Source organism: Sycon ciliatum, chromosome 6 (assembly GCF_964019385.1).
Source record: "Sycon ciliatum chromosome 6, ocSycCili1.1, whole genome shotgun sequence".
In the NCBI taxonomy this organism is placed as follows: domain Eukaryota; kingdom Metazoa; phylum Porifera; class Calcarea; order Leucosolenida; family Sycettidae; genus Sycon; species Sycon ciliatum.
The window spans coordinates 8050442-8122530 of NC_088648.1; the positions used below are offsets into that span (position 1 = coordinate 8050442).

The window sequence follows — 72089 nt, forward strand, 5'->3', positions numbered from 1 at the left end:
TGTTGTTGTTGTTGTTGTTGTTGTTGTTGTTGTTGTTGTTGTTGTTGTTGTTGTTGTTGTTGTTGTTGTTGTTGTTGTTGTTGTTGTTGTTGTTGTTGTTGTTGTTGTTGTTGTTGTTGTTGTTGTTGTTGTTGTTGTTGTTGTTGTTGTTGTTGTTGTTGTTGTTGTTGTTGTTGTTGTTGTTGTTGTTGTTGTTGTTGTTGTTGTTGTTGTTGTTGTTGTTGTTGTTGTTGTTGTTGTTGTTGTTGTTGTTGTTGTTGTTGTTGTTGTTGTTGTTGTTGTTGTTGTTGTTGTTGTTGTTGTTGTTGTTGTTGTTGTTGTTGTTGTTGTTGTTGTTGTTGTTGTTGTTGTTGTTGTTGTTGTTGTTGTTGTTGTTGTTGTTGTTGTTGTTGTTGTTGTTGTTGTTGTTGTTGTTGTTGTTGTTGTTTGTTGTTGTTGTTGTTGTTGTTGTTGTTGTTGTTGTTGTTGTTGTTGTTGTTGTTGTTGTTGTTGTTGTTGTTGTTGTTGTTGTTGTTGTTGTTGTTGTTGTTGTTGTTGTTGTTGTTGTTGTTGTTGTTGTTGTTGTTGTTGTTGTTGTTGTTGTTGTTGTTGTTGTTGTTGTTGTTGTTGTTGTTGTTGTTGTTGTTGTTGTTGTTGTTGTTGTTGTTGTTGTTGTTGTTGTTGTTGTTGTTGTTGTTGTTGTTGTTGCTGTTGTTGCGTGTTGTTGCTGTTGCTGTTTGTTGTTGTTGTTGCTGCTGTTGCTGTTGCTGCTGTTGCTGTTGCTGTTGCTGTTGCAGTTGCAGTTGCAGTTGCCAGCGGCGACTGTGGCGGTGGTTGTGGTGGTGGCCCAGACAAAGAGAGAGAAACAGATGAGTTAGGGGAGAGAGAGAGCCAAAGAGGAAGAGAGAAAGAGAGATGTCATCAGCCTTGCAAGCTGTGGAATGGTGTGCTGTGGAATGGTGTGCTGTGGAATGGTGTGCTGTGGAATGGTGTGCTGTGGAATGGTGTGCTGTGGAATGGTGTGCTGTGGAATGGTGTGCTGTGGAATGGTGTGCTGTGGAATGGTGTGCTGTGGAATGGTGTGCTGTGGAATGGTGTGCTGTGGAATTGTGTGCTGTTGTATGGTGTGCTGTTGTATGGTGTGCTGTTGTATGGTGTGCTGTTGTATGGTGTGCTGTTGTATGGTGTGCTGTTGTATGGTGTGCTGTGGAATGGTGTGCTGTTGTATGGTGTGCTGTTGTATGGTGTGCTGTGGAATGGTGTGCTGTGGAATGGTGTGCTGTGGAATGGTGTGCTGTTGTATGGTGTGCTATTGTATGGTGTGCTGTTGTATGGTGCAATCCCAGCACAACCTTATATTATCAACATGTTTTTTTGTGCAATCGAACCTTCGGCGATGTGTGTGTTTGTTTGCCTGTCTCTCGACCTAACTACTAGTATCTGTCTGTCTGTCTACGCATGACGTGTTTTGTCTGTGCACATGTACACGCGTTCCTCCTTCTTGTCCTCCTGGCCCTCTACTGGCTTGCGCTGCAGCTTTGGTGTGGTGCTGTACGAACTGGCCAGTAGGCAGTTGCCCTACGCCGACCTGGAGTCCACTGAAGCCATCTTAGATCAAATAACTGAGGGGGAACCTCCTGGCGCCATGCCTCTGGGCCTACCCTATGCTTATTGCCGTTTGGCCGAGCGTTGCATGAAGTCGTCGCCTACGGAGAGGCCCACCTTTCAGGATATTGTCACTGACCTGGAAAGACAGAAGCTGGACTTAGCCTGAGCGTAGTGACGAGACTTCGTCTTACTCGCACGTCTTGCGCAGTGGTCGGGAATGAAATACGACCCCATGAGAGTACAATAGCTCCAACCACTGGATTTTATACATCACCCCATCTAGTCGCGGAGCCGGATTTCACTTTGCACCGATGTGCTGGCGTTGTGATTGCGCTTGCAGCCTGCACTTACATGTACTTGACACATGTGCAATGCAGTCATATGTCATGTGACTGTGCTCATGCATACATGTACATGCAGTCATGTGACTGTGCTCATGCATACATGTACATGCAGTCATGTGTCATGTGTCTGTGCTCATGCATACATGACACAATCATGTATCTGTGTTGCTGAGTAATGTTGGACACCACTACTTAGGAGCATTCGTCTATCCGCACTCTTTCCATGCTGCTTACTGCACATACATGTTCAGCCTATAAAATCATTATACAACAAGTCATGTACAATCATGTGTTAAATTTTATCTACTACTGTACTAGTACAGTCATGTGTGTATGTTGGGCAACAATCGTCACCCTCGTAAACGTCAACCTTGTTTTACTTGATGTAAATGTTATTCTTTTGGCAATGAAGATAACACCTCATTTGCCAAAATACATTCCTTTCCCCCACTGAAATGTGTCATGCATGTACAACGCTTTGTGGTTCGACTTCACGGCCAGATTTTGACCTTCCTGTAGTCCCAGCACTGAGATAAACATAGCGACATCTACATGTATGTCTGTGCTAGCGAGGATCGTGGAGATGGAACTCGCTGGTTGCACGCAACCATCCCGACAGCCTGTACAAGAAATGCGCGGGAGAGAACTGTAGAACAAGCCCGACGTGTAGTGCAAGGTTCTGAGAATGTTTCGATTTCTTTTTACCACAACTCGTTCACCTTGTTTTCGCAGGTAGAGGGCGTATTCAAACAGCAACATGTAATCGTACAATGTACTTGCGAGCATGTCAATTTGCGATTAGTATCAATTGCACAGAGGCGGTGTGTCTGTCTGATGATTGGTTCAGCCATGAAACTCTGCGTCACATCGGAATTTGCCCAAGGTTTTCATTGTGTGCCTTTCAGTTTGTGTAGCATAACTATAACTATAAAGCATTACCATCTCATACAGCGCACGCAGCTCATGTAGAGCCTACATCCCCATTTTTTGATCGTTTGCTTTTCGTTTTTGCTTTCCCTTTGTTTCCCCTTCTTCCTCAGGTACGTGCACTGTGATAAAATAATTATATTAGAAATAAAATATAAAATAAGCAAAGTTTGCGACACCCTATCAGCGTTTATTATTCTCCGGGAACGGACACGATAATTTACTTTTTCACTTTATCAGTATAATTATTGTCACAGTCCCCGTAATTGTCTCCACTCTCTGTGATGTTCCCTCTTCGCTGTGACTGCGCTCACACATATAGAGTTACGCGAGGCCAAGCCGATAATTACCTTTTTTTACCCATTGTGCACACTCAAGCTGGATACAAATCTATGTCATTCTTTGGCTCTGACCGCTTTAACGCACTACTCGAATCCCTTCGCACTTATCATATCCCCAATTCATTTCGTCAGGAACTTGAAACACATTCATTTACCTTGGGTACCCTGTAAGAAGACCTTAGGGCCTGTTGGGAATGCCCAAGGACTAGAATAGTGTAACGTGCTGTACATTCTTTGCCCTTGCTTCTCACTTACATGTATATCCATTACTCATAGTACACAAACCCTCATTTCTTCATGCACTCTTTCGTCTACTTTTCTTCTTTTCATTAGTACCTGACGAATTAGTGACGATGGCAATAGTGCCGAAACATTGTACGTTTTTGAATTGGCTCGGTCCTTTCCAGTGCTTTGGGAATGGGTGTGTCCACTGTCCACGCAACTGTTCTTCCAGTGCTTTGGGAATGGGTGTGTCCACTGTCCACGCAACTGTTCTTCCAGTGCTTTGGGAATGGGTGTGTCCACTGTCCACGCAACTGTACTTGTAACGTATAAAGCTACAAGATGCCTCGAAATTACTTCTCACTCAATTCTACTTTTCGCATGCAAATACATGTACATGTAACTGTGCTTATTGTGACCACAGTTCTAATTAATTCCTGCGCACAGTGCGCGAAACACATGGACATGCGCATGCACGTTCTGTGCACATCTACTCGTAACTTGACCATGCTTCGCACCATGACTCATGAGCCTTTTTTACGCACACAATTAGCACACCATGAAGGATATGCAAGACAACAACATTGGTAAAAGAATATGCAAACCCAGTACAACAAAGGATATTGAATTCAAATATATCCCAAAAACAACGACAATCTGTGATTGAAACTAGACCAACGTGCAGCTACATGTACATGTACACATTGGAATCTTTCTACTGAGGGAAAAAGAATAAAGCAGCTTCAAAAATATCAAAAAGGCTGGGACAAATAACAGAAAAACCTGAACACGATGAGGAATCAACAACATTCTCACGTACAGCGTACATGTACATTGTACATTGTGGTATTCAGTCTAAGTCTGCCACAATGGATACCTCCACAGCGGTTACGTCGGCAGACGACGAGAAAAGGGCATGGGCAGAATACATGGATCGGCTACCACGCACACACATAATCACTTGCCCGTATTATCGCTTTAAGGTTAGACGGCATCCGGAGACGACATTGTATAATGCCATGGTGAGGGACGACTCACCCATCTTCTCCGCTAGCAACGCAGCAAATAATCATTTCTTGCATAGAGCTGACGCGCACTTGCTCATACAGTCTGTTATAGACACACACAAAAAACGGTGCAGGCCGACCGTCGATAATAACGTGAACGGTAAAATGCAGAACCACGTCTAATAGTAATACCTGGACAGACGAGGCGTGCTCCACCACATCACGCGAGCGCTTCTTCTTGGGTGTCTTGTGACGGGTGTAGGCTTCGGAGACCCTCAAACGGAGGAGCGATTTGAGAGCGCCAATCGGTTGAAACCCCTACAAACCCCGTACAATACTAGCAGGCGCAAGTCTAAACGCTGTGCATGTACATGTCTATCACACGTACATGCACAGGTTTTAGACCTGCGCGCATTGTAAGGGTTTTCAACCCGTAATTCTCTTTTTCTTTCTTTTTTTTAGTATTTATTTGAATTCGGATAGCTCAACAGTACAGAAGTACAACTACAAAGAGTACCGAATAGAAGGCCCCAAGAACGGAAAACCAAAAACCAAAACAAAAACAGCAACATCAATTTACTGATTATGCACATTGCTTGAAAGCAAATCACAACAATGATTAAGAGTTAAGCTGTCTTTTAGCCAAATAGCCAATTTGACGCGGAAATCTGCGATAGTAGTGCAGGACTTCAGGTCGTCTGGCAAATAATTCCAAACAAGAGCCGATTTACTTGAAAAGGACAGAAAGACTGGCTGGCTTGCGTGACGACACGCTGAGATCTCTCGGCGAGGTACGACGCAAACCAACGCAGGGCGCTTGCATGCACACCCATGCCATGGAGTGCAACGAGAAACTGTTGATGCTGGACGCGATCAAACGCCTTGCTGAGGTCGACAAAGGCTACACTGGTAGTCTCACCGCCGTCCTGGGCCAGTTTCCAATCATTTACAGCAAGTGTGAGCAGTTGTGTCGTGGAACGAGCTGGTCGGAACCCAAATTGGTGATCGTGGAGGTGATTTTCGATGGTCAAACTGTCACATACCTGATTTAGAACCAGGCGCTCCAGAGTCTTAGCCAGAATCGACGTGAGTGACACAGGACGATAGTTCGAAGGAGAAGTAGGATCGCCCATACGGGATTTCAATATCGGCGTGACATTAGCCAACTTGAATTGTGTCGGGAACACAGCAGTGCACAAAGAGGTATTAAATATTAGGGTGAGGGAGAAGGCGATAACTGGTGCAACGGCCTTCAGGATTCTCGGGAGGAGACCATCTGGCCCAGGCGCTTTCGTACCATCGAGTTTCTGAAGGCGCCGAAGTACCTCATCCTCAGAAATAGGGCGAAACTCGTGCAATTCACACGGTCTTGAGGTACCACTTGGAGCAACATAAGCCGGGTTCGGATCTAACACAATACTATGGAAATACCAGTTCAAGGTATCTGTCTGGACGAGAGGCTCAGTTCTTGGGTTTGTGCGCCGGGTGACTGAGTTGATGGTGCTCCAAAGACGCCTAGGGTCTCGCCGGTAATCGTCACAGATGGAGCGGAAGTGGGCATTTCGGAGTTGGTGATAAAGGTTATTGCATTTGCTGCGCAAAACTTTGAACTCCTTCTGTAGAACTGTACTACTGCAGTCAGACGAGCGGTACTTTCTGTAGACGGTTTTACGTCGCCTAATGAGAGCTAGTAATTCCGGTGTCATGAATGGGCACTTCTTCCTTTTTCCAGGGGATTGTCTCCGTGATGTTATGTAGGGTGCAACCACATCCAAGGCGTCTTCAAATTTTCCTTGCCACTCTTCTAGCATTACATCGACCTACGGGGACGAGAAGGATCCGAGATCAGAAATTGACAATAAATGAGAAAGATCAGAGACAGAGGCCTTACTGTAATCACGGCGGTGGGATCGATATAATTGTCCTTGTGTTGGAATTGACTTCGGAAAAATAATGCTGGTGTGAACAAACTCATGATCGGTGAACTCACAGGAGTGAACGCTTCCGTGCTCAACACAATCCATGTTCGTTAGTACACAGTCGAGATTGTTTTAGATGTAGGTGTAATCCGTGTAGGGTGCGTAATCATATTCTTCAGATCAAGGGGAAGTAGCAGGTATGTGTTCAAATTGTCAAAATGATGCGTTTGAGGGGACAAGAAATCAACATTTAAGTCGCCCATCAGAATGAGATCTTCGCCCTGAATGTCATACATGACTTGCTGTAAAGATTGCCAAAAAGCCGCCGGTGCGGACGGTGGCCTGTAGAGACAGCCAATGAGGAATGATTCACTTGCTTTTCGTTTTTTGGAACGCAACCAAACCATTTCCAGGTCGATGTGCTGAATCAACATCCGCTTAAACCCAAGTTGCAACCTGCTGTAAATCACTACACCGCCGCGTTTCTGGCAAGGTGTTCCATTTGTACAGGAGCAGTTGTAATTGCACTTTCTGTCGAGACGGTGCATTGAGAACCCCAGGATGTCGACTTCTGAGTCCGAGATGCTGTTGTCGAGCCATGTTTCTGATACTGCTAAAATGTCTAAGTTATGGACCCGGACAAGCTTGGACAACACGAAAAGCTTATTTCGCAAACTACAAATATTAATATGACCAATTATTATTTTTATTTTTTATTTCACCTTCCCGTGGCCAGAGAATATAGGCCAATATGGAGGGAGGGGGCGGTAGCCAGCCATGGCAGTAAACAAAAACAAAGCAAAAAATAATTACACATTACTGGAGGCAAAACAAACAAATATGGATGAAGAATTAGCAGAACACGAGCTTCATGTTGGCCTTGAAATCATTTAGCGTACAAGACGATTTTACTGATAGAGGCAGGGCTAGCCAGAGAGAATAGGCAGCGAAAAACGGAGATCTGGTATAAGCTGATGTTCGGGCTTTAGGTAAAGTGCAGGGATTGCGCGTAGGACGAGTGGGAAGAAACCAGTAATATTTACGCAAGAGTGGCGGGGCTTTGTCAAGACGAATAGAATGAACAACAATACACAGTTTTCGATCCGTTAGAAGGAAAGTATGATGGTTTGCGGAAAAGGATTTTGCGTATCCTCTTATTGTGCACTTCCAGGGTACTTATTAACGATTTACTTAGTAGGGTTAACCAGGCGGTTCAGCAATAGAGAAAAATGGGGAGAATAATTAGCAATGATAAAAAAGGCGAATGCATTCAAGCGGTAGGTGGGAGCAGTGAGATACGAGGTAGCCAACAGCTTTACTGACTTTGCTACAGATATAGTCGACATGTCTACTAAACGATAAGTCTGAGTCAATGACCAAACCAAGATGCTTGTGTTGTTTTACCACTGTGAGGTCTGTGAGGGATCCGGGAAGAGTGAATGCATAGGTTGGCTCTGAGTTCGGCAGGAATAATATCTCAGTCTTGGCGATAATAGGTCTTAGTCTCCAGGTAGTCATCCACTGATGGACTTCGTTGATACCGCGCTGGAGACTGTCTCGCAGCCTGTCTAGACACTCATTGAACCGGAGCAGTGCAGTATCGTCAGCAAATAAGGGCACACCTTCAACATGACTGGGAAGATCATTAATATACACTAGGAAAAGGAGAGGTCCTAGGATGGATCCCTGGGGCACTCCGGACAGAACAGGTGAAGCATCTGAGAGAAGTCCACCTGTAAAGACAACTTGCGTTCTGTCGGATAGGTAGTCTGTAATCCACTCCAGCGCTGCGCCACACACACCGAAAACTTTGGAAAGTTTAGCAAGTAATGCACGGTGCCACACGGTGTCGAAAGCTTTCTCGAGGTCGAAAAAGCACATGGCAACTTTCCGCCCCATATGACGATGGTCGGCATTGTTTTGGATCAGCTTGGTGAGCTGTAGAGCGGTCGAGTCACCACGACGAAACCCAGATTGCGCGGGATCCAGAGCAGGAGAAATATGATTATATAATTGATTGAAGAAGAGCCATTCGCAAAGTTTGGAAATACAGGACAGGAGGTAAATTGGGCGGTAGTTACTAGCTTGGGATTTGCTGCCTTTGCACTTGTAAATAGGCACAATTTTAGCCAGTTTCCAGTCAGTAGGGAACTTGCCTATTGTAAAGGAGAGGTTAAATAGGCGGCTAAGTGGAAAAGAAATCGCAGGAGCTAGCTTCTTTATCATTTTGTTCGTGATACCGTCTAGCCCTGGCGCTTTCCCAGATTTCAGGTTTGAGATTGCTTTACGAACATCTGCTGTAGTGGTATGAACGCGGGTGAATTGGCGAGTAAGACGAGTGTCATATTGGAGAGGGGGTATTACTAAACGTGGGTCATCAGGCACCGCGACAGAGGTAAACTGCTTGTTGAGGATGGTTGCTTTTTGGAAGCTGTCAGACACCAGCAGCAGCCCATCAGGGCTTGCAATGTCAGGGATGTCAGGTTATACTTTGTGCGATCGCTGACTGCGGACAAACTGGTGAAGCGTAGTGCTGCCTGAGGTAAGTGTTGTTTTGATTGAACGAATGTACTGGCGGTGGCACCAGCGGGAGAGATGTCTCACCTGGTTGCGCTGTGTCTTATATGCTGGTAGGTTGTAGTCCGTAGGGAATTTCTTGGAGAGGCTAAATAGGTCACGCTTCAACTTGATAGCCTTGCGTAGTTCAGTAGAAACCCATGGATGATATTTGCCTGTAGACGCTGGGGTTGAGGGAGTTCGATTTGGTTTGCGGGAGCTTTGAAGGGGAACATACTTTGACAGCACAGTCTGCAGGACACTGTGCAGGTTACTAAGTGCACTGTCCACGTCTGAGGATATTAATAAGCTCCAAGGTACTGAGTCTAAGTCTGCATTGACCGCCTCCCACACAGCAGGTGTGGCGTGTCGGAGATCGAAAGACATAGGGTTAGGCTCCTGAGCTTGAGACGTTGTTTTGCGGGGAGACTGAGGCAGGGGGATGTCGAAATGGCAGTACACAATGGCATGCAACTGCAACTGCTTTCTTTTTGCGCCACTCCCTGATAGAGTCAGCCTCACACCCAGGATCGACATTTCCGATGAATAGATTATAGAAGAATATGTAATGCAATTAGGGGAAGGGTGATGCACTTCTACCTATAGTCCACAGACAGCTGATGGGTTTGACCATCAGTCAACAGTTTTGCACTCTCCCTGCGAGCAAATACCTGAGGTGAAGAAAGCAGATCTACTTGGCTGCCTGAGTCCAGAAATAATAACATTAATTTTGCATTCTTGCGCTTCCATCGCATGCAATGATGAAGCCGACCATACACCAGCAGTAGCCCTTTCCCAAAGGTGCTCTTTTAATATAATTCGCACTTAGTGCTTTTCGCGTCCCTCTAAATATGCTGAAAAAGTGCTCTTTTTTCAGTGAAAACAGGCAAAAAGTGTACTTTTTTCAGTGAAGCGTAGCCACGATACATGTTCAGATATGAACCCAAGCCGAGAATGAATACGCACTCTTCCATTGATGGGTCCACGAAAGGCAAAACAGGAAGTAAAGTTCAAAACCCCCACTTTTTACAGCATTGTGTACACCGGGTACAAGCTTCACCAACTTGTTGCCGCCAAAAAGTGGCATGCCAAGGCCCATCGAGCACTCGAAAACTGTGATCGCATGCATGATAGGCCTTGACGGATTATGCTAGCATAATTTTTCGCATAATTTCTACCAAAATCGAATAATCGCATAATTCGAGGCAAATTGCATATGAATCGCATAAATTGTAATAATCCGCCTGTTCGCATCAAATTCCATACAGTTGTACATGTACATGTTCTACAAGTACAAGTACAAGTAGATGCACTAGGAAGTCGTAGGTTTACGACTCCCTTGATAACATGTCCAGTCCACTACAATCAGTGACGGTCGTAGCTAGGTCGGACCCCGTTGAACTTCGTTGAACTTTTGCTACTACAGTACAACGCCTTCTACAAAACAATTCCCCTGGTATTTTGCACATAAGCATCATATACATCAGCAGCATATGTGAGCTTAATGCGGCATAATATGATAACTTTTAGCATAAAGAGATTAGAAGCGGTGAGGCCTCCTGCAGTTTCATACAGAATTACAGATGGAGTGGACTCGCTCCCTTCTATTCACCATTGAGACACGACTTCTTCAGGACTCACCCTTCCAACCTATTCTGTTCAGACGATACATCGACGATATCATCATCCTATGGACACATGGTAGGCAGCGCCTTCTGGAGCTCATAGAAAGATTCAACGCCAGCCACGAACGTATCAAATTCACGCATGAATTAAGTTGTGACAGTGGCTGCATAGACTACATGGACGTAACGATCGCGGTTGGGCAAACCGGAGAGCTGTCATTCAAATTGTTCCAGAAGGCATGCAGTAGTGGCCTACTGGTGGATTATTCATCGGCAGTTCCTCACCACATCAAGTTAGCCGTCGCTCAATCTCAATTCCTAAGGGCACAGCGACTATCGTCTAACCCCATGATGCAAGCCGAGAGCGAACAAAAAATACACAAACAACTGCGCATAAATAACTACCCAGACAGTATCATATCGGAAGCAAGGAAAGCTGCCAGGAAACCTCGGCGTAGACGACGCGGTAATCCCCGCTCTGCCTTCCTTAAACTACCGTTCAAGTCCGATGAAGTACACCACCATGTGAACAAAGCAATACGGAAATACAAGTTGCCGGTACGTGTAGTATACGAGCACTCGGGCAGCCTCAGGCGTCAACTGTGCCGTTCGGCGCTGTTACCACCCAAGTGCGTAAACGAGCCCAACATTACTGAAAAAAGACGAAGAGGACGTCCACTAGGGCCTTGCCATACCTGTCAGTCTGGAGGCGAACGAGTATGTATGACAAAGAATGTAGTCTACGAATTGCAATGCAGATGGTGCCGGGAAACGTATGTAGGGGAGACGGAACGCTCCTTGGAAACAAGAATTCGGGAGCACAATGGCGAGGCACGCCGTCGCACTCTCGATAAGCCATGGGGTAACCACGTGCGCGACAAACATTCTGGCGAGAGTATAGCTGCTGCGGATAGTGTGTTCTCGGCTGTGTCAGTCCTGGCAAGGGCAGGCGACAGAGCAAGCAGAAAACTGCGAGAAGCTGTTGAAATCCGCAACTTGCGGCCGCAAGTAAACACTAATGCTGGCTGGGCACTACTGTGAATATATCGTATCTGGATATTAACCCTTTGCATGCTGAGCCCCTTTTCTCCAATCCACTGGCCGTACAGCGCACTGACTCTCTTGGTGGAGTATGCACTCACAGCTCCGAACGAAATTTATTCTGATTTTACTCAACCTTGATGGATTTTCATCGTCCTGGGATCGTTGGAAAGATCAGGACCAAGCGAATCCATCCTGGCAGCTCTCAGCTCCATAGACACATCAGGGCCACATCCAGGTCCTCTCCGAATTACTCCACCGTGCCTCGGAACGGCACAACAACTCAATTTCACATTCTTGTTCGGCTTCTTGCCCAAATTCAACAGATTTTCACAATTCAAACTGCGCTGCAAAGCTCAGATCCAAGCGCTTCATTTGATGTCCATCACGCATGCGCCGTGCCAAAAGGGAAATCCCCTGGCACGCTCTGCAACAAAAAGAAGTTATGAACAAAAAAATTCGCGTTCACTCTGGGCCGTGATTTCCGTGTTCATCTTGTCGCCGCTCAATCAATTCTTATCCTATCGCGAAGAACTTTATACCCCCGGAAAGATGAGGTGAAGATCTTTCCAACGGTGTATTGATTGTCGCGATGCGTTTATGTTTGACGAAGTTACGAAAGTTTGTACACTGGTCTATGCACTGCGATACAGCGCGCGTTCACTCTGGGCCGTGATTTCCGTGTTCATCTTGTCGCCGCTCAATGAATTCTTATCCTATCGCGAAGAACTTTATACCCCCGGAAAGATGAGGTGAAGATCTTTCCAACGGTGTATTGATTGTCGCGATGCGTTTATGTTTGACGAAGTTACGAAAGTTTGTACACTGGTCTATGCACTGCGATACAGCGCGCGTTCACTCTGGGCCGTGATTTCCGTGTTCATCTTGTCGCCGCTCAATGAATTCTTATCCGATCGCGAAGAACTTTATATCCCCGGAAAGATGAGGTGAAGATCTTTCCAACGGTGTATTGATTGTCGCGATGCGTTTATGTTTGACGAAGTTACGAAAGTTTGTACACTGGTCTATGCACTGCGATACAGCGCGCGTTCACTCTGGGCCGTGATTTCCGTGTTCATCTTGTCGCCGCTCAATGAATTCTTATCCGATCGCGAAGAACTTTATATCCCCGGAAAGATGAGGTGAAGATCTTTCCAACGGTGTATTGATTGTCGCGATGCGTTTATGTTTGACGAAGTTACGAAAGTTTGTACACTGGTCTATGCACTGCGATACAGTGCGCGAACTTTTTGCGAGTTAACTCGTACGTAGTGGATCAGGTCATGCATAAAGTGCGAGTTAACTCGTACTCAGCACGCAAAGGGTTAATATATCACCAATCCCTTTCGCCACCTTTGTAGCTGACACATTTGGCGCAAACACAGCACAGCACAGTATATTTGCTGCTCCTTTGTAGAGTGCACATCATTGCAAACCTGATGAGGGCTATATGCCGAAACGTTGTTTAACTACGAAAATGTGTTCGAACGTTGCAGTGTAAATAGAAGGGAGCGAGTCCGCTCCATCTGTAATTCTTTTAGCATAAAAATAGCATAATTCTGCAATTTTTTCAGCAATGCGAAAAGCATAATTTCACGAAAATATTAGCATAATCCGTCAAGGCCTAATGCATGAGCTAGCATATATTAGCACTTTCTCAGCTAAAAAAGCTCAAAAAGGGCGATATTCACCAAAAAAACGCAATAAAGGGCGAAAGAAGAGGGCTTTTCCAAAAAGGGCGAAAAAAAGGGCGAGCACCTTTGGGAAAGGGCAAACCAGCAGTCCAGCACTGACTGTGAGTCACTGTGACGTTGTTGATACACTGACTTCCATTACACTGTAGTTGGTTGACAGCATGTTACAAGGCGGAGGACCACCGTACCGTGTGCGGACACACTGCTCCTTACTACAACCATCCACGGTTGGTAGAGAACACGGTAGTCGTCCGCCTTGTATAGGGCTTGAAAGTGCTACGTCACAGCATAGCAATGGCATGGCAACAATTTGAAAAATTCAAAAACTGGATCCACCTGGATCCAGTTTTTGTATGGATCCAAGCACATCTCAAGCGGTCTTACTCACAGCAAGGTGATGTAGCCAGTGAAACTGACTGATTTGGCTAGTGGGGGCGGGGTGACAACTGGCGGTGAAGTAAAAGTCGCACCTGCATACGACATGAGTGGGTTGCTATGCACCCACATACTGAGGCAATAGCAAAGTCACACATTAGTGGATCCAAAATAGAAATCTGATGTCAACTTACTACTCCCAGGCCGTTTTTGACGTCATCACTTTCAAGCCCTAACACGCTGTCAAGCAACAACATGTTTTCAACAAAACAAATTTTATCCAACTTACGTGTGCAGTATGAACTATTACACTACTAGTATGTGATAGCAATCCACATACTCGTGGCAATGACAATTGCAAATACGTTGCTCCGCTAACTCGGCGAACATCTGGCGACAGCCGACCATTGGTTTCCGCCGTGTAGATTTGGAACACCCTGCCACAGGAACTCACGTCCACTCGTCGTCCAACCCCGTTTGAAAGATTGCTGAAAGTGTTTTTTCTACAGTTAATATGGCCGAATAGTACCTCCCTCTCGCATAGGTCCTCCTCATCTTCCTATTTCTCTCTGATTGTTAATTCGTTCGAACTTGACTTGTAATCACCGGTACACATTCTTCCTATTGACTGTTTTCTCATTTTCTCAAGTGCAGCTTTATCGAGCCACACTTTTTATTCTATCGCCATCATAATATTGGGCATCAATGCCCGTTTGGTTTGCGATGTCAAATAAAACTTCAAACAAAACTTACTAGTACATACACGGTGATGTTCAAAGCTGGGCAATATACTACACGTATAAATCATGCACCAGCATCAGGACATGGGGCTATTACTAGTATTAGTATTATAGCCTTACAGAATTGATACTGGTGGTGGTGGTGGTGGGGGGGGGGGGTAACGCTAGGTTATCAAGGTTTTATAGGCGATTCAGACTACGGCCAACTGTGACCACGTTTCTACGACTCAGACGTGTTTGATCAGCGATCGTGTATAATTATTTGAAACAGGGCTGCATCACCATGGAAATTCAAGTTCAGACGTGATTTTGGCCGTAGTCTGAATCGCCCATTAGTGTGCTGGCTTTCCAACATGAAGAGATTTCATGGACGCGTTCAGTGCATGACAGGTAACGATGAATACCGTGTTGAACAACTGCTCAAAATAGTCTATCAATAGTGTCTCATGGGTTGACAGGTGCAGACATCGATCAGCCGGCTCAACACGTACGTTGCAGTCCCCCAGCTGGAGGCTGGACATCTACCTGTCGACGGAGATGGGAAGGTACGTGAGCGTATAAGGCTCTGCTATTGTGTACTGACTGTAGCTGCACTGACAACCTTATGATTGTGTCAAGTCTCTTCGGTCTGGCGCTCAGCTGTGTTCCGTCAAAGCTGTAGCTGCACTGACAACCTTCTGTCAAGTCTTTTCCGGCTGGCGCTCAGCTGTGTTCCGTCAAAGCTGTATCTTCCGGACAGTGTTCATACCTACCCTGCACGTGTGCATGTACAAGAGCGTAGCATACACGTCAATTCGCCAGTTACTTCAGCGATTTCGACGATCGAAGCACTTCACCATGGTTAATTTAGATTCTGTAAAACAGAGAGGTTCCAGGCTGTCCAAGAGAGTGCTCGACACCGAGAGGCAGAGCTAGTTCAAACAATATGAGGTCGGAAAAAGTGTTTTAACTCTGAGTTTCACGCACTAAGCGATTATCAGAAAACAGTCGAGAACAGTATCAAAAGTAGCGCAGTAGAGTTGTGGGTGTTCACATGGTGCTGTGTAGTATACTGTGTTCACATGGTGCTGTGTAGTATACTGTGTTCACATGGTGCTGTGTAGTATACTGTGTTCACATTGTGGAACGCATGCACTTTGTTTAGACTGTGCTGCATAGCATTTACTCAAAGAACCTTATGGAAAAGTCCATGAGTATCGGGAAAAAGAAGGGAAAAACCCCAACGTAAGGCCTTGCAATACAAACTACAGGCAAGTATTGATCGCATTCACTACAACAAGCAAAGCAGATCGTTATCATAATTATCATTAAACATTGCACGGGTTCGCGTGCAGGGCGGGCCAAGAACCACCTTTTCCGCTTCCGTGGGACACCACTAGGCTCCGGCGGATTATGCTCGCGAAATCATGGAATTATGCTTTCATGGATTCTCGCATTATGCTCGTAAAATCCTCATATTATGCTTTGGCACCCGGGGATATATATTCACTTTTTTGTACTTATGGAGCCTCAAAGTTCGGAAAATTGTGCCTTTTTCGTACTTGCAAGTTGCAAGTGGCCATAAGTACAACAAAATAAATAATTTGTATCCCCATACCAAGATGTCCATGCATGTTAGAGACCAACATGGAAAAGAGAAAACATTACTTCTTCTATTCATGGTGAAAAAGGAGGACAAGATGTTACGAGTTATGACCAACTGTCCACCAACGTAACCAGATCTTAAAACAGTTAATAGCGAGTGCGACAAAATGGCACAAAACTAACAAGGAGTACTGAGACATTCGGCGGCCTGACACCTAGCTCACCATCCGAATTCTTCTATTCATTACTTGATTTCTTTTGTACTTCGGTAAAAATATTATTTCATTGCCAAAGTAGTTTGAGTTACCTTTGAAAATTATCATGTTCAACCGTCTTCGTAACATCATACTCGTCCAACCGATGTCACCCTCACCCTGCGAATAATCAGCTCATCTCTCCCGTAGCTCCACCTCTCCTTCCATCATGACCGAATATCAACTATATATCAATTTAGAGCAATATCCATAGCCTGCAGTCATATCATGACTGCTAAAATCCAGAGGTCATGACTTCGTAACATGCATAATGTACAAAATGTAATGTACATGTGCATGTATACGGAGTTTTGCGGACTACCCGCCACTATCTCGTCCGCCCTGGGATACCTGATGAAGGCTGATTCACTCGCATCTTCTGCTACATGTACTGTGTCAGTGTGAGAAAGAACTTTGAAGAAGACGAGTTCGAGCATACAATACTGTATTGCCAAGATTTCTACCCTGCCTTTCATTGAAACACTATCTGCATGACCTCCGAACCCTTTGCCATGCAAACCACCAGCACTGATCAGGTGCATTGTACACAATTGTATAGCCTACATACTAGAACTGTGGTATAATCGTGTAGTTATGCTCCTACCTCCGAGAGTATGCCAAATTATGTTCCAAATTTTCAACCACCAAATTATGCCAATAATTATGCCGGCATAATCCGCCGGTGCCTAGACACCACCACCCCATAATCAGGCGTCAGATGCGGCTCCTAAACGGTGGGGGGATTGATTAGACCCACCAAGCAGAGGCCAAAGGCGAAATCCTATTTGTCACATCCATGCTCTCCTCGTATCAGGCCACATTTGGTTTACCTTCCAATGCACTGTGGGTCACAGCACGCCGGGCTGGAATAAATCCTTCCGCTTCCAAGCAGGACTTGAACGGCATAGCGGAAATAAATGCTGGATAAGAGTATACAGCATTCCGTTGTTTTGTATAGTATGTCGATATTGAACCAAAGCCTCGAAGGCCCATCTACAAAGTCCGTAGACGGCACTCATCCAAGAATGCCAATGCTCATTATCGCCTGGCAGCCAAGGAAACAGGTGAACGATCACCTGAATAATATACCAGTCCTAGTGGTAGTATTCTGTAGACATTATGCTGTTAGGTGTTTCCATCCTGGATGCTCTGCACCTACCGGTAGCTGGAAGTTTTGAAAACGCTTTTTCAGATTCCGCCCACTAAATTCTCTCGGTTTAGCTCGTGTTTTCGACAGGACCTGTTAGTAAACGCGAGTTTATTGACAAGTGTCGTGTGCGTGGAACACACCAGTTACTGCCAAGAGTGTATAATCCCCCAGTGGCAGTGGGTTATAATATTCTTGGCAGTACAGGTACATGCATGTCAACATGTAGTAGCGGTAGTAGCGGTAGAGATTCTATGGGCAGTTCAGTGTATGGATTATCGCGCCCGGCATCAGGGAGCTTTATGGCATCTTACTAGCTATGTTGATTATTATTACTATGCACCTGATGTTGGGTTTGTAAAGGCGGGGAACAATACAGCCAGGCCAAAACGCGATGGGATGACTTCGAGCGTCAGTTACAGTGAAGTATTGATTCGAACGTCGCTGTAACCTGCTGGGTCTATTTCACTCTTACGCTTATGCGAGTGGCATAAGCCAAGGAATAAGGAAGGGGCAACCACGTCGTTCCGTGCTTCACTCGGATTACCCTTGGTCGTAGATGAACTTAGCATCGTATTCTTGTGGAGACCTCCCAAGCTCTTGTCTATGGCTGGCCAAGAAAGTCGCGATTGGTCTGTGCCTTGTACCGTGCAGCTGCGTCGTACAGTGATGCACCACCGCGTGGCAGGACTGCTGTTGCTCGTGATATTAACTCAAAGCGGAACAACTGCAGGTAGGTGCGTGCATGTATTGGTATCAATAATTATGATTAGTGTTACTTCGAAGTACATGTACCACCATTGCATCGTACGCATTAATCTCCGTGCATACGCGTCTCTCAGCTGTTCCGCGGGATAACTAGTCAGCATATCTGCATGGCATGGATGCAGGACAATGGGACCACGACATGGACTGGAGCACAGCCGCAGGGCCCAGGGTAAACTGGCGCTGCCCACCTACGCGTACCTGTCCCTTTACGACGTGACGTATATGCACATGTACGTGTACGTGCACGGTACATGTTTTCATTTTTAACGTGATATCCCTAGTAAAGTCCAGGTTGCCCCTAACTCCGCGTCAGGATGTCCACCAATGATAATAATTAATCAGTATTCTTATGATTGGCACAGTAACACACTGCAATACAGCTTCCTCTGTCTCTCTCTCTGTCTCTCTGTCTCTCTCTCTCTCTCTCTGTCTCTCTCTCTCTCTCTCTGTCTCTCTCTCTCTCTCTCTCTCTCTCTCTCTCTCTCTCTCTCTCTCTCTCTCTCTCTCTCTCTCTCTCTCTCTCTCTCTCTCTCTCTCTCTCTATTGTATTGGAGAGCACTATACTTATGTAGCACAAAGAGTAAATCATGACCACGAACGACGGGTTTTGTTTTCACTGCCCGCCCACTTACAGTACATGTTGTAATACATGTACCAAGTACATGTATTACAACATCACACAGCAATGATGCAACCAAGTCCTTTTCTTCCGTTGCTCGAGAGGTTCACGTTCACATTCATCAGACAGCATGATATGACCGAGACTGGCATTTACTAGACTACTTATACGGAGGTGTCTTGAGAAAAGAGAGCAGAGGTTATGGAGGTACAAAATTTCGCGAGGACAAAAAGGTGGCAAAAATCACCTTCATTAATTAAAAGAGAAAACGATGTTATTACATGTACATGACATTGTAATGTCACGTACATGTACATGTACATGTACATGTACGTGACATACAATGTCATTTACATGTACAATGTACAATGTCATTAGCAAGGGTTTTACCCGGTGGACTTTAAAAAAGGTACACCGTTATAGAGTATGGGATAGAGGTATAGTGCCATGCTATACATGTACAATGTCATGACGTACATGACGTACATGTACATGTACCGCTACATGACATTGTATACATGTAGCCAACAATGTAGCCCACACCTTAGTGCGCTATTACTAGCTGGCACTAGGCCTCGACCAAATATGAAAAAAGAGCAGATTATGCTCGTCGCATATCAGGGAAAACGTCCATAATATGCCAAAGGCTTAGCAAGATATGCCAAAATATGCCAAAATATGCTCGACATAAGCAGAAAGTGTAGATCGTTTCAGTAAAATTACAACCTTGGAATATTCATTGGCTTCACGGCTATCATGCTTATGGTGCAAATCAAAACACATGCGGAATAGTATGGCTGGGGTGTGTCCCCAGCAACTGTAGCGATAGTGTTCATCCATGGGGAAATGTAGCAAACGCCTCAACCATTCCAAATTCATCCATAAAAGGCATTTCTGAACGCATTTTGTCCATAATATGAATGTTTTGTCCTCATTTTCTTCAGAATATTAAATGCTGGCTTCATTCCAATATTCCCAAAGCAGTAGAGATTTGTGCTGCATTATGACACATGTGTCCAAGGATGGTGAAACAAAAAATGGTGATTGGGATTGAGCGTAGTAGGAATGACTCACGCCAGGCAAGGAGATGACTACCACACCCGCCAAAGCATCGACAAACCGGCGACAGAAACCAAGATCCGCCAAGCGCGTGAGCCATGAGCCTTGAACCGTTCTCATATCTCCCGCGCCCCGCGGAACCCAGCTCCGATCGTCGCTCCCCTGACCCCTGGCGGGAAAAATAGCCACCTCCCCTCCCCCCCCCCCCCTCTAGCCTGGCTTGGTTCATGTACATGTACATAACATGTATAGCAGCCCAAAACAAAAACAAAAAAACATAGTAGAATTTTCGATATTCGGCGAGGAGACAACAATTTTAATATCGCAACAAGGAGGACCAACTGAAGTGACATTGAATTATTAATTCAACAATGTCAAGCGATGGAGACGATGCGAAAACAATTTAAAAGGAGGAGTACCTGTACATGTAAGAAGAAAAAGCGATGGAAAAGGGTTGATGTCTTTTAAAACGCGTGATACGCTTTGTTCCTGCGGACATACATGTTTTTTTTCGATATCACTTGGACAAACACCATTATCCAGACGCCGTCTAAGGAACACTTCGTTCAACGCGATACTACGACAGTTAAATCGTGACTTCAGCACATGGTCCAGGATATCTATCTGAGCCTGGCTATATATATCTCGACCTGAAGCATTTTTTAAATATTCCCCGAGGAGACATTCCTTAGTCCTTTTTCCTTTTTATAAATAATCCTTGGCTCTCCATCCGAGTTTATTCGGCGAGGAGACAACAATTTTATAACGAATAAGTTGTTAGGAAACAAGGTTTCAGAGCAGATTCGCTCTCTTCCCATTCACTCTGCAAACTCATACTCGTTTCTCAATCAGTTATTACAACGTTTCGGCAAAATTGCCCTCATCAGGTTGCAAGTTTGCAAAGGAGCTGTTATATATGCATTTTGTGATGCTATGATGTGCTACATCGCACCCACCGTGACGTGCCAGAATCCTAAAGATAATGATATTAAAGAAGTGTGGTACCAACAATAATTATTCAAAGATGACAATGTGGTGATTAATTCACGCAAAGCCCGAAGTGCTTTCACACAGACACCCACGCACATCCACACACCCATGCACACACACACACACACACACACACACACACACACACACACACACACACACAGCCGAAACGTAATAATAAATAATTGATTGAGAAACGAGTTCGAGTTTGCAGAGTGAATGGGAAGAGAGTAGGGGTGAAAGGATTATGTGGTTTAGTCGATAAATTAGTCGAAAAAATCTAGTCGATTACGATTTTTCTAATCGCTATAGCATTTTCGTACGACATACTATACGGTACGACGAAATATCCGGCATGTGCAGTGTGTCTACATGACTTTACTGCGTGCAGCACATGTACCGGAGTACGATGGGTACGAGTGGATGCGCGCGTGCACGGAGGTGTCAATCAACGCGTGCAGCGCGCACAGCGAGTTGCTCATGCCCTGGATACACACTACACGCGTACCCGGTAGATCTACCTGATGTACTCTCTAGATCTATTGTATGACACGCGGCTCTTTTCTCTGCACCATGCACTGATTCGTACCCGCGAACTTTCGTTCCGGTTGCTTCACGGAACTCACTGTTCTGGACAAGTAGCCTTCAGAATCAGTTTGTGCCTGTGCGACGGTCGATGTTTCCATTATTTTTGTTCTCTTTGAAGTTCCAAAATTGATTGTAGTTGATGCAAAATGGTGAGTTTTTTCGTCAGTGGTGCTTAATCGATAATAATCGATAAGTAATCGATAAGTTTTGGATTAACCGTTAAGGAATATCCCTTAATCGTTTCACCCCTAGAAGAGAGCAAGTCTGCTCTGAAACCTTTTTTCCTTTGAATGAAACGGCAGGAAGCCTCACCACTGCTACTAAACAATTTATATTTTTTATTAAAGTCAAATATGTCCCGAGCTCTTTTTTGGCTGATTCCAACAAACCTTTTCAAACAAAAATTCAAGGGCCAACGGTGTTTCCTCATTTCCCGAAGACCCACGCAGGAGCGGATTTGTACCACCTCTCAGTTGCCATAGAATAACCATATCCATTGCCAAGTCAAATTGTGTAGGGTGCGGCGGATAATGCCGGCATTATATTCGGCATTATACGACTATCCGAGCGTCAGAGCATTATGGAGCATTAGAAAGGAACAAAACGAGCATTATGTGAGGTTTGAGCGGCATAACGAGTTTCATAGTGGATAATATCGGGAAAAAGACCAGGCAGGCACAGTGGGTTGGTCAAAGACCATGATTGAGATACGAGAGGTACCTGGTTCAAGTCCTGCCTGGGAGCGGTTTTTCCAGGCGTGCTGCTACCCACAGTCAACTGGGAACTTGTGGCCAGGCACAAGGGGTACATGGATGCAGCTAATGGGGTCATTTTCGGCACTTGTGCCAGTGGTTGTGAGACTTATCCACTCACCCCACCGTTAGGCGCTGCATCTGCCGCTAGGGTTTATCGGGTGTTAGCGGCCGTCGTGAGTTCCCTTCGGGAACGGACACGATCATTAAAATTTTACTTTACTTTAATATGGGGAAATCCCAGGTTTTTGGCAATAATCGGCTGAATCATGAGGTGCAACCAGACCTTGTGCATGGTACACCTTTAGCAGTAATATTGTACATAATTTACATGTACATTTACCTGGCCACATACAGACTACAGTGTAATCAGTCATTGCTACATAAAAAACGTTATGTAGCGATGTGGTCAGGTAAATCATGTATAAAAGCCATTTATGAAGCATTCCCAACCGAGGCAAATCCGAAGAAATGATTTACCGGTACGAAGTTTCTTTTAGAATAATGGAGAGCTATGGTTGTATGGAGGAGACATACGCGAAGTGAATAGCAAGCAGACGAAGAAGAGTTTTCTCGTTGTGCCATAGGCTCTGGCGATAGCATCTCTAGCGATACTGAAGTAGACATTGATGCATTGATAAATTTGGACCAGGATGAAGGAGCGGCTATAGAGAGAAAGAGCTCGCTCCAAACGAACTGCCTATGCCGAGTCCAGCTGAGAACCTAGGAGGCTCGAAAAGAACTAGAATTTCTCATGGACTCCGTACCAAGTCGATTGGAGCGCTCAGCAGCGCGTGTCTTGCTTTCCTGATGAAGCACGTGCAGTTAGTTATGGACGGTTGTAATGCCAGGCCTACAGTCAAATGCTATCAGAAAGGAAGAGTACATGTATTGTGACAAACCATACCTCTACACTGTAACACACCGGCGTCTCAAGGAGAAGATGAGAACACGAGCAAAGGATGTAGAGTGGCAAAATAACTTCTGACAACGTGTTTTCAGGATTTCCGCAAATGGGAGGGATCTCGATCTGAGATCGGCTCTCAGGAGCTGGCCTCCCGTCTGGTGTTTCAGATGAAGACACTATTTGCAGAGTGGAAGCAGTGACAGCTTGTCAGCAGGCATGAATACTATTTGCCAAGATAAACTTCATCCTAGCAATGAATTACTACCTGCAAAAATGGTTTCATCTCTCAGGGAAGATTTGATACACCGACTATTCTGCCACAAGCCTGCATCAAAGTTGGAATGGAGAGCAGCCGCTGGAGAAGCAATCATGTTTTATAGTGATAAGATGTGGTGGAGCTCATGGGAGATAATGTGCCAGCTTCAGAGGCAGACCGACGATATGCATAATTTCCTGGAAGTTTGACAATGTGCAGACTTTCTTCCATTTTTGTCCCAAACCAAGAGCATTTTATCCCTTACTGAAGCATTATAATCAACATTATAAGGCAGTTTTTGGAGTATTATGGTTAGCATTATGTGAACATTTTCGGAGCATTATCCGCTGGACCCTAGTGTATCACTTTGCGCCGATAGATTATGGTGAGGACACTCCAGGCGGAGAGAGTAGCGACGCAACAAAGAGGAGCAATCAGAGGTAACTGACGATGTTGATGTTGACGAAGACACCTAATGCCTGAGAAGATCGGAGACCTTGAAAGCACCCTCCTCTCCAAGAAAATTCTTACGAAAAATCCTTTCGGCAAAAGTTGGCTTTCTCAGAATGAGCACATTATGCCAAATCTTCGAGTGCATTTTTCGATCTCGCTCTCGCGTGCCGAAATTCGGAGCAAAACCTCTTTATTAGAGACGTGTTGTAGAGTGAAAATTCACAAGGATTTCACGTCTGAACTTGCGAATAGGCTGCGAATGCTCGAACGAACTAAGCGTGTGTTTTGCATGATTTTCGCTCCAAGAAACTACGAATTGATTTGTCGCGAGTGGCACTGGCGGCGCTCTGAGTCGAAAGCTGTTTGACTTTGTTGTACAAGTCATGTACATGGCCGAAGACACACAGACAAACATGTTGGCCTGTGCCGTAATCCGTCTCACCAACGCCTCCAAATCAACAAAAGCATCACTGCTGTAACCAAAAGATGAGCCGGCAGGCGAACGGAGATGGTTCCGGAGATGAAGCAACACGGGCTGCCAATATGGGAAATCTAGCACCAGCGTACGAAGCCAGGAGTAAATCTACTGAAATGTGACAGAAGAACCACAAAACATTGCATGAGGTTGGTTCACCACTGATCCACGATCAGCGAAAATTACTGCGAAGGTTTGTTTCGCGTTTCCTTTTAAGCCTTTTTCGCGTTCAAAGCTGCGAACGTTCGCACGAAGTTTCCCTTTTCATGACGTCAAACGAACATCGTGCGAAATTTCGCTCTGCAAAACCTTTCTTTTGATGTTTCTTCATGACTGTATCATTATGTTGTTACTGATACAGGCTGGCAGAACTGTTCTGGCAGTGGTTATGAGTACAAGTACATTGCGGGAGTCAGTAAAACGTTCAATGACACCGTCAGCTACTGCAGAACTCTATCAACTAACAGTGGCATAGCAACACCACGCAATGCTATCCAGAACCAGTGTATACTCAACAGCAGACCCAGTGCCACCACAATCTGGATTGGCATTCGTTCGTTTACCTACCCATTCCAGTGGATCACAGTTGGCGATGGCTTTAGCCTGACGTACACAAACTGGCACAGCGGCCAGCCTGACGGCATTATGCCAGAGTGTGCTACCATGTGGTATCGTTACCCTCCACCGTACCCAGCTGACAAATGGGACAATATTGAATGTAATAAATTAAGCAACATAATTTGTGAACAAGGTCAGTTATTTAAAAGTGTATTCAAATCATCAGTATAAGTTAGCAATTTAAAATGATATTTCCGTTCTTATTTTCGTCTCTTCTTCTATCCTGAATGCTCTTTCACCCCCACCCTCGCATCTCTCTCTCTCTCACTCTCTCTCTCTCTCTTTCAATCTATCTATCTATCTATCTCTAACTCTCTCTTTCTCTCTCTCTATCTCTCTCTGTCTGTCTATCTCTCTGTCTGTCTGTCTGTCTGTCTGTCTGTCTCTCTCTCTTTCTCTCTGTCTGTCTCTCTGTGTCTCTCTCTCTCTCTCTCTCTCTCTCTCTCTCTCTCTCTCTCTCTCTCTCTCTCTCTCTCTCTCTCTCTCTCTCTCTCTCTCTCTCTCTCTCTCTCAATCTCATCAAGTTTCTACAGTACGTAGTTCTGGCAATGAAGCCCAGACGGTCTGTCGGCTGAGCTTAGTCTGTCCCACTGGCACAGCCACATTTCGTAGCCCAATTACTGTTCCTGCTTCTCTTTTCTTTTTCTTTCAAAACTCATAGGAAGGGTTGTGTTTGAAATACAAAAAAATAACAATATATTTATAGCCCGCATGACGCAACGCTCACACACAATACATGTACATTTTATTATACAAACCACGTGACCATCATCCTCGTCTGCGGGAGGGAGGGGGGGGGGGGCAGCGGCAACAACAATAAACAAAACAAGAGGAAAAAGAATTCTGCAGCTAGCGCACATATTGCCCACACCTCAGTATTCACGAGTTGCAAAATCAATATTACTTCATCAGTTCAATAGAAAAGAGACAAAAAGGAACAATATGTTGCTCTCTTTGCTTGCCTTCGCATCAGCTAGCGAGACAGGAGGCATAATAATAATAAAATAATTATACATGTAGGTTGGACCTCTGTCGTGACTGAAGCTGAGTGGTCGAAACTGCGGAGTTGGGTTTTGTCTTTGTAACTAAACTATTACCCTTGTAGCGGCTAATGTAGTCTAAACTCTCCACAACAAGTGATCTACTCTTGATCGAGGCTTTTTTGTTCAAATAGCTGCTCAGCATACATGTACATGTATGCGTTCAACAGTTGTTGTTTTTCTCCTTTTCTCCCTTCCAAGATTTGAATGAATGTGTACGCAAAGTGCACAGTTGTTCCAGTAGAACAGAGTGTGTTAACACTATCGGCAGCTATAGATGTATAGCTGTAGCCACGACATTGCCCAACATCACTAACACATCCACTGTTGTGTATTCCACATCGTTGGTGTTAGCTACCAGCCCAACCACCACCCCAACCATCACACCAACCACCACACCAAAAACCGCACCAACCACCACCCCAACCACCACACCAACCACCACACAAACCACCACGCCAACTACCACGCCAACCACCACACCAACCACCACACCAACCACCACACCAACCACCACCCCAACCGCCACACCAACCACCACACCAACCACCACACCAACCACCACACCAACCACCACACCAACCAGCACCCCAACCACCAGCCCAACCACCACCCCAACCACCACGCCAACCACCACATCAACCACCACACACGCCGCTACTCTGCCTTCAATCACAGCAACAACTGTTGTTCCAGCCACTTCACCCTCCACGCTACCGCTTACTACCTGGCTAGACGCGTCATCAGTGACTGTTACCATGGCAACAACCGGTACTACTCTCTACCAGTCCACCACTGATGACCAGCTAACAGGTACTAGTATGTTTGTCTAAGGGCCAGGCCACTGTGGCAGTGCTAACAAGTTTCACGTTTTTTACACAGTGCAAGTGCTTTTAAGGTGGCAGACTACCCAAAAATTCGCTGAAAATCGAATTTTTAAATTCATATTGAGTAGTACGTCAGTTGAAAGAGCATGAATAGCTGCAAATTCTCTGAAAATTGTGTCCCGATCTGACCAGCCGTTCAAGAGTTATGGCCGAAAATGTGCCCTTGCAAGGAAAGATTTTTTTGTTGCACGCTGTCATTTGTTGGCAGCACTGTATTTGAATCTGAGCAGACCGTGCGCAACTTGTCGTATCATGGAAACACGCGAAAGTGTGCAGAATTTTGCTCCAAGTCCGAAAAGTCCAAAAAATCAGGTTAAAAAACCACGTATTGGGCTGCACGGCGGCGGGCAAAGCCTGCCGCATTGCAGCAGGACTTTCGCCAGCACCCTCGTGACGTTGCAGATATGTGGCTTGATTATTGTAGTTGATGTTGATTTAGTGACTTTGGCAAGTTTGAGTCGTGTCAAGAAGTCAGGTAGGATTCAGTTAGTACTAGGCAGTAGTGCCAGTGGAACGTGAGTGGTAGTCTTTGCCGGTTTCTGAGGGTATCCTGGAATTGGTGTGCAGAGCTGTGAAAATGGCTTGCTGTGGACGTCCCAGCACTGGATGTTGTATCAAAGGTACGACCTCGTAGCACGTGCTAAACCTAAAAAAGTTCAAAAATTGACTTGGGTCTGTGGGAGTCTGTGAGAGAACGCCCACTCGTTCCGTGGTGACAGATTGCAGGGCCATGTTGAGGGGCCCTACCCTACCATCCATGGCTGCTTCTGGACTTGTTTTAGGTTTGGGTCCCGCGCACGGACAGAATTGGCTAGAAAATGTGAAAAATTGTAAATGCATTTGTTTGGCTCCTGGGTGGCTCGCACACCTGGGCAACCGACTGCCTCTAGCCTCCTCCGGGATTATGCTCCTGCTTCGCCCACCCCAAGCCTAATTGTCGCCAATCCTGAGTAGCCAATCTCCACTGCTACCCTATTGCACCCTTCATTCGACACTCTCCTTTCACTCCTATTATCTGTTTGATTATTCGCTATTTTCTGCTGTGTTCCAAAATTAGATCCTCTCCTTCAGTCTACATCTTCCATTTTCTCCCGTGCTTTTTTCCCCTCATGCTTATGCTTCCGTCCCGAATGTGGTGCGCCTGCCATGTAAAGATGCCGAGACCTCTGGTCGGTTGAGCATGGCAAGCCCCGCCAGCACCATCTCGCCCCATGTGCCTGCCAGTGAGTTGTGTATTTTGTAAAAAAATAAAAAATAAAATAAATAAAAAATATACACAGTGGCACAATGCCGGAAATTTGAGTTTTTCCGGCCTGGAAAGCCTGCCAGTGAGGCGCAAGAACTTGTAAATCATGGCGTGAGGGCCAGCATAGTGGCAGGAGTGTGTGGTCAAAATTTCACTCAAATCCATTGAGAAACACCAACGTTACGGTCAATGGAATGCCATATGAAATTTATGGGTAGGCTGTAGCAGCCTGGTCCTAAATTTCATATGGCATTCAATTGACCGTAACTTTGGTGTCTCTCAATGGATTTGAGTGAAATCTGTACTACACACCCCTGCCACTATGCTGTTTTTTTTACAAGTTCTTGCGCCTCAGTGACAGGCTTTACAGGCCGGAAAAACTCAAAATTCCGCCGTAGTGCCACGGTGTGCGAGCCACCCAGGAGCCAAACAAATACGTTTACAATTTTTTCACATTTTCTAGCTAATTCTGTCCGTGCGCAGGATCCAAACCTAAAAAACATCCAGAAGCAGCCATGGGTGGTGGGATAGGGCCCTTCAACGTGGCCCTGGAATCTGTCACAACGGCAGGAGTGGGCGTTCTGTCACAGACTCCCACAGACCCAAGTCAATTTTCGATTTTTTTTAGGTTCAGGGCGTGCTACGAGGTCATACCTTTGATACAACATCCAGTGCTCGGACCTCCACAGCAAGCCATTTCAACAGCGCTTCAAACCGAATCCAGGATACTATCCAAAATCGGCAAAGACTACCACTCACGTTCCACTACTGCCTAGTACTGAATCCTACCTGACTTCTTGACACGACTCAAACTTGCCAAAGTCACTAAATCAACGTCAACTACAATAATCAAGCCACATATCTGCAACGTCACGAGGGTGCTGGCAGAAGTCCTGCTGCACGGCGGCGGGCTTCGCCCGCCACCGTGCAGCCCAATACGTGGTTTTTAACGTGATTTTTTGGACTTTTTTGGACTTGGAGCAAAATTCTGCACACTTCCGTGTGTTTCCATGATACGACAAGTTGCGCACGGTCTGCTCACATTCAAATACAGTGCTGCCAACAAATGACAGCGTGCAACAAAAAAATCTTTCCTAGCAAGGGCACATTTTCGGCCATAACTCTTGAACGGCTCGTCAGATCGAGACAAAATGTTCAGAGATTTTGCAGCTGTTCATGCTCTTTCAACTGATGTAGCACTTGATATGAATTTACAAATTCGATTTTTCAGGGATTTTTGGACCAGGCTGCCACCTTAAGGTAGCAGCCTGGTCCTAAATTTCACATGGCATTCAATTGATCGTAACTTTGGTGTCTCTCAATGGGTTTGAGTGACATTTGCACCACACACTCCTGCCACTATGCTGGCCCTCTGGATATGATTGAAAAGTTTATGCGTCTCACTGACAGGCTTAAAAAATGCCAGATGGTAAGAAAAGCCAAATCACCTCGTACATGATTGTACTCCTGAATCCTTCATTTTACTGCAGTAATAATAATAATAATTATTATTGTTGTAGCCTACACTCGAGAGAGCGGTACTCAAGCATCCATGATAGAGAACGAATTACTATTTTTATTGAGCATGGCCGATTGCAAAATCGAAGTGCAAGAAACTGTTACCTTGAGAACCGTATCCATTTTACCTTCTTTCCTCACTTTCCCAGAGCTCCCGAAATGCCCAGCCGAAACAGAGACCTTGGGCAACAAAGGCAAGCTACAGTGGACGGATACGCTTGCCCAATCGATAGCCTATGCGCCGTGCGAGGCGAACTGCGGCAAGGCAGTGCGATGGTGCCTGCCTGTGTGGAGGACGAACACTGCAAAGTGGTCTTCGACGAATGCTTCGGAATGTTCTGTCATCGCGCATACCCGCCAAGAGCCACAAGTACAAGGAGCAATCGATAATATCACGGTAAGAACTCTCAATCAATCCTGTAAGGCTGTGCAATGCCCGTCTGTCAAATGCACACAGTGGACCCACGCCCAGCAAGTTTCTCCATCGTGGTCTACAGTGAATCAGCGTGTCGTATGACAATCCTGATACTGTATAAGTACAAATTTTCGTTTGGATTTTACTTTCGCTATTTTCGTTAGGGGGCAGGAAATATCAAGTTTGGACGAAACTAAAGTTGCTTTTTCTGAACGTTCGGGGTGACAGACGTCGACCAAAAACAAAATTTTGGTACGTAACAAGCCTGCTCGTGGAGTGATCTAATGGGCCATTCACACTACGCCCAAAACGTGACGTACGTGATGTTTTCGTCCGGATAGCCATGACAACATGGAACGTGGCGGGAAAATTGTACTCCTGATACGAAAACGTAGATGACATATCCAGACCCCTGTGCCGAGTTTCGTTCTGTCGTTCCCAGCAGTTTGTGTCCGAAAGAAGCTGTACACACAGCTGTACGAGCAGCATGTGCGTGTCTGTGTGAATGCACATGCATGAAAACGACGTCTGCCAGTACGTCGTATACCAAAACGTGACGCGTATTGTAACGTAGGATGAATAGCCTGTAACGAAAGATTTCGTGAACGAAAATTTGTATTTATACAGTGCCTAAAGTTTGTACGAAACTAAAGGATTTTTTCTGAATGTTCGCATACTTGCTAACCCAGCCAAAGCAAATCCCTTAGTCACACACCCAGTTTCCCTTAAGGTACTGTAAAAGCAGAAATTTTCGGTGGTGTTTTATTTTCGGTAACTTCGGTGCCGACAAGTTTTACCGAAAATAAAACGCACCGAAATTTTCGGTACAACCGATAATACATGTAGTACTAGTACACTTGTAGCGACCTCACTCCCTGAGTATTACGTCATTCTACATACGCATGCGCAAGAAATAAAATCATTCTCTTTGGTCACAACTTCTTCGTTGTCCGGTTGGCCAAAGTAGCCGTCGTCTAGGGCCCGACGTAAAACCCTAAATTGGTGACCCCTGACGCTGCGCTCTTCGGAGTTTTGAGCATGCCATCCCTGAGCTCGGCCCGCCGCAGTTTCCTGCTCGCCTCAACTCTCGGGACCCCGTCAATCGCCGGCTGTTGACGTAAAACTCGAGCCTCACCACCACTCGTCACTGGATCCGCCTCGGAGCTGCTGTGGCCCCTGCCACCCTCCCGGCCCACCTGGATACCCCGCTATCCTGCCACGGCACATCGTCCAGTCGTCTTCGTCCTGGCCTCAAGCTGGAAATTGGCCACCTCCACCCGTCGTACCAGCTCACTCACTGTGCATGCACGCAGGCACACGCCCGGCACCGGACCCCATGGAGCTGCGCTCGCCTCCATCTGTCCCCGCCTCACTCGGCACGCCTCGCCCCAGTGCAGCGCTCCTGCTGGTATCCCGCCAAGCCTGCAACATGCAGCCGCCTCTGACATGATAATACTCCTCTGTCACGCGTACATTTCCTTTCTTTCCGCCTCTGACACGATAACACTCCTCTGTCACGCGTACATTTCCTCTTTTCTTTCTTTCTGCCTCTGACATGCTCTCCACCTCTGTCACGTTAACACACCTCTGACATGTTAACCCGCCTCTGTCATGCATCTCTCTCTTTCCTGCTTTTCTGATTTTTGTTTCGGCATTTGTGCCACGTTGTTTGACAAATTTCACGCACGCAGCGCTCTCGCCTGTACATATGTATCATATTATTATATTTTTGCCTTTCCGCCTTGTACATGCTGCGCTTTCCTTTCTTCTCTTTCTTGTTTATCGTGCTTCGCTCCTCCCGACCTCACCACTGGCGGGGGAGTACTGTAGCGACCTCACTCCCTGAGTATTACGTCATTCTACATACGCATGCGCAAGAAATAAAATCATTCTCTTTGGTCACAACTTCTTCGTTGTCCGGTTGGCCAAAGTAGCCGTCGTCTAGGGCCCGACGTAAAACCCTAAACACTTACCTGGAGAACGGGTTTTACCGAAAATTTCCCTCTACCGAACCGCCGATTTTGGCGAATACCGAAAATATTACACCACCGAAAATTTCTGCTTTTACAGTAGCAGGCTGGTCCTAAATTTCATATGGCATTCAATTGACCGTAATTTTGGTGTCTCTCAATGGATTTGAGTGAAATATGCACTACACAATCCTGCCACTATGCTGGCCCTCTGGACATGATTTAAAAGTTCTTGCGCCTCACTGACAGGCTTTACAGGCCGGAAAAACTCAAAATTCCGCCATAGTGCCACGGTTGGCGAACCACCCAGGAGCCAAACAAATACATTTACAATTTTTTCACATTTTCGAGCCAATTCTGTCCGTGCGCAGGATCCAAACCTAAAAAACGTCCAGAAGCAGCCATGGGTGGTGGGAAAGGGCCCTTCAACGTGGCCCTGGAATCTGTCACAGACTCCCACAGACCCAAGTCAATTTTTGAATTTTTTTAGGTTCAGGGCGTGCTATGACGTCGTACCTTTGATACAACATCCAGTGCTGAGACCTCCACAGCAAGCCATTTCCACAGCGCTTCGAACCGAATCCAGGATACCCTCCAAAATCGGCTAAGACTACCACTCACGTTCCACTACTGCCTAGTACTGAATCCTACCTGACTTCTTGACACGACTCAAACTTGCCAAAGTCACTAAATCAACGTCAACTACAATCGTCAAGCCACATATCTGCAACGTCACGAGGGTGCTGGCAGAAGTCGATGCAGCCCAATACGTGGTTTTTTAACGTGATTTTTTGGACTTTTCTGGACTTAGAGCAAAATTCTGCACACTTTTGCGTGTTCCAATAATACAACAAGTTGCGCACGGTCTGCTCACATTCAAATACAGTGCTGCCAACAAATGACAGTGTGCAACAAAAAAGTCTTTCCCTGCAAGGGCACATTTTCGGCCATAACTCTTGATCGGGACACAATTCTCAGAGAATTTGCAGCTATTCATGCTCTTTCAACGGACGTAGCACTCAATATGAATGAGGGCCAGCATAGTGGCAGGAGTGTGTGGTCAAAATTTCACTCAAATCCATTGAGAAACACCAAAGTTACGGTCAATTGAATGCCATATGAAATTTATGGGTAGGCTGCCCCCTTAATTTTCTCCCATTTCCCCTATTTCGCTGGTTTCGCCGTTTTCGGCTATTTTCTCTTTTTTCAAGTGGGCAATTTTGGAGTAGAGGTTGGTGCAACTTCGGTGATAGTAGGGGAAGAGTATGTTGCTCCCTACATAGGAGCTCGCGGTTTTCCTGCCGCCTTGAATTCTCACTTGACTGACTAATAACAAGGAGAGCCTCATAGTCAGTCGCCACAGAGAAGCCGAACATACCGACATAGAAAACATATGTATAGCCCTACGCACCACACGCAAAGATCGGGTGCTTTTAAACTGCATGTATCGCCTACCTTCTGCAACGGCGGACTTCTGGAGAGCCTTCGAGGACACCATAGAGAGCATGACCTGTCAAGTGGAGGATAGATTCATTGTCATGGGCAACTTCAACGTCGACATGCCGGGTCACTCACCCACCCTACGGTCATTCCAGCAAGTATTGGACAGTTATAATCTTACCAACATGATAACTGCTCCAACTAGAGTCACGTCCCACTCCGCCATGGCGTTGGATTTAGTCATTTCTCCTCCCGACAAGGTAGTGTCCTGTGAAGTAATTGCGATCGATGTCAGCAATCATGCTGCTGCCTTAAGTCATCTGAAGCCAGCAGTTCTCTCTTCGGCCCCAAATCCAAAAATGTCAAGGCACCTTCGAAGAATAGATTTGTCGCAGTTCAGTTCCGATCTTCAGGCCTTCGGCATTAACAGTTTTACATGCAACACGAGTGATTGCGACTCGATGGTGGAAGAATTGTACACGAAGCTGAAGGCAGTCCTCGACCTCCATGCCCCGGAGACGCTTTCCAAACGGCGGCGACTCCCTTGCCCTTGGCTGACTCCAGAACTCCAGCAGGCAGTTCGAGCACGAAACAGGTTCCATCAAAGTCTGAAGCAAATCCGGCGGATGCTGAGCTTCGCAAGAAACATCGAGATCAACGCTCCATTTGTCGTCGCTTGGATCGGAAACTAAGAAACCAGTACTTTTGCGATCAATGTGGATTACACGCGGCTGATACCCGAGGCTTGTGGCGTACACTGAATACGGTAACCGATCGCCGTGTTATTCATCATGCTCCCGGCATCCCTGTTCAGGATCTGCAAGATTCGTTTTCGAGCGTTCTATATGATCCCCAGCGACCTTCAAACTTGAATTCACATGCCACCACACTGGTACAGGAGTCCCACTTTGCCCGCTTCACGCCCCAAACCGTCCACTCTGTTGAGCGGATGTTTTCTCGGGTCGACCAGCGCAAGGCAACTGGACATGATGACATACCAAACCTGTTCCTGAAGAAGTGCTCTTCCATGCTTGCACCGTCATTGACCCGCATCTTTAATGTTTCCTTTCAGACTGCTAAACTCCCAGCAATGTTTAAGCAGGCTAATGTCACGCCACTTTTCAAAGGCGGTGATCCTGAACTACCGACCAACTATCGACCAATAAGTCTCCTTCCTACTGTATCACGCCTCCTAGAACGTGCAATCCACCGTGAAGTTGTTCGATACTTCGAGTCCGAGAATCTTCTTCCGGAAACTCAGTTTGCCTACCGTCGCCATCATTCCACAGAGGACGCGCTGACACTGGCCGTACATCGATGGAGGACAGCTAGGGACCGGAAACAGTCCACTGGTATTGTGTTTGTCGATATGTCAAAATCGTTTGATAAGGTTCGCCACCAAATGCTGTTAGATGATCTTCACGGAAAGGGTGTACGTGGCACTGCTCTGGCCTGGTTTGCCAGCTATTTGTCGGGTCGGAAACAACATGTTAAAGTTGGTTCTTCATCGTCATGCTACTCGGAGTGTTCAAGTGGTGTACCGCAAGGTAGTATTCTCGGCCCGTTTCTTTTTTCTGTATACATCAGTTCCATCGACTCTCATCTACCGCCTGGTATTTGTCACCAAGAATTCGCCGATGATATCACCTTAGATACATCATCATCCAGCCGTGCAGACATCAGCTCTAAGCTTAGTGTCACATGTACGCGTCTCGCCGTCTGGCTCAATGGACGCGGTTTGAGCCTCAACGCCACCAAGACCTGTGTGCTGCACATTGCTCCTCGGAGCACCCTTGATCCCTTGCCGCCTGTGATATGCGATGGCGCTGTGCTCCCTGTTGTGTCGCAGACCAAGTACCTAGGCTTGACTGTAGACGATCGCCTGACTTGGAATAGCCACGTTACGCATATCTGTAAAACGTCTCGACAGGTTATAGGAGCACTGTGGAGAAATCGGAAGTGTCTCTCTGTGCAGTCGAAGCGAATGGCCTACACGTCCATGGTAGAGTCCAGGATCCGCTATGGATGCTCAGCTTTCTTTAGCTCTCTCTCCAAGGCTAACGAGGAGAGACTTCAACGCCTATGCAACCTAACCCTGCGAGCCATGTGCAATCTGACCTCCCGTACCCGTACGACTCCCGTGTATGCGGAACACAACCTGCTTCGTGTACACCAGCTCTTGCGTGAGACAGTGTGCTCGCTGGTCTACCGGTGCCTACATTCCACCATGAAGCAGCCGCTGATCAGCGCATTATTTGGAGATTTCGTCACTCCGACTAGGGCTGGCCAAACGCGCGGCTCCCAACAACATCTGCTGCAGCTTCCATCCAGAACTCATCCCGTGTCTCTTTCTGCGGCACGCGTTTTGAACAGTCTTCCACCTGATGCGAAAAACATCACGTCCCCCCTCCAGTTCAAGGGTGTGTTGCACGCATATTGTCTTTAATACTGTAGCATGACAGCAACCCCCCTCCCCTATCTTGAGTATAGTACTAGTAGTATGTAGTAATCCTGATGCTCTGATACATGCCGAGGCTAGCTGTGCTCGGTCTCCGGCTAGCTGTATGCTCAGTATACATTCTTGATCTTATCTTCTTCTTTTTTTCTTTTTTTTCCTTTCTCTTTTCTTTAAAATGTTTTACTGCCAGAAGTCGTCTTCATATAAGGAGGCAGATATGCCTGTTTGTTGCACGACTTTAAATAAATCCAACCAACCAACCAACTAATAGGCACCAGCGGATTCTGCTCGAAAAGCAGTGAAATTGGCAGAACCATACAAACCTTATGGCGGGCAATTCCTCGAATTCTGCTCCATTTCTTTATCCACATACCAAACATGCATGAAACTTACCAGAAAAAGTACGTAATTCTGCCAATTTTTCTGCCGGCATAATCCGCCGGTGCCTACTGAGTCACGACTTTTGGTGGTGGTAGTGGTGGTAGTGGTGGTAGTGGTGGTAGTGGTGGTAGTGGTGCCAGTGGTGCCAGTGGTGCCAGTGGTGGTAGTGGTGGTAGTGGTGGTAGTGGTGGTAGTGGTGGTAGTGGTGGTAGTGGTGGTAGTGGTGGTAGTGGTGGTAGTGGTGGTGGTGGTGCCAGTGGTGGTAGTGGTGCCAGTGGTGGTAGTGGTGGTAGTGGTGGTAGTGGTGGTAGTGGTGGTAGTCGTGGCAGTGGTGGTAGTGGTGGTAGTCAAGTTTTTTTCTGACTTTTCCCCATCTCAACTCCGGAGAAGTTAAGCCTAATATCAAATGTTCACCAGTTGTAGTCTTCGGGGTGCTGAGTCGAATGGTTTTGGGCCAAGAAAGCTGAGACGCTCCGGTCATCCTTTATTCCCAATTGAACTCGCACACTTCCACCGAAACTGGGTGACTGCGCCCTAATGCTAGTAGATGGGCATTTGTAAGCAAAGTCTCACTAAAAGTGCCCTTTCGTTTCTATAAAAGCACAGATGACCACGAGCGGCCCGTATGTTGTAGTCTTTCGGACGCTGCGTCGACTGGTTTTGGTCGGAGAAAGCTGCGATGCAGCGTTCGGCCCGCATTCCCGATCGAACATACAGTAAAACCTGTAATGGCGACCACTCCACCATAGCGACCACTCCACCATAGCGACCACTTTTCCTTGTCACGGACAATTCACATTCAAGACAGCTCAGATAAGGCGACCACTCGCTCAACGCGACCGACGACCACCCACCCACGACCGCGTTGCACCCTGCTAGTACATGTCAATGTGCGCATTACATGGTGCACCATGCATGGTAGATCTACACATTGCATGGTGCACCATGCATGGTAGATCTACACATCAGTGGAGGAAGTGTAGATGTACATGGTGCATGCACATGATGCATGACATTTGACAGGAGGTCTGAGGATCCCAGACACATAAGTCGTGCTAGAGTAGCATAGATGTGTGCAGTGTGATACACTGATCACAATGATATATCACATGTATTATGAAGTGGATATGGTCACGTGACCCACTGAACCTGGATAAGAAGACCACCTGGCCACGGCGACCACTTTTTCTCGTCCCTTGAGGGGTCGCCTTAGGCAGGTTTCACTGTAGCTGATTAAGCGATCACGTGCTCATGCGTGCACATGTCACTTGGTCGCCGTGCTTGCAGGGTCCGGGTACAACTTACAGCCTGTTTGGGCCCGTTAGTCGGGGATCCAGGACAAAAAAAAGTGTCTAAATCTGAAAGTGGTCTGCCACTAGAATCCGAGTAAAATCGAACTGTACAGGTGGAGAGAGTACCTGTTGTGGAGTCGAATGGTAGTTGTTGGCCCGTCTAGATCGGGGAAGGAGCTCCGCGAGAGGCAATTTTAGTTCAGCTTCGTCGGTCACTTGAACTGCTCACCTTTCGTCTCGGGCCGATTCTGAGTTGCGTAGAGTACGCACATGACAACCAAATGCAGTCAAATTTGAAAACTCAAAGCGAGTGTCTGATCTGGTCGGCGACTACACTTTGTTGTTGATCATAATAATTATTCTTGGTCAAGAAGTTTACTCTCGCTCTTGTAGAAGTAAAGCACAGGGACTTCGTAAGCCTAGCCTAGATATCGTTTGGTCCTTCCACTACCCACTCGCAATGGCAGCCAACAAACTACCCGTCGTGTCGTGTAGTTTGACGCCGCTTCGCGAGTGATCTCAAATGTTTTCTTGATTGGAATTTCGTTGATACGATCGATACGAGGGACACCTTACCTATCATTCTGCAAAGTTAAGCTTGGACCCTTTCCCTGCTTCTCTCTCAGGCACACACACCTTCAATAGCACTCGATTAAATTAGAGTTAGAGAAGACTAGAAATGATATAAACGCATTGTAGTCACTACTCAATCGAAAATGAAATAAATAAATACTACAACTGTAGTAAGGAAGACATGACCAGTGCTGTGCAATTCATGGACAATATGCCCAGTTTAATATGTAAATTGGAATAAAATGTAGGATGATAGCGTCATCACTTTAGAAGCCAAGCTATGTACAAGCAGTTTATATACAATGTGTGAACAGGTTAGGTGTGTTGACAGCCATAGCCATAATTCACAAACACAATGGGTGGCTTGGACCAGGGGAGGACGGTGCAGTTGCCAGTGTCTACAGCGAGTCGTCAAACTCCTGATCTGGATCCTCATCAGAATCTGAGCTGGAGTCAGACTCTTCAAAGTCGTCAGCACCAGTACTTTCCTCGCTCTCACTGTTTTGGTCGCCTTCACATGCAGTTGTTCCCACATCTGCGGCACCGGAGCTGTCCTTCTGTTCGAGTACGGCCCCAAACGGATTGGCGCATGAGCAGCACGAGCAGATGTCCGTGCAAGCCAAGGACGCCTTCTTGCACGAACAGTGCTGACTTACGCAGTGCCTTGTCTTGCACCCACAGCTCACCAGTTTTAGTATGTCAGCAGGAGCGACGCGCTGCAGCATCCAGGAGATGGAAAGCGTGCCGTCAGTCTCCGACTGCCAGCCATGGCCCACTGGACTCGGTACTTCTGGCATCGCAGTGGTGGCGCTCCGCCAAATGTGGGCCTGGTAGTTAGCCCTGGCCACATGTTGATGGAGAGCGTCGCGTGAGGGCGGTAGTTTGTGCGGAGCACAGGATGTGGCCGCACAGAACTTTTGGTAGCGCAGGCTGTTGATGTCTTGCTGGCCAGGATTGCCATACAAGGCACACGCAAACCACTCACATTCAGAAAGCAGCTGGTCATCCGATGTAGCATTGACACCCAGTGTCGCCAGTGCCTCTGCCATTCGCGTGCTTGACAGGAGCAGCTTCAGCGGAGCAGTCTTTCCCTTCCCAGAAAAGGAACTGACACTGTCACACCCAGTAAGAGCATGCAGTCCAACAATTGCAGACGAAACCAGGGGGCCCAGCTTCTGTGACAGCTGGGTAAGGTCGATGAACCGCCTCCGTTGCTGCGTGCCAGTCTGGAATATGAGCCGACCGGGAATGCTGCTAGCGGAGCCAATGGCAATCACGGCTACATCCGTGTCTGGCGACCGAATGACAACATCTGGGAATCCTTGCTGCACAGCATCAGCGGCATGAAGGATCAGCCGGGTGTCTGCTTCCTCATGATTGCTGGTCAACCTGTGAACATGATCAAAATTGTAAAAAGAGCAAAATGATTTCCCGGGCATTCAGAGAACGATAACATGGCTCTGCCAGATTATGTGATTTTCATCACTGAATTCAATCCATCAGCAATATCCTACTTGTACTTGTGGGACCAATATGCAGCAAATGTTTTATACCACTTGCTTGACAATAGTCAAAGTCGCAATAAACATGACATTGTACTGTTTGTCTTTTATAATACTAACCTGGACACCTGGTGCCGTGAAAGTGTCGATTTCCCTTCTTCTTCTTGCAACACGTAGCACTGCTGTCCCACGGTTATGAATACACTGCGACTGACACCCAATGTTGCCTTGAGCTCCGGTGTAGAACTCCAATGGTCAGCGAAGAACTGGATTAGGCCGGCCTTATTCGCTCCGCTTGCCATGAACCGCTTCCACTGAGTAGGAACAGCCTGGTCTGGACGTTGTACTGCCACTCGCAGGGGCTCAGTTGAGGCCGTTCGCTTTGAGCGCTCGCACGACTTAATCGACGCAGTGTGGTATTGATCTGCTATGAAGTCAACTCGTGCTGGAGGTGTAGCTGGAAGGTCGCTTTTCGAGCTTCCCATAGTCGCTTTGATCCCGTTTCATTCTGCTGTCTGTGTTGTCCTTGTGTGGACGTGCTGTGCCATCATAGTCCTCCGCTTTGACGAGGTCGTTACATGCACTTGCAACAGCCGCTCGCTCGTGAGCTGTGAGCACCCAGCGGTGAACAGTTCCTTTATAGGACAATTATACAGAAAAGGGAAGGAGAAATACATCATCATGTACATGTAATCCACAACTGTTCAGGATCACATTAGAGTCGAATCATTTCCTATTCGTGATGCAGGTGGGCAGCACTGTGTTTGCATAGTGTACATTGGTTGCTTACTGTTTGATCTTGCATGTGGGATCATCAGGAAGTATCTCCCCATCAGTGTACATGTATGTTCTATTGGATAATTTGAAGTTCGGTCAGTTGTTACGAATTTTTGCCCTTACCTGGGTTGCGGCTGAAGCCAATGAGTCCTCCATGTGACTTGCTTTGCCGGTTGATGGTCTGTTCAATGCACTGATCAACAGCCACCTTCGAGAAGCTGTTCGTAGACCTTGCAACAGAGAAGCAACCTCCTGATAGGGCTCTGTGGGCAGGAGGGTTGGTAGCAGGCAGTTGACGCATTTGTTGCCAATACAGCGACAGGTACCTGTGAAGCACAATGTAATGAGAACTCAATTTAGGAGAACTGAATGATTCGTATTTGAAGCAAAATGTTTTAATTGCGTCGGTCACACAGCTGATAACTTAATGAAGGGCCCAAGCATCTCACCTGGAGTAGTTCTGTCGATCGTATGCAAAGAACCATGGCAACATGTTCTCTATGCATGCCAGATGTAGCGACCAGTTCCCTGTCCGCGTAGCTCGGATGAATTGAAGCAGCAGGCCAACCATGTCGAGGTATGTTAGCCAAAACTGGGCCATGGGTGATGCTGGGCTGGTGCGTTGCAGCTGAACATGCTTTCGGTACCCTTGCTCAAGTTTCTGGTAGCTGGATGAACTGGTTACTGACTCAGCACCATCAAATATACCAGATGTGCGCAATGCTGACAAAGTTCCTTCAAGATCGCTTGACACCGTGTCTCCTCCACCTTCAATACATGAACACACACGCACATGTACATAGGTCAGAAAATTAGAACACAAAGTGCTACATGCAGACCACTGGAGTGAGAACAACAGGCACCATTTCTCAAACTACTTCACTTCGTCTAGTGTGCACAGATGGAATGCAATAAAGAAAGTTTGCAGCACAACTCCTATGTTTCTGTCCCCTCACCTTCAATGCTGTCCTCGTACAGCTTCCAGTTCACTCCCAGCAGACACTCAAAGGCAAGCTTATGGAGGCGAACACCGCGGTTGTAATGCTTGCCGGCCATCACCTGCTTGCACGCATTGCTGCCAACTACGCCTGACTCGACGAGGAGGTCTTCCAAGCCAGCACTGCCAAACCTCTTCCCAAGAACAGCAAGGAAGGCACACGACGTATGGAATGCACCCATGCGGAGGACTACATCCTTCAGCTCAGCATTTTTCCAGCAAACTTCCACAGCTTTGGCATAAACTGCTTGGTCGGCGGTGATGATACAATGTGGCTGATTCAGCTTCTTCGATGTGCGGAGGGACCGGACAACAAGCTCATAAACTGTGCTCATGGCTGTAGGCGATGCTGGGATGATCGGCAGGTAACCGACTGTTGTTGGTGTCCCTGGCGCGGTTGACTGGTTCAGTTCAGCATTGAAGCCGGACCATGCGGGTACCAGTTGTGACTCGTCATCAGGTCTACCAAACTTCGGTGATACCGTCTGGTCTGCGCGCAACAAGAACCAAATCAGGTCAATCGATGCCACAGTGAGAAATGGGTCAATCGAGCCTTGTGCATCAGGAACTGGATGGGCCATTGGAGGAGGTCTTGGTCTCGCACCGCAGTTGTATTCTAGGCTCGGAACTGCAGGTGGGGCAACACTTCGCGGTCGGCGTTGGTTACCTGGCTCGGCACGGCTCGTACTTTCTGGTGGACACGGATCGTCCTGGAAGGGCAGCGAGTGCTGGAGCACAATGCCGTTGGTGCAGTGTGTCGTCCCTTGGCCACTCAGAGTTTCCTCGTTGAGGTCGTTATTGTCCCAGCAGAAATGAACATCACCTCCATGCTGGGAAATGCCACGGGGTACTACAACACTGCTGGCTGCGGAACTTCCTGCTACTTCGAGAGAATACCCGGTTTCTACTTCTCGCAGCTTTGAATACGATATGCCATGGCCGAACTGGTTGAGAAGATCATGTGCTTGCTCCTCGTGTGGTGGTGGACAGTAAGCGCCAAAGCTACGTGCCTTGGTGTCAGAATAGATCCACGAGTTGCAGCATACACAATATCCTCAGCAATTGCCAAAATCTTGCAATGAATGTCGGCAGGGACATGGACACGGGAGTCCGTCAGGTCACCAATGTCACACTTCTCAGGGCCGACAATGGTCATGGCAAGCACATTGTAGAGGATGTCTGGCACTGGCGCATTCTCATTTACGATATCACTGGCATGTGGCATGGTGGGTATTGTGGGCTGCTGATCACGGATGGCGTTGTTCAGAGCCATGGCTGTGTGGAAGGCATGTACCTTGCAGCTGCTATCAATAGCTGGAGGTGCATCTTCATCCGCCATATCATCTCCAGCATATTCGTCGGCGCACTGCTGGGCTGCCTCAGCCTTGGCTACTGCTGCACCAACTACTTGTAGCAGTTGTGATTCTGTCAAGGAGCTGCTTACAACGCTCTCGGGTGACAATGGACCAGGACGGACGAAGTTGATGCGTTTTCCAAAATGCTCCAACAGGCGCTTCTTCAGCAGCCATCGTCGGTATTGACTTGCAGCTCCGAGCTCTGCCAGCTTGGCGCTGTACTTGGACGTCAGGCTGTCCATACGCATCGCTCGTATTTCTGTCTCACTGAAGAGCTCCTTCTCCATGCATACAGCTAGCCACTCAAAGGCTCTATCGTACACATTGTCGTCTGCAACTGCCGTCGTCTTCTTTGCCTCCAGTGCTGCCACCGTGCTAGAATGAGTGTAGTTACGGTAGCAGCAGAAATGGTAGCATATGTCCGATGCTACACAATCGGGACTGCCCTCCTGGAGGGTAAGTAAAATCCGCTGGCCTGCTTCATCTCCACGTGCATTTGCCGCACGGATCAGGCTTTCGCCAGCACGGAATTCTGAACAGAGGGTAAGCGGTTCAGCTTTCCGGTTCTTTTTGTTTTGTTTTTTTGTTGACATATTATACACAGAGTGATGTCGATGGTTGTCACTTTGCTTCGTGTCATAACACGCTTCTTGGGAGGTTCATCCTCACAGGCATCTGCGTCACCCACCTCCTCTGCGTCAACATTGCTGACAAGGCCACCACTCTCCTCTCCCTCAAAACGACTCAGAGTCTTCTTGTGGGTGTAGGCTGCATAGCAGCGCCTATGGTACCAGCCACGCGGGGTGCTCTCATCCGTGCTACACTGCTCCTGGCAGAGAAAGGCCCATGTGCCGTCCTGGCGAATTTTGGCAGCAGATACCACTCGAGACCAGCTGGTGTTCGTGAAATTTACTTTCTCCTCCTTTTCGCTTCCTTCGATCTTCACACAGTGGCACAAACATGAGCCCCACGAAATTTCCGAAACCTGAGTACTGGCTGAAGCCACTAAATGCCCAACACTACCTGGACTTTGTGCACAGGAGGCACAATTCTCGTCTTCCTCCATGCTTACTCGCGTGGGATTGAAATTGAAAGACCTCGTGCTTCCTCAAATAAGTTCCCCGGCCAGAGTCGTCATTTTCTACGGCGTCGTCATTTCCTAAATTTTTCAAATGTTTGTCGTGGGTGCGCAATGTGTGCATGCTCAAGCCATGCGCGTACGGACGCACGGCGAAAATAAATTTGCGACCTCCTTGAGAACGCTTGAGAAGGCTTGCGAAATCGTCGACGAAAACCCTCTCGCCGCTCGTCTCCTTCCCCGATTCAGAAGGGCCAACAAACAAAATTGACCTTCTATAACCATCACCTATCAGCTCTGAAAGCGGCAAATACTCGGAGTGAAGTGGCAGACCCAATTTTATTTTTGAGCTTCGGATCCTGTACTACGTTTCTGTCACTGGAGTTGAACCGTGGACCCCGGGCTTGGTGTGAAAGTTGTGGCCTGCAGGCACGGTGACCAGGTGAGTCATTTGTGCGCTGAGTCGATTGGTTTTCGTCCGAGAAGACTGCGATGCAGCGTTCGACCCGGATAACGGCGGATTCCTAATCGAACACGGGTGAGTAAGCGGTCACGTGCTCATACGTACACCAGTGGCCTGGCCACCGTGCCAGTACGGTACGGCCCTGCAGGCTACAACTGCTTACTTTTACAGCGTTCCTGACACTCGGGTTGAACATGTGAACAGTTGAGTTGAACCTTGGTTTGAAAGTTGTAGCCTGCAGACACGGTGACCAGGTGGCTGGTGTACACACAGCTTCAAGCACGTGACCACTTACTTAACCTGGTTTGACTGAGAATAAAGGCCGAACGATGCATCGCAGCCTTTTTGGACCAAAACCAGTCGAGCCACCATCCAAAAGACTACAACATACGAGCTAATCGCGTTCATCAGTGCTTTTTTAAGAACGAAAGGGCCGCTTTTAGTGTCATTTTGCATACAAATCCCCATCTAGTCGGGCGCAGTCACCCAGCTTCGGTGGAAGTGCGCGAGTTCGATTGAGAATAAAGGAGGAAGGGAGCGTCTCACCTTCCTCGGACCAAGACCATTCGAACACAACTGGTGAACAGTTGATTTTTAGTGTACCCGTATACAATGTAGCTCCCCTTTAAGGTGGCAGCCTGGTCCAAAAATCCCTGAAAAATCGAATTTGTAAATTCATATCGAGTGCTACATCAGTTGAAAGAGCATGAACAGCTGCAAAACCTCTGAAAATTTTGTCTCAATCTCCCCAGCCGTTCAAGGGTTATGGCCGAAAATGTGCCCTTGCTAGGAAAGATTTTTTGTTGCACGCTGTCATTTGTTGGCAGCACTTTATTTGAATGTGAGCAGACCGTGCGCAACTTGTCGTATCATGCAAACACGCGAAAGTGTGCAGAATTTTGCTCCAAGTCCAAAAAAGTTCAAAAAATCACGTTAAAAACCACGTATTGGGCTGCACGGAGGCGGGCAAAGCCCGCCGCCGTGCAGCAGAACTTTTGCCAGCACCCTCGTGACGTTGCAGATATGTGGCATGATTATTGTAGTTGACGTTGATTTAGTGACTTTGGCAAGTTTGAGTCGTGTCAAGAAGTCAGGTAGAATTCAGTACTAGGCAGTAGTGAAACGTGAGTGGTAGTCTTAGCCGATTTTGGAGGGTATCCTGGATTTGGTGTGTAGCGCTGAGGAAATGGCTTGCTGTGAAGGTCCCAGCACTGGATGTTGTATCAAAGGTACGACCTCGTAGCACGCCCTGAACCTAAAAAAATTCAAAAATTGACTTGGGTCTGTGGGAATCTGTGACAGAACACCCACTCCTGCCGTTGTGACAGATTCCAGGGCCAAGTTGAAGGGCCCTGTCCCACCACCCATGGCTTCTTCTGGACGTTTTTTAGGTTTGGATCCTGCGCACGGACAGAATTGGCTAGAAAATGTGAAAAAATTGTAAATGTATTTGTTTGGCTCCTGGGTGGCTCGCACACCGTGGCACTATGCCGGAAATTTGAGTTTTTCCGGCCTGTGAAGCCTGTCAGTGAGGCGCAAGAACTTGTAAATCATGTCCAGAGGGCCAGCATAGTGGCAGGGGTGTGTAGTGCAAATTTCACTCAAATCCATTGAGAGACACCAAAATTACGGTCAATTGAATGCCATATGAAATTTAGGACCAGGCTGCTACCTTAACTTTCGCTGCCAGAGCATCTTCTGGTGAAATGTTAAATGCATGACGCATCTTCTGGTGAAATGCTAAATGCATGATGCATCTTCTGGTGAAATGCTAAATGCATGATGTACAGTGTGCATTTTACTCATTGCAGTGCATAATGATAACAGTAGTTCTGCACACAAACACACGTGTGCTTAAGTCTTACTATAGGTGCTTAGCACGTGTTTGCAGACAAACAAATCAACGAAAATATTATCAAAACCAACACTCAATTTGTGATAGCATAGGGCAGTGTACTACGTAATTCGCCAATTGGCGCACGGACATTGATATGACAGAACCCGATTCCTGCAGAGATTACCCATGCTAACTGCAGAGATCACCCATGCTAACTGCAGAGATCACCCATGCTAACTGCAGAGATCACCCATGCTAACTGCAGAGAGTACCCATGGCAACTGCAGAGATCACCCATGCTAACTGCAGAGATCACCCATGCTAACTGCAGAGATCACCCATGCTAACTGCAGAGATTACCCATGCTAACTACAGAGATTACCCATGCTAACTGCAGAGATTACCCATGCTAACTGCAGAGATCACCCATGCTAACTGCAGAGATTACCCATGCTAACTGCAGAGATCACCACCCATGCTAACTGCACCAGCACACATGAAAGTCCATGCAGAATGGTGTCTGCAACCCAAAGATAGCCATGGGTAGTAATAGTGCAGTATAATAACTATTATTAGGGCTCAAACAATTATACCGATTACTCGCATATCGATCGTTAAGAGTGGAATCGATAATCGTTAGTGTTCAAAACGAGTGCTAACGATGTTTATGCGTGTATATCAGTGACAGTATTCTAGCCCTTGCACTCCATCCGATATCGAATACGAGTACAATCATGTACTTTCAAGCGCAGTAAAATTGACTTGTGGCTTTGAAAGAGATCGGGAGAGAAGACTTTGTCTTTTAAGCTCATTTGTGGGAAAGGTCAGAGCAGTTGCCGGAGGGTGATGACAAGATTCTTCGATCTAGAAACAATGTGAAATCCTCTAGTTCATGTGGATAAACCAGCCAGATGTCTACAGATGTCAACAGTGAGGAGCCACAAAGTTCTAACGTTGTAAAGGTATCGTCGAATATCTTCATAAACTGGTGTTCGAGGTACACGGGTAGAGCCGACAAGAATCGATAAAACCAATATATCGATCGTTAATGATATTGGTTGATCGTTAAGAGATATTGAATGAGCTACACTAAAACAACCAAGGATTAAACAATGCGCAATCACCTTCTTTTCTAAATTGGTGCTGTTACCTGTAATGGGGACCTGGAGTTGAGGGTGGCTGGCTGAGCTCTGCATGATATACATGTACATTGTGTTTGCAGTACAAGCACGGGACTGCACGGGACTGCATATACCTACGCATGCATCGACGAACATTCGACACTTTGAAGTAGCGAATCGAATTCTCTTCAACTCCCATTCGGAGCGAACCTAATCGAACGTTCTAAAATTCGTTTCACCCCTAACAATTACGCTTTGTTTTGTTTCCAAACAGAGTTTATTGACAGCCGGAAATGTCACGTCAACCACTTTGACGGCAGCGACACGTAACCTGGACGATACCCTGAAGAAATCATCTGCGACCACGGCTGAAACTGTCACCAAGGTTACCTGTATCCTGGAAGAGGTTATCTTGAAGACGCCAGAAAACCAAACACATGAGCAGGTAACGAAAGTACCCAATCAAATGGCTGTCTCACTCCCAATCAAATGGCTGTCTCACTCCCAATCAAATGGCTGTCTCACTCCCAATCAAATGGCTGTCTCACTCCCAATCAAATGGCTGCCTCACTCCCAATCAAATGGCTGTCTCACTCCCAATCAAATGGCTGTCTCACTCCCAATCAAATGGCTGTCTCACACCCAATCAAATGGCTGTCTCACTCCCAATCAAATGGATGTCTCACTCCCAATCAAATGGATGTCTTACTCCCAATCAAATGGCTGTCTCACTCCCAATCAAATGGCTGTCTCACTCCCAATCAAATGGCTGTCTCACTCCCAATCAAATGCCTGTCTCACTCCCAATCAAATGCCTGTCTCACTCCCAATCAAATGCCTGTCTCACTCCCAATCAAATGCCTGTCTCACTCCCAATCAAATGGCTGTCTCACTCCCAAGCAAATGGCTGTCTCACTCCCAATCCCTCTCTCGCTGATCCGAGTAGCAGCTAAAATCCTGAGTGATTTTGTCTTCAATGTATGCGAAGGCATTGCGCTTAGCGCGTTGAGCGCTTCTTCAACAACTGTTGTTACTTTTCTGATATTCATTCCTGTCTGGTATGAGTTCTGTAGCAGTGCCTAACACCTCCAATACTCCCCCTTTCTCTTCCTCCTTGCACAGCTCGTTGAGGTTGCACAGGCAGTTGCCAACACTATCAGCAATGCCATTGGCGCCTTGCACATCACTGGGAGTCAGGAGCGTGCACGCAATCCGCTGCAAACCAGCAGCGACGGTAGCACTGTGCCCGATGCGAATGCTCAGGCTAAATCTGCAGCCTCTAAGAAGTAAGTAGGCAATATCTCTGGGGCATTGACCTCGCACAATGAAGACTTGAACCACCCTCTGAAAACCAGGTCTGCAAGTACCGGTATTGAGATGGTGAATGTTCAATCAGCATATGTGCACATCGGTTTAAAATTATGCGAACAAAGAAATCGTATTTCCTGGAGTAAACCATGTCCTATTGCTGTGATTTGGGGCGAACCAAACTTTAAACATTCAACTGCAACAAATAATCATATCGTCTGTTTCTTAGATACGGATACCTGTGGAAGATACTACCAGTGGTTCAATACTGACAACAGAGAGGTTAAACGACTTGTTTCTTTCATACGAAACGAGTCAATGGATTAGGTCTGGGTAGTCTCGTGAAGATCTCATAGATTTCATTCATTTCCTCGAGTCTGGGCTGTTTGATTCATGCGTAGCTCGGTGATTCCATTGCACCAAATAAGGATGCACCATAGCAAAATTGCTTCTAGATCTGCGTCTTTGATCCTGGAGGGTGGTGGCGTTCCCACGGCGAATACGGAAACCGCGGCTTCCAGCCGAGTCTCACGCGAACCGTGAAATTGATTTTTATTTTATAGCAAAATAAGAACTATGATCTAGTACCTGTTAAGTTGTACTGTAAATCAATAAAATATTTGGCGCTTTTTTATTTTCGGCTATTTTCGGCCTGGACATGTTTGGCAGAAAATTTGTTGCGGCCGAAATTTTGTTTTGCAGGGTTCAGTGTGACAGTGTATACAGGCGGCAGCAGTACAGGCCGAAAATTTCATGCGGCCGAAATGGGTTTAGCCCAGGGTGGCCGAAATTTGAATGAGCCGAATAATTGTCGACTTGCAGTACCGGTATTTCTGTTGCCTCAGTTGCCATCATATCACCATGGCAACCGCAGCGCACGAGTCTCTGGACCACTCTTACATATTGCACAATTTGAACACGAAAAGAAATCGATTTCCCTATCCGCTTACGAGTTCGCAATACGGTAAGTCGCTGACCCTCTCTGATACGAGTTGGGCAAGGCAACTCAATTTCTTGCAAAGTAGTTGTCTAGTTTGTTCTTCGTCACTGCTGAACTGATAACATGTACTGTAGAACGGGTAATTTTAGCGACGTAAAAACCCTAGCGAATTTAGCGATCGACTCATTTTCGCTAAAGTTTCAAGTCGCTAATCCGTTGAGACATTAGTAGTGCGCTGGTGATCCGTGAGTAAATTCGCTGAAAATCGCTAAAATAGAACGTCGCTAACCGGTTGAAAATGGGAAAACGCTAAAATTGATAGTCGCTAAAATGACCCGTTCTACAGTACAGCCTTCGCACTATATGCAATAGTATAGGGGTTGTGCAATGATGGATTGCGGTAGATGAAAACCTGTCGAATGTCGCCATGATATGGGAATTCACTGGTTTGAGGGAAAGACGCAAATATTTAGAAAAGCGATCCTGTCAGCTTTTCTATTATTGTGTTCACATGGCAGAAAAAACGACATCGCTATGCTACGTAAGTTTCTACGTAAGGTGCTCGGTATTTCACTTAGGCTACGTAAGTTTCTACGTAAGGTGCTCGGTATTAGATCTACTAACGAGTGGTAGCCGCGTGCTGTGCACGGCAGACATTGTGTTGCAGTGCAGTCCTTTTTCAGATGTGCACGCGCGAGGAACTTCCTTCTTTGGAACTGCTTCTTGCATGAGCTGTTTCGGATATTTCGTGTCCTGGCTTATTTCGCTTCGGCTCTGCGGAGACATCCTTTCACGGAATATTACTCAATGACAGCTGAAGACAGGTGAGTTGACCAGTTCCCTTTGATCCATTTGCTTGTGTTGACTCTTTCATTTACGAAAAGTGTGCTGATTTTAGGTGGAATACAATAAATAATGGAAAAGTTGACAGGATCTCTTTTCTAAATTTAGCTTTTCTGCTGTCGAGGCCTCCTTTTACGGAATACTCAATTACAGGTTATCTCTGAGTTGACCAGTTTCCTTCGATTCATTTGCTTATGCTCAACCTTTCATTTACGGAAACGTGTGTTGATTTTATTCAGATTTAGATCCATTCGTATCTCTTTGCCCTTGCCAACAGTGTGCGAAGAACGCGAGTTCACCTTCTTGACGGTAAGACTTATTTTGCTGCTGAGGCTTAGATGTGTTGTCGAAATACTCATGTTCATTGTACATTGGTACGTTACAAGTAAGGCACTGGTCATGATTGCTTCCGGCATTCCGTGCTCCGATCATAGGGTAGAATCTGAATTTTGCAGTGGCATAGCATCGTTGGCAGTTCCCAATCTGGAGGGAAAGGTTCAAGGACGCATTGGCCGAGTATGCAAAATAAATTCGCATATGAGGGAAAATCTCCATTATGGAGAGGTTCATGCATTCAGTGCTTGTTTGCTTCATACGAAACAAGCCAATGGGTGCAGTCTCGTCTCGTGAAAATCTCGTACGATTAGATTTGTTTACTCGAGTCTGGGCTGTTTGATTTGTCAGTAACGCCGAGATTACACTGCCCCAAATAAAGTTGCGTGCCGGCAGAGCAAGAATTGCGATCTCAAATCTGTTTGTAGTACCTGCAAGAATGTGCTGTACATGTATCGTATTTTCTCTGTTGTTGTTTCAGTTGCCGTCATGTTGCTAAAGAAAGGTTCAGTGACTAATTTGTTTCATACAAGACGAGTCAATGGTTTGGTCTGGCTTAGAATCTTTCGCTGTAGAAGAAATCTATTCGTGTCTCTATTGGAGAAATAATTGTATTCACTCGTTATAATAGAATAGGGTTGAGACAAACTCACAGAACAAATACCATCGGTCCCTTGATGTTCGTCCTAAAGAGGTTTGACTGAATATCATTCATACTCCCCCAAGCCGTGTAACATTTTATTATTATGGAGCGCCTTGTGTATCTCTCAGTACCTCCAACCATATATCCTTGCCCCTTATATCCTCAGGATCAGTGTACTTCGAAGTACATGTAGTTATTGGAACGAGGTGTAGTATTTGTGTACATTTTAATACATGTTTATTGTTCCTACTTTGCTGTGTTGTTTTAGACAATCGTGGACTTGTAACACTTTGAAGTCATTGAACTACTTCCAAAAGTTGTATCGACATAAACAGGATTACGATTTCAGTACAATATGATGCCGGATGACCTTATCACGACAACCCATGACTACAATTATAAACACAGAATCAACAAAAACATCTGCAGCGTGCACCTGGTTACAATTCTCAAGTAAATGTGATTTAGGGTGTGGACATCTGAATTTTCTGAAAGACAAGACAATTTTATGACAGAGTCATGAAATTCTGCAACAGCAACATCCAAAGAATGACCTGCGTATAAAAAAAAGTATCACCGCCACTACCCATATGATTTCCCCTGCAGAAGAACATGAATACCGGTATGCAAGACTAGTGCCATTTGCTGCAAGAAAAGGCTTGCACATCTGTCATCAATGCGTATAAATACGGTATTATTATTATTATTATTTATTCATATTTTGATAGGGCAATCCCCACAGACTCAAGGTCTTCTTACGGGGTACCCTAAGAATGAAAGTAATGCATGGCGAAATAGGGATGGCGATGCAGCAGTGCGGATATCAGATGGAGCACTATTCCATCTGTCTGCAGCCAAATAAGAGAGAGAAAACAGACCGTAGCGTGTTGAATTTGATATGATGCACACGTACGAGGCGCTACATCTAGGCAAGAGTACATGGGGGTTATGTACTCTTGATGGAGGCCATGATTTAGGGCATTCCATTGGTGACACAATTATTATAATATTATAATATCCTTAGCAAAAAAAAACAAAAGAAATTATAGCAATAAAAACTGCTTTATGGCAGTTTTCTAAAAAAGTTATTGTGTTCTAGTCCATGGACCCCGTCTAAAAAGTAAGAAATTAACGAAATGTGATAGCCGAAAATTAAAATTTCACACAAAACCTCACAATAATCACAACACTTGAGGATCTTTAATAAATTAATAGTTAAAAAAATACTGCTTTCAACACTTGTTTGGTCTGACACTTCACGGGTACGGGTGACTTGTACGAGTACTGCGCCAACATGCATGAATAGGAAAGAGGACCACGAGGGGAAAAGGTCTTCTCGCTTTTCATCCTGTGTGTGATTATTGTGAGGTTTTGTGTGAAATTTTAATTTTCGGCTATCACATTTCGTTAATTTCTTACTTTTTAGACGGGGTCCATGGACTAGAACACAATAACTTTTTTAGAAAACTGCCATAAAGCAGTTTTTATTGCTATATGGCCATTGTACTTGGAGTGCTGGTCGACTCACATTCCACGATCGGAGTCTAAGCCACAGTGACCTTTGAGTTCTTTATGTTCTTTTAAGTATGGACAACACTTGGGAGAAGATGGGGCGAACCGTTCTATCAAGAAGAGTTTGTTCAAAATTAATAGTTTGTGTGCGTATACATGTGCGTTTGTGTGTGCATGTGCGCGGGCATGTGCGTTTGTGCATGTATGGGCATATGTTTGCATGTGTGTGTGTGTGTGTGTGTGTGTGTGTGTGTGTGTGTGTGTGCGTGTGTGTGTGTGTGTGTGTGTGTGTGTGTGTGTGTGTGTGTGTGTGTGTGTGTGTGTGTGTGTGTGTACCTGTGTGTGTGTGCATATGTGTGTCTGTGTGTGTGTATGTGTGTCTGTGTGTGTATGTGCATCTGTATGGGTGTCGGTATGTCTGTGTGCGTGCGTGTGAATGTGTGCATGCATGTGTACGCATGTAATCGCTTTTGTTGCCAGGATTCTTGCCGTGATTGACCTGCTCAAAAGCAGCGTAACTGTCACACCAGAAGCGCCGCTAGTGCAGGTCTCAACTCCTAACCTTGTGTTCGGGGCACACTGTCCCGGCAACGACTCTTCCGGCTATCTGATAGAAGCCTCAGTGAGCAATGAAACCATCGCCACACAGGTTTCACTTGTGGATAACAACGTTGAAGGCCGAAACAATCGCTTCTTCTTGCCAAAAGAGGCCACCGACCGGATAGCGAAAAGCTCCACCTGCCCTCGACCGGTGGTTGAGTTTCTCGTCCAGCGGGATGATGCGCTATACGTGACGCATCCTGACGCCTCTGACGCTGTGCCAGGCAGTTATATCGGCTCCATTTTGCTGTCAGTTTCGGTGCGTGGCATTGACTCTGGCATGGTGTTTCATGAGGATAAGGCTGCCATGCAGTTTCAGCTCAGTGACGACATGGTGAGTATTGTCTTGTTGCACAATTGAAGGAGGTTCCTGATCTGTTCGGAAGTTCTAGAGAGTTGAAAATGTGGGAATCTGAAGAAAATATTGAATGCCACCACAAGGACTCGAACCAGGGACCCTTGCTTCTGTCCAGCGATGCTCTACAACTAAGCCATAGTAAAGCATCTAGGCCTGTCCTGGTTTAGACCAGGCCAATAAAATTCATCATCGTTACATTGCTAATTTAAACATGTCTTCTTCAATTTTGTGGAGACTTGCAGAGTACTAGTACTGTAATGCTCCTGTATCCCTGTGTTGTATGTGTGTTCCAGCGGGAGCAAGATGAACATGCATTGAAGTGCGTTTTCTGGGATACTGATAGAAGTAAGTGTACTGGATTTGCTGGTTGAGTTTGAGCTGCTCTATGCGGATATGTTCATGAAATCCTTTCCGTTTGAATAGAGATATCGTACAGCACCAGCAGCAGCATTTAGGGTCCATACCGTTTGGGGCGCTGAGTCGAATGGTGTTGGTCCTACGTGTCTCCGACAAGGCGTTCCTGAGTTATTTCAGTTTGGAAGCTGAGTTTCGGGGGGGGGCTGCGCCATGACGTCATGTGGCCGCGCCACACCTTCTGCAATGTCATAGCGTGCCGCTTGGTCAAAAGGGGTCTGTGAAAGCAATAGTGTCAATGCTATTTCAAATGATTTGGCCGATAGTAGGTCTTGCAAGCGACCCCGAAGACGTAACTCCATGTGAGTGAGGAAGCAGCCATGGCTGATCTTCATGAGTTCAGTCTGGGTTGAGAATTTCGGTATTCTGTTGAAGAAATGGCTATGTGGGCCAGTCAAGAGTGCGCACTGCTGCGTTTGCGACTGATATAGAAGCAGCAGCTATTGCAAACGAGGCTGATATAATTATCAGACCTCTGGAGAGCAGAGTCGGCGAAATAGAGAAAAGTGATGCGAGTGCTCTCAATATTGTTCGATACCGACTCGCTTGGAGTTGTACATACAACTGATATGAATACTAGCAGTCCAAGAGATCTACATGACAAGACCGCGTGTAATAATATAGTAATATATCAGTGTCTTGTATCACACGACTCACGGAGCATGACAGTACTCTGCGGGAGTACGATCGAGTACCGGTTTCTCCAGTAGTTTTGTACATGACTACTGTTCCGTGTGATGAATTTCTTGACTAGCCTAGCACAGGTGCAGAGGCCAGAGGACGTGAAAAGTCCAACTCAGAAATGGCTAAAAGACGGGATAACCTCATAATGTGCCTAGGAGAAAACCTCAGGGAACATAGTGTTTGTAGCTCTGAGTCGAATGGTCTTGGTCAGAAGAAGCTGCGACCAGCGGTTCCGCAATCGAACCCATTCCGAACAATGGCCATTTTGTACACGAATAGATTGTGTGGCTACCTGGCTGCACGCTGTGACGTCATCACCTGGATTAGGGTGACTGCGCGCTAAAATTCTCTCTGGTTCGATTGGGCATATCTGATGAACCATGGACCGCAATCTCCTCAAACGAAGACCATTCAACTCAGCACCCCTCCCCCCCCCCCAAACTCTACGGACCCTGAATTATTTTTTATTTTTCACTTGACATATATAAGAGCAGCAGCAACAGAAGAATCAGCATTTAACTGTTACTGCAGCAGCAACAGCAGCATTTAACTGTTACTGCAGCAATAGCAGCAGCAGCAGCAACAGCAGCATTTAACTGTTACTGCAGTAATAGCAGCAGCAGCAACAGAAGCAATAGCAGCATTTAACTGTTACTGCAGCAATAGCAGCAGCAGCCCGAAGCAATAGCAGCATTTAACTGTTACTGCAGCAATAGCAGCAGCAGCAGCAGCAATAGCAGAAGCAGCAGCAGCAGTAGTAGCAGTTTCAAGTGTGCCAATAGGTACATGGAAGAGTACAATTGGCTGCTCATTCTCCCATACCGCATCGCTCATTCTCCCATACCGCATAGCTCAGTCTCCCATACCGCATTGCAGCATACAAGCAGCAGCTGTGCCTTGCCACGTGATTACACAAATGTGGTTGCAATGCATACCAGGGTTGGGGGGGGGGTGTAGGAGAGGAGAAAAAATGACATGGTAGGGCCCTGTTGTAGCATTCCGCTTTAGCCCCCCCCCCCCCTCCCCCCCCCCAAACATGCGTGGGTGCAGACAAACTCACAATCATAAGCACACACGCACATATGTGGGCAGGTGCACACACGAAGGCATGTGCGCGCACACACACACACACACACACACACACACACACACATCGTTCCAGCTGCGTTGAAGACAGGGGAAGTCAATGCAGCGTGGTAACATGCCATTTTGTATTCTGTATTGCGCTGCTCTGCACCTGCTCTGCCCCTGCTCTGCACCTGTTCTGCCAGGCTCCTGGTCTGGAGACGGCTGTTCCATGGTAAACTCTACGCAAGGTCTGGTTGACTGCAGGTGCACACACCTCACAAGCTTTGCTGTGTTGATTGTAAGTACATGATTATGTAGTATATTGGATGTATGCACTACAGCAAACACTACTTACATGTACCTATGAAGTGTTCATACATGAACACACGGTGACTAAAGGCACCTGGTCGCTTGAATCAGGTTTTCGTGTACAGCAGAACCCTGTGTAGCACAAGTGGTTGCCTTATCCTGCGATTGTCTCATGTTTTCCTTGCATGCAGGTACCGGAAGGAAAGGTACACGTTAGCCATGCTCACTCCATCACCACCATAGTCTGCTGCTCATTATCCTTACTGGCGCTAGCTGTAGTCAGCCTCTCCATCCTATGTAGCAAGTAAGTACAGTACTGACAACTGAAATCCGACCCCTGAGCGGTGCGCTCATATCGCAAACACCCAACACAGGATTGTAACACCGCGACATAGAGACCGCTAGAATGTGAACGCACCGCTCAGGGGGTCGGATTTCAGTTGCCAGCACTGTAGCACTGTAGTCTTGTCAGTATTTACTAACTACAGGGTGTTGAAAATGAAATCCAACCACATGATTTCAGGAGAGTTGCTTTCAGTACACACCCCTGTTGTTCGCAGTGCTCAGTTGCGCAGGCAACGCAGCCATATACACCCGTATGGTTGGATTTCACTTGATACCACCGTGCCTGCTATCAGTACGTGCAGCTGTGGCAACTGAAATCCAGTCTCTGATTTGATTGTGCCCGAGTGCAGCACTGATTCGAGCCGTCGCTATTTGATTAGGTCATATGCGCGTGCTGGATTTTGCAATACGATCACACTGAGCTTTGCACTAGGAACACACTGAGCTTTGGTCGGATTGCAGTTGCCACCACTGTACTTCACGAAGCAGTTGTTAGTGAGGCTAGTAGTTGTCAATAAGTAGTTGTCAATAAGTAGTTGCCAGCAAGTAGTTGCCAGTAAGTAGTTGTTTATAGGTAGCATAGCTGTACTACTGTAGTCTTGTGCAACCGCCGGTTTTTGAATATCACATAGCCTGACTGGCACCTGGAACCTGTGGTGCATATAATAATAAAAAAGCCTGGCTGTGGTTGGAGGGTCATACATTGATATGCCAGGTTTGAATACTTCAAGTACAAGCCATTTCCTCACATCTGCCTCTCCCGCGGCTTTTGTTTGGTAGTTCTTCTCCATTTCACGCACTACTAATGTTTCAGCCAAGTCCGTATTACAGACACGGTCTCATTTTTTTTTTTGGTTTGGCTGAGGATGCCGACAAACACGGGAAGTGTATCCATCACTGATAGACATTTTATTGTGTGTCTGTGTTTATCTTCTTACAGGAAACAGCGTTCAATGAATCATCAGAGACTTGTACTGATCCAGTGCGTTCTCCTCGGCGGGTTCTTGATCATCTTTCTGACGCTGATGAACAGAGCTGGTGGCGAGTTCTGTGCTGCCATTTCCATGCTTCTCCACTTTCTCCTGCTCGGCCAGTTTGTGAGCACGGTGGCGCATGCAGTGTTTCTTATGCAGCGACTTATCCACGTCTTTCAGCATGACTGCCTGGAAGTGATTAAGAAGCTCTCTGTTGTTGCCATATTCGGTAAGCTGCTTGGAATAAAAGTCTTGCTGGTGACTGATTTAAAAAGTCTCTCCTTTTAAGGGTGCAGCATTCAAACATTCGTGGAAATGACCCACTTGAACTAAAGCTGCCTTGTCCTTTTCTGCCGTATTCCTGCCAAACCAGTTCATGCCAAACCGGCCTTCCGAATGTGCACAAGTTGATCTGCCACACATGGCTTTTCCCGTTGGCCACTGAAACTCCACTTGCAAACATTTCTACTTGACCAAACTGTATTAGGCTGAACAATCAGACCTCGCTCATCCGGAAGAAAATCGGCGGTTACCGATTTACAGCATATGTCATGCATACATACAGTATGTGTGTTCGATTATCCCACTCCCTAGCCTATCAGGATATTGTTGAGGGAAACGGATGTGTGCGGTTATGCGAGGTCAGACTATACTATGCTTTGCCCTTTGTGCACAGTTGTACCGATTGTGGTGGTGTCGGTGTGTGCCGGTGCGACCAAGATGGATGGCTACGGACGACGAGGCAGTGAAGACGCTCAGTGGTAAGTGCACGTGTTAATGCACACTGTGAGGAACAATTCCACTTTGCTATGCTCCTCGTCTAGAGACGGAGAGAGAGCTTGATACAGTCAACTTCGCTAATAACGACTGCGGATATAACGACAATTTGCGAGCAGCGACAGAATTTCCATGCCCAGAGCAAGGTCTCATCTAACTGTAATACATATAATGAGACTTCGGGTATAAGGACACTTCACGAATAAGGACACTTTTCTGATGCCCCGCCGAATGTCGTTATACGCAAAGTTGACTTTACCACTACTACACTGGCCTCATAGTCTGTCCAATTAGCTAACTCTAAAAATGACCTTTTGCCGTCAAGCATCTGTTGTGAGCACGGCATTCCAGCTCAGAATCTGCAAGGAATGTCTGCGGGGTTTCCAGTACCCATGATGGCGGGCAATGGAATCAAACTATTCATTTTCTTTTCATTTTCAAAGCCTTGAAACACAAAAATGCTGCAGAAGGGCACACCAAGAACGATCAATTTTCACCCGCATTTTCGTTGTGTGAACTGAAAAACTCAAAAATCTAGATATGAATGAGCTAGGACTTTCCCCAAGGGTGGGGGTCCGAGTAGAGGGCGCGACATCAGGTCAGCAGCTCCCCCCCCCCCCCCCCCACCTCCTTGCTTGTGCCTTGTGGTGGGCAGAACAGGGACCGTGTTCGTATTGCCGGAACTCTGGCATGCCGGGCTCAAATGTCCTAAAAAAATAGTTCTAGAGTGCTGTGTGTGACCACGATCAGGGGCGTCTGCAGGGATTTGACGATTGTGAGGGGGGGGGGGGTTCACACACACCTGTTCAGCACAATGCACCGCACAGGACAAGACCATTTCACTGAGAACATCACTGGGATTCACTGTGGATTATCATGATTTTGGAAGAACCCGCTCACAGGTGTGTGAAAACCAGTGTTGAGAAACCGAACAGGAGATTTTTATGAAACGATGTACGGGACGTGGATAAAACACCCATTTCCGCAGCAAAATGGAGTAGAATATTGAGTTGCCAGTGCCAGGCTCAGAATAATATCGATGATTTTGCAGCAACGTTTTGAGGCAAGATATCGAGGCGAGCGGAGCAGAATCTGTCTGTGCCTAGCCCATGGCAGTTTTTCTTCTTTTTTCTCCTTTTTTTACGCGAGGGCATTACGCGTGCCCTGCACCCCCCCCCCCCCCATCTGCGCATGCCCCTGACAATGGGAACAAGGAAATGACGGACATTGTGTAAGACGCACACATACTGATTGTTCTGCTGTATCTGACCCACTGCTATGTGCAGGTGCTGGTTATCAAATGATGTCCTCTATTACGGAGTGTACCCGATCATTGGCACCGCTCTTCTCTTCAACGGTGTCGTTCTCGCCGTTGTCTCTGTGCGCCTTGCCAAAGCCCATCAGCAGCAGCGACGGAAGGGCCCACACTTGTTTCTACTGCGTAGTGCCATTGTCATGAGCACCCTGCTTGGTCTGGTATGGCTTGTCGGATTAGCTCTTGTGGCTGCAGAGTACGACCCCATTGTGCAGTACATATTCAACCTGCTCGTCAGCTCCCAAGGCGTGTTCATGTTCATCTTTCTGGCAATGGCCAACAAGGAAATGCGCCATGCATGGAAACAACGTGTAGCAGCTGCGAGTCGAGCCATGCGCTGTCCTCGCGTTCTCCCTCGCCGAAGGGCGCAGCTTTCCGGAACCATTCAGCCATACACCGGTGAACTTGTACACGAGGACTCTGAAATGAATCTTCGGAGAAGTATTGACACTGCCTGGACTACGGCCACACATAAAGACAGCAACGCTTCCGGGTCAAATCTAAGCGAGCCAGTTCGCCTGAAATTTGAACTTGTTGTTGAGGACATGTGACAGTGGTTCTGCCATCTACTTGATTTCGCACATCCGCCTTGCATTCTGTCCTGTTGCTCTTCGACATAATTTTCTTGATTTCCTGCTTTTTCTTCTTTATCCACCCGAGTGGTTTTACTAAGTACTTAGAAGTCAATATTGTCATGTCGATGGAACAAGTTCTTGACCACTGAAGCTTCGACTCAAGCAATAAAACGCGGATGAGATCAACTTCCTGTGATTCTTTCCATTGAAGAATTGGATTGGATTGGATTGGTTTATTTAACGTCGAATAACAAACAGGCAGTGTTGCCTTATTACATGAGATCGACTAAAGACAAACAGGCACACAAATGTAAGGAAAAGATTAAAAAGAAAAAAAGAAAATAGAAAAAAAGAGTAGGATTTAAGACAGCAGCTAGCTAGCAGAGGAAAGATTGCATAATTATTTGATCAGTGAGCAACGTAAGTCGGTGAATTTTTCAGGTGGGGTAAGAGAGCGGTCCGGAATTGACCTGGTTTCTTCAGTGATCGTATAGATGCAGGCAACTTATTCCAGAGAGCGGGACATTGATATGAAGGGCTGCGTGTGGCAGCGGCAGATATGATCCTCGGGAAAAGAAGCAGGGGAACATCTGTGCTCCTCGTTCGACGGGTGTGTGACAGAGGTGTGACAAGGTCATGAAGAAGCACACTACAGTCATTATGAATTACACGAAATGTTAGCAGGAGGAGTTTGCGGCAATACATTGATTGCAGGGGTTGAATGCTGAGGCGTTCAAAAAGAGGGGCAGTTGGAGACAGGAACGGAGCAGAGCAGACAACACGCACAGCTCGCTTGAGAAGTTTCTCAAGACGATCACGTTGTGCAGAGGAAAGGGAAGAGGAAAAGCTGTTGCATGCGTATTGGAATGTGGGTAAAATTATACATCTCAAGTAGGTTGAGCGGCATGGCATTGGGAGGCACTGCCTGTGGCGGAAGAGAATGGCAATCTTTGAGGACACTGTCTTGGCTATGTGGTCAACCATTGTGTTCCATTTCAGGTCGTCATCGATGTGCAAGCCCAGGTACTTGGCGCTTGTCACTTGCTGGAGGAGTGTAGCTGCACAGTGCACATTCAATGTCTTGTCGTCATGACGATTGGCAGGAATAAACAATATTTGTGTTTTTCGACTATTCAGGATTAGGTTGAGAGTAATTACAATCCTAAAACCCTGCTTTCTGTATCACCTCTTATCGTGTAACTTTATTTACTGCACTTTCCCGTCGACCCATTCGCCTCACGGCTGGCGACGTCTAGGCATGTGCCGCACCGCATTGATTTCTAACGCACATGCTCCTGCGTACGTACATCTCCGTTTGTATTATGACTGCTCCGCTTTTGAAAAAAATCTCTTAGCTGGTGGAGCTTCTCACCAGAATTGCATAGCCGGTGAAAACAGGAATGTGTGGCCTGCACTTTACTTTATACCTATGCGCTGGTGAGCGTGCAAGCAGCTGCTCTGTGCGAGGTACATGCTAGCGCTCAGTCTGTAAGTATTTTATAACATGCTATCGAGAAACAAGTATTTTATTCCAACAACATGTTTCGACAAATACCTAGTGTTTTATTATAACCGATAAGCTGTGCTGTTTTTACAACTGTCTTTATAGCCACACTGTGTGACTGGTTGCGTGCAACTACTGCACCACGTGACATGAAGACAGTGTTGTGACGTGGGTGCATGTATGTACATGTACTTCGAAGAAATAAGACTACCCATTCATAGTACATAGAGAACTGGGGTCAGGGGCATGGGGGCTAGCTTACTATCCTTAGCAGGGCCGTAGCGCAGTGTGCAATTTGAACTGAGAACAATAGGATATTGTGCACTGGAAAGATCATGCAGGCGGCATGAGTTTGGTTCCTACAGAAGAGAGTGGTGTGGTACGTACTGAACACCTGGAAAGCTTTAAACTAGTTCTGTATTCCCTCCAAACATTGCTTTGACGGCATAAAACATAACACCACGCTAGAGAGCAGGCTCAATCACATGGTAACCAAAGAGTATAGCCACGTACAAGTATTATGGGATGCATGCATGAACATTTGCTGCTTGGATCACTCCAAGAATTGCCAAAGGGTGCAGAGCTTGAATGTTGGCTACTTGACGAGGCTATAGTCATGATAGTGGGGCCACGTACACGTAGTTCTTTCTGCAGTTCACATGACTGTAGTACTGTACACAGCATACAGGTCAGCAGTAGTGTACATACAGGTCAGCAGTAGTGTACATACAGGTCAGCAGTAGTGTACATACAGGTCAGCAGTAGTGTACATACAGGTCAGCAGTAGTGTACATACAGGTCAGCAGTAGTGTACATACAGGTCAGCAGTAGTGTACATACAGGTCAGCAGTAGTGTACATACAGGTCAGCAGTAGTGTACATACAGGTCTGCAGTAGTGTACATACAGGTCAGCAGTAGTGTACATACAGGTCAGCAGTAGTGTACATACAGGTCAGCAGTAGTGTACATACAGGTCAGCAGTAGTGTACATACAGGTCAGCAGTAGTGTACATACAGGTCAGCAGTAGTGTACATACAGGTCAGCAGTAGTGTACATACAGGTCAGCAGTAGTGTACATACAGGTCTGCAGTAGTGTACATACAGGTCAGCAGTAGTGTACATACAGGTCAGCAGTAGTGTACATACAGGTCAGCAGTAGTGTACATACAGGTCTGCAGTAGTGTACATACAGGTCAGCAGTAGTGTACATACAGGTCAGCAGTAGTGTACATACAGGTCTGCAGTAGTGTACATACAGGTCAGCAGTAGTGTACATACAGGTCAGCAGTAGTGTACATACAGGTCAGCAGTAGTGTACATACAGGTCAGCAGTAGTGTACATACAGGTCAGCAGTAGTGTACATACAGGTCTGCAGTAGTGTACATACAGGTCAGCAGTAGTGTACATACTAGGATTGCAGTGTGCATACCAGCAGCATACTGCGCGCGTTCGATTACGCACTGGAATCAATTCATGAATGGAACCTCGTCTTTCGATTTCATGTCATGAGCCCTGGAGCAGGTGCGGTACTCAATAACTCTCTGTCTACTAGCTTTCCTGAGTCGGACAGCATGTGGATGGTACAGAGCTTTCAGCTGAGGAGGATCTGGTTGAGCTTGATCCTGACGGCCATGCTAGATGAACTTACTTAGCAGTGGAAGTCCATGTACTGTGTAGCTGTGTAGCTGTAACATTGCTGCTTGGACCGGCAGTCACCATGTGACAAAACCTTTACAGTGAACGTAGCCGAGTAGCAGAAACAGTAGCATCGGTTGTCATGGCAGTAGCAGCAGTCGTCATGGCAGTAACAGCTAGCAGCAGCTGCAGCCGTGGTAGTCGTCGTCATTACTGCACACTGTGGGAGTCGCAGCCGTCACAGTAGCAACCGTTGCAGTAGCAGACTGGAATTAGCAGTCGTCACAGTAGCAGCAGTGGAATTAGCAGCCGTCGCAGCAGTGGTAGTCGAAACAAACTGATGCTGATGCAACTTATCACAGGCAGATTTCTGACATGATTGCCATCAGCGGGGATCACTGCCACCAAGAGTACATGAAAACCAGAGTGGTCAGCTTGGGGTCTTTTCTGCTATGGGTGTCTGTCACGGCGAAATTCCGTGATAACATCATATTTGGCCCAGATCTGAGGCGGGAAATGGCGTAGTGCGTACAACTGAGCTGCAGTTGTGCAGAAAGAGACCTGCCTGAATCCTGCTTGTAAGCACTACATCACTAAAATGATGTAATCACGGAATTTGTGACAGCAACCCATCCGAGCTGCACACTCTGGTTTTCATGTACTCTTGCTGCCACTGATCTGCATGCAGTGGATTGGCAACTTGGCAGGTCACTGAGGAGTGAGGTGGCTGATCCTTGCAGTACACTCACAGTGTCAGCTGACCATTGCCATGACGAGCACTTTTAAAAGCTTGTGTACGAGTCAAGGAAACAGCTGCAGCCTGCACTCCAACCAGTCCATGACTTTTTGAACGCCCTCCAACACATCATCACTTGCCGACTCGCTCAGGCACTTGTACATGGTACGCAGAGACTGGGTCTTCAGCGAGGACAGGGCGAAGTAGCGTGCCGTGCACAGACGGAACGGCACTTCTCTCTGCTCGTTCGACAGCAACGCATGCAGACACGTGGGTCCGTTGTGGAGCTTGCCATTCACAAAGGGAATCTGCGAGAGCGACTTCAGCCAGGGAATCGGCTGGGCCTCCAGGAGACGCTCCAGTGCAGGATCATCTTGTCGACCGCCCGTCGCCGCAAATCTTACGATTGCCGGCAGTAGGGCTGGGAATAGCATGCATGGCGGACGATACGTTCTGTCCACTCGTCGCAGCTTCATCTGACGTCTGTGCTCGAGTGCCTGCGATTCCGCTATGCACACCGTGCAGACAAACTCTGGCACGGCGACAAAGTAGTGGCACTGGTGCAGCAGCTCTTCGTCTTGCGGTTCGCGGGTGGCGTTGACAACACTCAGCGTCTCGCTCTTGAACAAGCAGTCTCCCCAGACAACCGTTCTCAGATGACGGCGCACCAAGCGCATCATCAATGCCAGCCGTTCTTCATCCCAACCTGTCAGTGAGACCCTCTGGGCTATGAACATGTTCAGACACTGCAGGACACCATCACTAAACATCTCCTTTTCGACATACAGCAGCCGCATCAAGCAGTACTGCAGTATCACCTTTCTCCATACGTAGTCCTCTTGCCCGAACGCCTCCAACTGCAGGAACTCCTTGAAAATCCCGTGATGGCCGCACGCCAGACGGAACATCTGGTCGTAGCAGCGCAGGGCGCGCTCCCAACGCACGTCGTGGCGTGATAGACACACGTTGCGACTGTCGCCGTTGGTTGCAAGCACCGATATCATGGCCTGCTCCAGCGGTATGGGTACGTTGAACTGCTGCTGTCGCCTTAGCAGGCTCATGAACCTGGTGCCGTCCTTATTCATGCTGGCCAGTTGCCATGGTGATACCGTGTACGCGTCCGGACGTCCGCCGTCTGGTGGAAATCTGTCCAGGAAGTATGTGACATCGACTATATCCGTAGTCGCCTCTTTCAGTAGAAACCCGGCGATGTCGTAATGCCCGAGAGCAACGGCAATCCAGAGTGGTGTGACGTAGCTCTCAACTGGGTGATACAGCTTCCTGCTGAGCATGCAGTACTCATACTGTTTGGGTCTGAAGAGGCTTGAGCGTCGGCTCTGGATGTTCAAATCCGCGCCCCACTGGAACAGGGCCTGAACACAGTCCAAGCTCCCCACCATCACAGCATAGTGTAGCAATGCTAGCCCGTCGCCATCCTCACCCATATTATTACAAGGTATGTAATTGAGCACGTGTTTCAAGGTCATCCTGTCGTTGAAGTTGAACGATTCGCATGCGTCGCCATGCACCTTGGCTCCTGCCACAGCAAAGTACATTCGGTCCAAAGTCGTCGTCTTTTCGAACTTGGCAGAAAATGAATTCGGCGGTATGCCACGTGGTGACAAGATATACCTCAACACCAATCTCAGATAGTCGGACTCCTTCGAGCACACCGCCCAGGTCAAGCTTATCCGCCACAGTGTGTCCAGATCGCGCAAAGCGAAGTCCTTGATGTCGGGCCTTGACGAGCTCGCATCCCTTTTCATTCGCATCTCAGGGAGCCTGGGCGGTTTGTCAACGCAGGGCTCGTCCTCGAGCAGGCTGATGCTCTGCAGACGTCGTCTAACGATCCATGCTACGTTCTGTTTGATGTGACCTAGAAACGTGTCCGCCACTGCGTCTGAATAGCAGCAGTATCTCTCTTCCAATGTCTTCGCCATCCTTGGGCTCTACTATCGGGTAAAGACTTCACAAGCAGCTATGCAGGAAGTTTCTCTCGCTAACTACGGATCCAGAGCGACAACAGTCATCCGTTTCCTTGCGCGTTACCTAGGCGTACATTCCGCTAGCGGCAGTAGCGCTGGAGACTTCTTTCTGAGATCTTCACTGTGGAAATACTTGAGAGTGAGAAAAACAAAACAGTCTACCACTGTCTGTACCAGTACTCAGCAGTAGACAATAATTGTAGCCAGCTGCACGTGCTTCGGCGTAACTATGCCATCTTTCCACAAGAGCTAGAGCTAGAGCTAGTCTAGTACTAGTAGATCTAGTACTAGTACTAGAGAGTAGAATGGTACTACAGACTACAGTCTACCCCCAAGACACCTAGCTCGAGTTGTAAGAATTTTATAGATCTACTAGTACTAGTAGTAGTACTACTACTAAATTTGCGTTTGCTACAGTAAAGAGCGTAACATCAAAAATAGAAGAAGATCGCATGGTGTTAGGCTTCTTCCAGCCCCCGCCTTGCAAACCTTGCATGCATGGCTTGGAGCTTCTGCAGACTAGGTCATAGTCTGTACTGGGAACTCTTTTCTCCAGTCTCTCAGTAACCGTTTCACTCTTTGCCTTTAGCTTCCGACTCGCCCACAGACTACAATGTAGACTGTCGCTACACTACAGATCATTTTCACTGTCAGTCACACCGTTCTTCTACGTAGTGCACCTGGTGCACACGTCTGTCGTTGCTCTGTGGTAGTCAGCTTTGCCCCCACGTCATGACTCACTGACATGAGTCATGATCTTCTTCTCTCGATGATGATGGTCCAGCCATGCACTGATACAGTCATTCTAAGTACAGTTAGCCATGTACAGTGAAACCTCGTTAGGAAGAACACTGATAAGACAAGTGTTTGCCTAAGAAGAACTAGTATTAAAGGGTTTGCTCCCCACACTGTACTGGAGCTCGCGCTATTCCGCCGACTTTACTTGACACTTGACTGACTCACGACTGCCATCCAGAGCACACGAGAAGTCCATCGAACCTTCGACTCGGCAAACCTGCAAGAAAGCACCACTCCCTGCTCAATACACAGTGTTTCGGGGAATTCACCCCTCATCAGTTGAGCTTGAGTAGGCTGAGGAAGATTGTGCCTGAAGAGCACTACTTATATAGTGCTCTCCAGGTACAAACATCACCAGGGATACAAACTTACAGAGACGCTCCATTTCCAGCGCGACAAACACCTCGTGAACACCAGATAGCAGCGTGAGTCAGTGTCGCTCCTGGACGGTGAGACCAGACGTTGAGGACCCTCGGTCATTCGCAACGCTGTCACCTCCAAACCAACTAGTCGCAAGCCCGCGCTGGGCACAACAGTACGAAGTAGTGGTTGCGACTGATGAGGGGTGAATTCCCTGAAACACTGTGTATTGAGCAGGGAGTGGTGCTTTCTTGCAGGTTTGCCGAGTCGAAGGTTCGATGCACTTCTCGTGTGCTCTGGATGGCAGTCGTGAGTCAGTCAAGTGTCAAGTAAAGTCGGCGGAATAGCGCGAGCTCCAGTGTGGGGAGCAAACCCTTTCTTACAAATGATCGCCGAAGTCGCAACCACTACTAAGAACTAGTATTCGTAACTGTATTGGATAAAACCTTGTGTATTCACTGGGTAAAACACATGGATAAGAAGAACTCCCGTTATTGCGAACAAATATCATCGGTCCCTAGATGTTCGTCCAAAAGAGGTTTGACTGTATGTAGATTGTGGATTGTGGATGGCTGTACTTAAAGTCTTTTGCGGTACATCCTTTCGGATTTTCGAGGGACTGATGCAGGTTCCGTTTACGAACTGCTCCGTAAAGTCGACGCCAGAAAAGCAACCGGTAGTGACGGGGTCCCAGGATCGTTGCTGCTCGCCACTGCCGACATCATCGCACCAAGCCTCACCCAACTTTTCATTATGTCCCTGAAATCGGGTATCGTTCCTCGGGCCTTCAAGCTAGCAGAGGTTCGCCCCCTCTTCAAATCGGGAGATCCTGCTTGCCCTGGGAATTATAGACCAGTATCTCTACTACCCATTATTTCGAAAATCCACGAGCGGATTGTACAAAACCAGTTACAAGGTCAGCTTTCCCGTGTTCATGCGCTGCCTGACACGCAGTTTGCGTACCGGCATGGCTACTCAACAGAAGATGCACTGGTTGTCCTGACGGACACGCTCCTGGAGGCCCGCGATCGACGCCAGGTATCGGGAGTGTGCTTTCTCGATCTCTCCAAGGCATTTGACAAAGTCAGTCATGAGCGTCTCATTCAGGACCTGTTTGCTTTTATTATTATTATATATATTTGAGGATTTCCCAAAGACGTAGTCTAAATTGAAGGGAGTTCCATTATAATGGGAGGCTGTAGGGTTGAGATAGCAGACAGTGGAGGGCTAATAATTCGTAATGAACAGCCTAGCAAGAGAAATACAATTATGCTGAATGTTCCAGAATGGTCCTTTAATCAATGATACCTATAGCCTCGGGGTATGCCTTGAAATACGAAATGTACCGAAACAGAAACACAAAAATTAATAAGAATAAGCGCAACGCACAAAGAAGGAGGACAGAGGCATGTCAGTGCGGAGTGGCATTGTGTTTGGTGTCAGAGAAGTGCGTGAAAATGTGACTGTGAAACAGGGACTGCGAGGCTGTGGCTCTCAGGTCTGCGGGCAAGGCATTCCAGACAGTAGCGGTGCGGAAGAGAAATGACCTCCCGGCGTGTTTCCCAACCCGTGGCAGAGTGAATGCGAGTTGGCGGCGGCGACTACGCGTGGGGCAGTATCCCGCTGCTTCAAAAAGTTCTGGTTGGGTGGTGACCAAATGGAAGAATTCCATAAGGCAGGCGATCTTCCTGCGCCAGGATAGACTTGGCCACCCCAGCTGTTTAAACAATGATGACTTGGGCTCGTCTGATGGGCAAGGGCATCTCTCAAGCCGCATGACTGTGCGAGCTACTCTGGCTTGCAGCCGTTCAAGGGTGAGCCGCTGTGCAGCAGAGAGGGAGGACTCCCATACTGGGGCGGCGTATTCTGCTGTGGGGCGGACATACGTAAGGTACAGCTTCCTGACGATGTCTCCTGTTAAACGGTCAGCCATATGGCACAGAAGAACGCAGCGCTGTCTAAACTTGCTTCTTGTCTGTTCAATATGCTCCTGGAAGCTAAGTGTTTCACTCAACAACACTCCCAGGTGACGGTGACTGGTTGACGGCTGGATACCGCGGATGGTCTCTGCAGCTCCTTCCTCAGCGAATGAGATAACAACGGTTTTCGATGGGTTGAAGGTTCCGCCTACTCGGTCGGCCCAGGCAAATGTGTCCTGCAGGGCAGTCTCCATTGGGCTGGTACCTTTGGTTCGTGCTTGGCCGACGGCGGTGTCATCCGCGAACAGGTAAACATCAGCGTGCTGGTTGCGTTTCGAGGCTCTGGGTAGGCTGTTGATATGTACCAGGAAAAGCAATGGCCCGAGGTGGGAACCCTGGGGTACTCCAGACTTGACGGGACGTGGGGAGGACAGATGGTGTTGGACGCGGACGCTGAATGTACGCGTATCGAGGTAGTTCTTAAACCAACTCGTAGCCGGAACATCGCAGATAGTCCCGAGTTGCTGGAGAAGCACGTCATGCGGCACTTTATCGAAGGCCTTCGCAAAATCGAGAAATGCAGCATCGTAAGGGATGCGTTTATCCATGGTCGATGCGATCTTAGTAGTGAGCTGTATCAGCTGGTCAACTGTGGAGCGATCACGGACAAAGCCGAACTGTTCCGGGACAATGATGTTGTTGACCTCGAGATAGTGACCAAATTTGGTGGCGACAATCTTGTCTAGTGCTTTCGCAATAGCTGGGAGTAGGGTTATAGGGCGGTAGTTGGAGGGATCACACGGGTTACCTATTATTTTTAAATATGGGGATTACTGTTCCCAGCTTCCAGGCACTAGGAAACTCACCTAAGGTGAGGCTAGCGTTAAACAGGTTGGTAACAGAGGACGTTATACAAGGTGCGATCTCTCGGAGGATCCTGTTCGAGATGTTCCCGCCTGTTGCCTTATGCTGCGGGAGCCTTCGGAGCACCCACGTACACTGAGGATTCGGCCAAGACTGGCAGAGAGAATAATTCATTCGGACAGTCGTCGGCTGGTGCTGGTATTGGACCTGTACCGTGAGCAGGAGTGCACTGGCGCTCAAATACCTTCGCGAGCATTTCTGCTTTCTCTGGTTCGCTCTGTGCCGTGTAGCCCTCACACGTTAGGTCAGGAACTTTATCTTTCTTACAGGAGATGTTGGCAAGTGTCTTGGCTTTCTTCCACCAAAGGTGGGCATCTTGCTCATCGTGAATATTCTCACTGAGGCGCTTGAAGTACAGGGTCTTGGCATTTCTTAACTGGTTCTGATATGCATTCCTCTGGGCCTTGTAGGTTAACCAGTATGCTACTGTTTGGTGGCGCTTGGCGGCACGGAAAAGGCGCTGCTTCTGGCGATGAAGGTGATGCAGATGCGGGGTGAACCAAGGCTTGGTTTGCTGTCTTCGAGATGAAACTCGTCTGTACGCTAAGCAGCTGGCAATGGCTTGTGTGATGCATGACTCCCATGCCCACCACGCACTCTCGATGGTGGAAACACCGAGCATTCACTCCCGGAGTGGAAGAGATGAAAGTTTCTGTCGTAGAGATTGAAAGTCAGTGTTCGCGTAGTCTGGTACAAAGCGGGGCGGCGGGTGCTTTGGGGTGTGCTTTCCTGAGAGATATTTAAAGATTATGGGACAGTGGTCTGATAGCGGATCTAGGACTTCAAGGTCGGATATACGATGCTCTGCGTCTGTGATAACCAGGTCGAGAAGTGATGACTGGCTACCCGTAGCGGAGTATCGCGTTGCGGTGTTTCGGACAATTTGCTGTAGTGCAAGGTCGTCTAACAATCCTGCTAGCTGTTTGCCCTCTGCCGTATCAACATCTGTTGCGTTCCACTGTCGGAGTTTGGCATTGAAATCACCGAGAATGACTGTCGTGCCTGAGGCTGACAGTGCGTTGGCAATGGTGGACTGGAAGGACACAAAAAAGTCGTGTTTTTCTGCTGATGATCGGTGAGGGGGCCTGTAAAACATGTGGAATGTACTCTTTCGACTGTTCTACGATTCTATAAATTCCACGCAAATGTGCTCCAGTTTACATTCAAGGTCGGTCCGCCGTTGGAAATGGCACATAAGCGATTGTCGAATATAAACAGCAAGTCCTCCGCCTATCGCGGAGTGTCGGGCACCGTCTCTATCTTTACGCAGGAGGCTGTATCCGGGAATTGAGATGGCTGCATCCGGCAGTGATTGGTAGAACCACGTCTCACAGAGGAATAGGAGGTCAAGGGACGAAGTGTGTAGTAGCGACTCAATGACTGGGATCTTATGAGTGGCGCTTTGGCAGTTGAGTTGGCCTATCCTAAGGTGGAATGAATGTGTTATGGGCGTGTAGGGTGGATGGCTAGATGTCACATCAGCAAGAAGGGCAGGGAGGGGTTCTGCATCGTGAGTAGGATTATACTGGTAGGCCTGGTTAGATTTGACTTAGAGGGGAAAAAGCTGGGTGCTAGGGAATTAAGAGACGCCATTTGTAAGAGTGTCGGCAGAATCAGCACAGTAGTAGAATACAGATTGATATGCGCAAAAATGTTCCTGACCACTATTACTAGGATGCTTACTTGCTCAAGTGCCGTTGATGCCTTGCGGCTACTCGTTTGGCAACATCGGCCATTTAGGAGTGACAGGCAGACCCCTTCGCTGGCTCATCAGCTACCTCAGTGAGCGGACACAGCGAGTTTGTTTCGGGGCCAGCAGCAGCACAATCACCTCTTGCAGCTACGGTGTGCCCCAGGGATCGGTGCTCGGCCCGTTGCTCTTTAACGTGTACACAAGAGATGTTCCTCAAGTAGCCCAATCCGCAGCCACGATCCAGTTCGCCGATGACGCCGCAGTATATTGTAGCGCTGACACGACTCAGGCTGTTGCCAGTACGCTCTCCACCGCAGTCTCCTCCTTGGCTGCATG

General features: G+C 47.1%; 3 protein-coding genes across 3 annotated transcripts in view; 2 read left to right on the plus strand and 1 right to left on the minus strand.

The window, feature by feature from the left end:
* The window catches only part of LOC135819272 (uncharacterized), an 8338-nt gene extending 4696 nt beyond the window's left edge, over positions 1-3642 (plus strand). The window contains exon 2 of the mRNA XM_065332448.1: positions 1516-3642. Within this exon, the coding sequence (XP_065188520.1) occupies positions 1516-1753 (238 nt within the window). The 3' untranslated portion in view covers positions 1754-3642. The remainder of the gene's footprint in view (positions 1-1515) is intronic.
* A 14030-nt stretch (positions 3643-17672) lies between these two features.
* Positions 17673-60262, plus strand: LOC135819274 (mucin-2-like). Its single transcript, XM_065332450.1, has 13 exons — positions 17673-18096; positions 24592-24981; positions 26090-26701; positions 29689-29936; positions 47473-47643; positions 48321-48484; positions 53258-53711; positions 54029-54080; positions 56105-56199; positions 56402-56514; positions 57496-57758; positions 58206-58290; positions 59593-60262. Exons 1-13 carry the CDS (start codon positions 17970-17972, stop codon positions 60170-60172), a joined length of 3354 nt encoding a protein of 1117 aa, XP_065188522.1. The 5' UTR covers positions 17673-17969; the 3' UTR covers positions 60173-60262.
* LOC135819273 (uncharacterized) lies at positions 38260-40028 on the minus strand. Its single transcript, XM_065332449.1, has 2 exons — positions 39691-40028; positions 38260-39457 (listed from the first exon to the last, which is right to left on the minus strand). The coding sequence occupies exons 1-2, from the start codon at positions 39870-39872 to the stop codon at positions 38467-38469; spliced, it is 1173 nt and encodes a 390-aa protein (XP_065188521.1). The 5' UTR covers positions 39873-40028; the 3' UTR covers positions 38260-38466.
* Positions 60263-72089: the final 11827 nt, after the last annotated feature.

What these genes read in the sequence shown, in the direction of transcription:
- LOC135819274 (XM_065332450.1), top strand. Translation starts at nt 17,970, where the DNA reads ATGGCTGGCCAAGAAAGTCGCGATTGGTCTGTGCCTTGTACCGTGCAG. An exon ending in GAGCAATCGATAATATCACG is followed by an intron (nt 29,937 to 47,472) that starts GTAAGAACTCTC and finishes GTTTCCAAACAG; the next exon opens with AGTTTATTGACAGCCGGAAA. An exon ending in AAAACCAAACACATGAGCAG is followed by an intron (nt 47,644 to 48,320) that starts GTAACGAAAGTA and finishes CTCCTTGCACAG; the next exon opens with CTCGTTGAGGTTGCACAGGC.
- LOC135819273 (XM_065332449.1), bottom strand. Translation starts at nt 39,872, where the DNA reads ATGGCAAGCGGAGCGAATAAGGCCGGCCTAATCCAGTTCTTCGCTGAC. An exon ending in TCACGGCACCAGGTGTCCAG is followed by an intron (nt 39,458 to 39,690) that starts GTTAGTATTATA and finishes TCATGTTCACAG; the next exon opens with GTTGACCAGCAATCATGAGG.